This window comes from Arachis stenosperma, chromosome 1 (assembly GCF_014773155.1).
Source record: "Arachis stenosperma cultivar V10309 chromosome 1, arast.V10309.gnm1.PFL2, whole genome shotgun sequence".
Classification (NCBI taxonomy): domain Eukaryota; kingdom Viridiplantae; phylum Streptophyta; class Magnoliopsida; order Fabales; family Fabaceae; genus Arachis; species Arachis stenosperma.
Window position 1 is genome coordinate 117513357 of NC_080377.1, and position 71264 is coordinate 117584620.

Sequence of the window (71264 nt, forward strand, 5' to 3'; positions counted from 1 at the left end):
GGGGGGGCATGTTTTGACCTTCATGGTAAAGGGCATCACAGACTACCAGGAGAAGAAGAAGAAGGCAATTAATGGCTGCCTCTTCGCCCTGATGATAATCTACTTTCATCTTTCAAAAAACAAAGGCAAGAACAGGGCTGAAAGACCACCAAAGCCCTGGATTGCCAACTGGACTAAGGAGCAGTTGGTGAAAAGAATGACTGCAGAAAGAGAGGAAATTTTGGTGAGTAATCATAATAAGTTGGTGTATTTTATTTACCTGAATGCTGCTAACTAAAATATCTCATGTTTCAGGGGATTGTGAAGATGGCAGAGACAAGAGAAAAAATGAAAAAAAAAAGAAAAAAAACAAGAAAAAAAACAAGAAATCAAAAAAACAAAAAAAAGGAAGGCGAGTCCAACATCGTCTTCGGAGACAGAAACTACTGACAGTGACACTTCTACCTCTGAGTCTGAGGCTCAAGAAGACTCAGAGGATTCGGGAAGAAAACACCCCGGCAAAAAGGGGAAAAAGTAAGTACCACACTTGGGTGTAATTTCTTTTTTGACTTGGGTGTATTTTGTTTGATCACGTTGGGTGTATGTAGTTTATTAAGCAGGGTGTGTTTCGTTTGCTGCGTTGGGTGTATATTATATATTCAATTGGGTGTATCTCGTGAATTCATTTGGGTGTATTATTAGTATGTTTGAATGATGATTGTTGCCTTCCAGAAGGACTCCAGAAAAAGAGCAGAGGCAAGAGGAGTCAGATTCTGATTCAGAATCTGAATCTGAACCAAGTGATGAGTAATGTCCTGAAATTACTCCTTTCTTTTGGCTTCATATAAAGATTTCGTGTATTAACTGAAGTGTCTATTATTAACTTATAGGAGTGAAGAATCATCACCTGCGGAGAAGGAGAAAAAAAGAAAAAAACAAAAAACAACTCCAAAAAAGTAAGCAATTCTTTGGATAAAATTCTGTGATAAAATTAATTTTTATTTCTGATTGGTACTGTTTTTTTCCACCCAGAACACAACAAAAAAAAAAAAAAGTTTGTTGTGGAGGATTCACCTCCTGAAGAAGATCAATACTTTGACGGGTACAGTACCTCGTATGCATACTATGGTCTATCATCGTAATTATTTTCTTAACATTTATTTATGAATGTATGAGAGATATGAAATATCAAGTGACGAACTCGATGAATGGCTAAGGGAAAACGTGATAAATCTGCTGCGAAGGGTATGTCTTGCTAGGGTGTATTTGAGATTTTGGTGTCTTTTGTTTGCTAATAATTGTATCTTGTTTCGCAGGGAGAACCAACCTGACTTGCGATCGACAGAAGGTCGCTATGTGTCCTCTGAAACGTAAGAAGCTTTATTATTTAATAAAATCTTGTTATCATGATTTGGATGTATTTTGTGAAACAATTTGGGGTATTTGTGGATCAAGTGGGTGTATGTTGTTTACTAAGTTGGGTCTATATTGTCCATTCGGTTAGTGTATCTTGAGCATAAATTTGGGTGTATTTTAAACCTGTATCTTATTTTGTCTGAGCTTTATTATTTAATAAAATCTTGTTATCATGATTTGGATGTATTTTGTGAAACAATTTGGGTGTATTTTGTGGATCAAGTTGGGTGTATGTTGTTTACTAAGTTGGGTCTATATTGTCCATTCGGTTAGTTGTATCTTGAGCATAAATTTGGGTGTATTTTAAACCTGTATCTTATTTTGTCTGAATAACATGAAATCTGTTTAGACTACCGGCTGTGAACTTGGGAAGTGATGATCCTTCCTCTCAAGGACGCACAGAACAGAGTAGTGTAAACCAGCCGTCACAGAGCATGTAATTTCTCTTTCAAATAACCGTTACTTTTGTTCTTCTAATACCTTCTACTTCTAATTCTGTATATATTTTTTTTTAGAAAAAAAGCCCTTTATTATTTTATTCAAGAAAAAAAAGGCAGCAAAAAAAAGCAAAAACTGCAAGTATGTAAGTTCTCAAAAAACAAAGCCTGGCTTCTTTTTGAATTGTTCGGGTGTATTTTTTGACCTACTTTGGGTGTATTTTAGGTTGAGTCCGACTGATTCGAATATGATGGTTGTGAGGGAACAAACACCGTCCGAAGCGCTTGCAATGTGAGTTTTCCCAAGAATATTTCAACCTTATAACCTTATTATTTTCAAATACGTTGTTAACCTTTCATTTTTCTTCTTGTTTAGAGTCCCGATCCAGGTTTTTGTGCTGGCATCCTAAACAACCACTGACACAGATTTCGAACCAACCCCTATGCTACGGATTGAAGGGACTAGAGAAACGTAAGAAATAGTATTGGGTGTATATTTGTTTAGGGTTTGGGTGTATATTTGCTAGCAATTTGGATGTATATTGTTCCTGATCAATTTTTTTTACGCCATGATTAATTTTGTGTAACTGTGCAGCACTCCTGAATCCCCCAAACAACTTCAAAAAACCACACCCACGCTTCCCCCAGCTCCAACTAAGATGTAAGTTCATCAGAATAAAATCAATCTTTTCTTATCATCCATATATTATTATTCTTACTCTTATTCTTATACATCATGACGCAGTCATCCAGCCGCAGAAGACGCTGCTGCGCTGTTGATGATGGCACGGACAGCAACCTATGTTCCTAAAACAGATTCAGGGATGCCATCATTCAGCCTTGGATTGACTGATTCAAGCCAGGAGGAGGCGTCAACGCAGGAGACAAAAAGGGAAAAATCTCCAGAAACTGCAAGTATGCTAGAACAATTAGACAATTTGGTCCAAAAATTAGCAAGCAATGCGGCGAAGGAAAAAAATGAAAGTCCACAAATTCAGAGGGAGACTGGGGGAGAAAGTTCTGCAAAGTTTGAAACTCCAAGGGGAATAAATCAAATTCCAGATGATATGAAACAAAAGTGCTACATCTGGGGGACGAGACTGAAGGAAGACGCAGATGGCAATACTAACGAGTATGAGGAGATTTGCACTCTGATTGGCCAAGGAGAATACATTTTGATCAGAATGCACCTTGCATCCCTCCAGGCAAAAAGTGATATAGAATCTCAGGTAATATTAGACTAACATTAATGTTTTTACACCAAAGTAAACTGCAATGTTTATTAATGTAAAATTGATTTTGGCATATATTTCTAGATTGTATCTGCCATCTGCCTCATCCTAAACCAGAAAAATGAAAAGAGGTTTCAGGAACAAATATACTGTCTCCCCCCCCCCCCCGATATTGTGGTAAGTGTTACTTCTACGAACTTTGGGTGTATTTTCTGCATTGATTTGGGTGTATTTTTAGTTCGATTGGGTGTTTGTGTATTTTCAGTATTCATTTCTTGTTTCGCAATTCTTGCAGAGCATGGCACTTTCGGATCACCCAAAGGGGGAATTCATATCCCCGAAAACGAAAAAGGAATTCAGGGTGGAAGCCTACCCGAGTTTCATTCACTTCATAGATAGAAAAAAATTAAGTTCGCATCCATATGTAAGTTTTCGTTTGCTAAATTTGTTAGTACGCTTATTTACTTATATGCCAAATAAAATAACACACTGTTGAAATGTGGCAATCCTTAATATTTTTACACCTGTTTGCCACTCGGGGCATTGGTGGTTATGGCTGATAAATACAACAAAGCGGAAATGTCATATACTTGACCCGCTACACAAAAAAGCTCCAAGCGAAGAGAGAAAGAAGCTTAATAAATTCACTGTAAGTTGCCTCTGTCTTCTTTACTTTAATAGATAGGTCTATTTCGTTAGTTGTGTTGGGTGTATATTGTCCATTCAGTTGGGTGTATCTTGTGCATTCATTCGGGTGTATTATTGATTTGTTTTGGTATTTAAGGGATATGTATTTTCAAGATTGATAACATATGCTGGTGGGGAACCTCTGGAGAAAGGGGAGAACGAGAAGAAAATTAAAGCATCATATGTTAAAATATTAGGCCAAAAATCAAGGTATAAATTTGTGACTCTGAACATTAAACGTTCCTAAATGAGATTTGTAATTTATTTTCTTCGTTTTCAGCTATGACTGCGTTATCTACGTTATGAAATGGATGGAGTTAATTGAGCCGAAAAACATCAAAAAGGGGAAGTATGAATGGGATAATTGGCCACAAGTAACTGTCTTTAGAACTATATAACTCTGTATTACTTTACTGAATTAATATTGCTGTTTAAACAGAATATACTTTTTAATTGTAGGAGGAGGTGGACCACTATAGAGTGGAGTATGCTTTCCGGATACTATTCAGTGAGATGAATAAACAGAGAGATCGGGCAATTAGAGAGAGTAGTGATATAAGGCTGTCGAAGCCATCCTCTGTATTATTGAGTCCGTTTTGTCAGATAAATTCTGCTGATATAGAAACTGCGTAATCCAACTGCTGGGTAGTTTGTAAATTCAACAAATGATGTAAATATTTGCCGTTTATCAACAACTTCTATTCCATGTATATTTTTTTCCATAGTTAAACTATCTGTGCTAGTAAACTGTCTGTGCTGTATTCAAAAGCTGTATTACAGGTGGTAAAATATGAAGGAAAAATCAAGGCATATAAACGCAATTATAAACTGTTACACCCAACGCAAGTCTAATAATACACCCAAGATTGCATAAAATATACACCCAACTGTCTGCGCTGTATTCAAAATGTATGAATTACATACTAAAATATGAAGAAAAACATCAATGAAATATACCCCATAACCTGCGAATTTTTTACAGCTTTTGTTTCTATATGTATCTATATATGTGTCTATATGTAAATTGTGAATTACAAAACACCCAAAAAAAACAGTGCTTTTACACCCATATTCTATAAACTATACACCCAAACGAGTTATCCCCTGCTACTGGTACCCTGAGCTGATAATTCATACGTTGCCCTTGATATTAGTTGGAATTTGAATGCGCCGTGATGCAGCATCAAACCCGTTTATCTGAATATAACACTCACACATTAGCTAAACTATTAACAGAAAAAAAACTCAATCGCCACAAATTTAAAGAACATTCCTTGAACCTAGCTTAAAACTTTCGTCTTCTTCTTCTTTGTGGCATTTGCAATCTGTTTCTCCAGTTTGAACCTAGCCTGTTTTTGGACGTCCTCTTGTTCGAATCCTTGGCGGGCTTTGAAGCTCGTTAACGGATTCCAAGTTGGCGTCTTCGTGGGATAAAGAATATCTCCCCTTCCTTTTGGCTTTTAATGCTTCCATCTCGGCCATGACGTTATCGTACGCACGGTGTAGAATTGCAGTTAGCTCCTCCGATTCGGAGGCAAATTCGCAAATATTTTGCGAACGAAAAACCAATTGGTCGAACCTCTTGCTTCTTGGCTCCATTAGTGGCTCGTCGTGGCTGCTCTTGATGTGTGTGTGTCGCCTCTTTACCTTCTTGCTCCATCGTTCCAGTATATATCTAGGAGACACTTGGCTTACTTGTTCGAAGCTTAACACGCTTAGTGCGTGACAGCACAGTATCCCTCTCGACTCGAATTATAAGCATTGGCATTTTACCTCGGCTGTAACTGAGTCGTAGGTAACTACGAACTTGTTGAATATTGAGCTGGAAACTTGTTCTCCGACTTTGTATATTGAATAGCCTAGAGCGGAATTCTTTAATCTGGTGATGCAATTCGCCTTTCCCCTGAATTGCGCTTGGACTTCCCTAAACTTTGCATGAGTGTATGCATCTTGAAACTGAGCTTCAATGGAGGATTTGGTTGCACACGGTATGACCGTATGAAAATCTGCAGCATCTGATTCTCTCTCAGCTTGCTCCCTGCTTCCGAGGCAATTATCGTATTGCTTGACGAACTGAATAAGCGAGCTGTTTCGAGTGATGTACTTGTTAAAAAATGAATGCATGCTCTCGCTCCTTTGTGTGCTTCTCATCCCTACCCAGAAGTGGTGATCCAGATAGATAGGAACCCATATGTGACGGTCTTCGTACAGATCTGCATAATACACCCAAATACAGACTGTAAAATACACCCGAGAGAACATACAATTTACACCTCTGATGCAGATTTAAAAACACATTACCTGAAAGCCACTTGTTGTCCGCAAGACCAAAATTCAGCAGAAAATCGTTCAATTCCTATCGAATGAGTCTTGCTATGAGAGTTCCAAACACATGGCTCATTTCTTGTTCGATATCGGCATGTCCCTTGTACCCGTTTAATTTGCTTGGAATCTTCTTCATGATGTGCCAAATACACCAGCGGTGAACTGTTGTTGGCATACAGGCCTCTAAAGCCCTTTTTATTGATGCGCACTGATCGGTGAAAAACCCTTTCGGAGCGTTTCCTCCCATGCAACGAAGCCAGCATTGAAATAACCATTTGAATGATTCAATTTCTCGTTCTCATCAAAGAGCATCGAGAAGTGTTGACTGACCGTGGTGATTCACCCCGACAAAAGAACCATAGACCAAATTATACCTGAAACAAATTACCATGGTCCAGAATGCAAAATCATTAGGTACACCCCAACAAATGCTTCGAATACACCCAATGAGACAGCCAATATACACCTCTGCTGCGGATTCGTAAAAATAAATTAATTTAGCATCATAAACAGGGACAGTTTGTTACCTGTTTGTATTGTAGGTGGTGTCGAATGAAATGACGTCTCCGAAATACTCAAAGGCGGCTCTGCTTCTTGCATCGGCCCAAAAAGCCAGCTTAATCGATTGATCCTCCTCGAGTTCGAGCTCAAAAAAGAAATTCGGATTCTTCTCTTTCATTCTTAAGAAATATTTCCCGAATTTCTTTGCATCTTCTTGTTCGGAAACATTTCGCACTTCCCTGGTAATGTAATTCCTCACGTCCTTTTCGATAAAATTTAACTCGCGGTGACCCCCGGCAGCGGCAACAAATGATTGGTAGGTTTTGCTTGGTCTGATACCGGCCTCCTCGTTATTCTCTATCGTACGACGAATGGACATGGTTAGTTCCCTGTGCTGTTTGAGCATCTCTGCTTTGCTTGGACAGCAGGGGTGTGAATGATCCAGCACAACCTTTGAAATGATCCAAGCACCGACATCCTTCAATGTGTGTATATAAATTCTTGCAGGACAGTTTAAACCGGCTGTCGGATTGGTCTTCTCGGTCGGAGATATTTTAGATCTCCATTTTCCCTCTTTGTACATGTAGTCAGTTGATTCTTATCTCGTTTCCCTCCTATTTGTGCACCGAACTCTTGTAGAGAAACCTGCAGCCTTGGCGTAGTTCCTATAAAATTTTCCAGCATCTTCAAGGGTGGTAAAGGTCATTCCGACCTTCGGACAAGCTCGTCATCAACAACCGAGAGAGGCTGCAAATACACCGTGTCAGAACTGTGAATACACCCATAGATATCCATTCAAATACACCAATCATGTCTAGTATGATACACCGAACCGCAACAACTCAACTACAAAATGACCTTTAAAGCCATAAACTGTAATACTCAGGCTGCAGAATACACCATGTCAAAAAGTGTAGATACACCCACACTTCTAGCTAAAATACACCCAAAGAAGAATTGATCTACACCCGAGCGTCTGCTATAAATTCCAGGTAATTAATCACAACTAATACATTGAATGGACAGATTCAGTTAACGTGTTACTTTCACAGTCAAGTTCAGCAATTTTCAACTACACAATGCTATACAAATTACTGAAAGAAAAATCATACTAATCTTATGTAAATCAAACCTCAGGAAATTCGTTAAATTCAAATTCATAATCCACTTCGCCTGGATTCAGCTGACAATCAAGGTTGAATGATCCATTATCTTCAAACGAGTTCAAACTTTGATTTCAGAAAACAACAAATCAAAATAGAAAACGAAGGTCGAGTTGCAGAGAGGAAAAAAGGTACGTAAACGAAGACATACCAGTGAGAAAAGGACAGGAAAAAGAACGATGGAGAAGAAGGAGGGAAGACGCGCGAGAAGAAACAACCAAATCTCAAATATCGAAAACGAAGAAGGAAACAAATATTTAATTTGGTAGTTAGATATACGCGGGATGTTATATAGCGCGTGTAATCAACGTACGTGGAGCAGCGCGTATTTGTTTAATGAACTTGTAAAGCATACAAGCCCTAATGGCTTGTATGCAGAGCTTTTCCGTATTTTTAATTATTAACATATTATCATTATCATTTAAATACACTTCTAAAAATATAAATTTAGTAAAATTAAAAATTTTAATTCGTCAGTGTGATTATTCGACTACACTATGAAGTGAATAAGAAGTTAAAAAAATTTTAATTTTTTAAATTTAAATTAATTTTAATTATAAATGTGTATCTAAAAAATTACCACTTTAAAATTTTAAAATAAGGCTTAATCTCTACATTCAAACTGTGCCCTGCTTCTGGTGAGGTGAGTGAAGTTGATGCCAACTCAACTTTATTAAAATGAAAAAATCTATCACGTTTGAATACGATATATTATTATTATATTAATTATTAATTATTTTATATGCATCTATCAGCGTTCGAAATGCACGATTACTGAACACGTACCCAACAGTATTTGCAATATATACGTACGTCTTATCGAGAAATCAAAAAAAGAGTAAGGGAAAAAAAAAAAAAAGAAAAAACAAGAAGAAAATTGAAGAGATTGCAGTTACAGAAAACAATGTGGAATAGGTAGGGGTTACCGAGAAACCGTAAATCGAGAACTAATGAGTGTGAACTAAGAAATATATATACACAAACATAGCATCCCTATATGGTGGTGGTGACGGTGGTTGTGCCAGTGGTGAAGCTTCGAAAGAGGTAGGAATTAGCCATGAGTAGCGAGAAGAGTAGGTACTACGAGGTTTGCAAGGGCTTCAATGGCCTCGACAAGGTTCTTCTTCGCGATCCCCGTGGAAGCTCCGCCGAGGTCCGATTCCATGCTTCAATCATGCATCGTGCATCATGTTTCATGCACCTTAATCCCTGCATTTTTCTATATTCGGTTTTCATCGCAAACTGCTTGATCTGCATACTTTCTCGGTTTCGTTCTTTGATTCTCGCATTTCGCCTTTGCTATCACTATGATTATTATCGGTTTCTAGAGTACTGATCTCGTCACCTTAATATTTATTTTTTAATTCGTGTTGCAGCTGAAGTTAACTCTGCTCCTTTAGAAGGATTGTTCTAGAACAATTTGATTTAACTTTTGGTGTAGTTTCTTTGCATAGAGCTGCGTGGCTTTGGTGTTTGATTTTGTTTTATTTTATTTTTTATTTTGCTGTTTTCCGCTGTGGATTAAGTAGTCTCGTGTGTATGTTCTGGTATTATTTTGTTCTGATTATGTTTAAATTTCTTTGTTATTGGACTTCAGGTGTACTTATACGGTGGCCATGTGACTTCTTGGAAGAATGACCATGGTGAAGAATTGCTTTTCCTTAGTAGCAAGGTATACTGCAAAACAAGTTTGTAATTTCTGTCTCTGTAATGGTTTGTTTAGCTGATTTCTTTGTGAATTTATGTCAAGATGACGGCGGAATATATATATATATATATATATATATAATATATATATATATATATATATGTATGTATGTATGTATGTATGTATCTCAATTAGGTTGTAAACATCAGCTTGTGATGAGTGTTCTCCTGCATTAAGTTATTCAATTTACTTTAAAAGAATATAGGATGATTAGGATCTATCTAAAAGTATGTTTCAGTCTTGATTTACTCTTGTAATTGTTACTAGGTTAATATGATACGATTGAATGCTCTGACTTTCTACTACTAATATGGTGCTCCCGATTTGATTAATCTTGGTTAAGATATAAAGTTATGATAAGTCACTATATTTTTTTATAAGCTGTTTAGTGCGAAAGAATAGTGAAAATTATGTGACTATGATTTGTCCATGTAAATATATTTTTGAAAATTTTCAACTCCAACAATCAATTTTATAAGCTCTGATACATCTTCTTTTATTGATATTGCAGGCTACTTTTAAGCCTCCCAAGGCAATTCGTGGAGGGATTCCAATATGCTTTCCTCAAGTATGTACTTCTCATGATATTGTTTTTTTTTTCATTTTCCCGAGATTCTTTTGTTGTGATAAGTCTGCTTTCTTTTAATTTAGAGTAAGTAGAAATTGGAGAACAAAGGAGAAAAGAGATGAGATTAGAAGTTGTTAAATAGTTGGTTCTTAAGCTCCTAACTCAAATTGTGAGAAACTCCCCTTAAATACATTGTTAAGATCTATATGAAGTATGATATTTCATAGGCTAGGGGGAGATTGTGTGCTGAAGGAATAGCAAAGCTGTAGACTGAAGTTTTAGCGGTGATCAACAAGTTGCTTATGGAATTAATTTATATTTTATAATGTCTGCCACGAAAAATAGGTCAAGATAATGTGTGAAATTAAACATAGAGAATTACTCTGGAATCATAATATTTTTCTTAGAAAGAAAAAAGTTCTCCTTTTCCTCTCTGGTGTTCGTACATTACTTAGGCTAGTCAAAAGTTGCAGACCCAAATAACCAGGCATCAACAAGAATAATTAACATTCCAGATGAGTCAAGCAGGTTAAAAGAAGGTGACAGTTGCATAAATAATACATGCCCAGCAGCAGCAAAGCAGTAAAATACTCAATTGAACTCGAAATATATTATTTGCACTTGGCTAATAATCCGCAAAAAGTATGCTAGTCACATTATAAGCTTGAGGCTTCTTGATTTCGTTGCTGCCTCCATCACACTAAACCTGCAACCATGTTAGATCCTACTCCTATGTAACACTTGTTCATGTAACTGAAATTTGTAGGTTGTAAATGACCCTTTAGATATTGTATTATTAAAAATTTACAATCATATCCCATGTAACATGTACAAGGATGTTTGCTCTTTGTTTGCAGTTTAGCTGCCATGGTAACCTAGATCGGCATGGATTTGCTAGAAATCGCTTATGGGCCATTGATGACCACCCTCCTCCCTTTCCAACAAATACTTCCAATAAAGCCTTTGTTGATTTGATTCTTAAGCCCTCAGAAGAGGAAATGAAGATTTGGCCTCACAGGTGTATATATAGGGACAAACGTGTCTTTTATTTATGATCTTTTTTTGGAATTCCTGTTTTTAGTCCATATTTTCATGTTTCATTTTATTGTTTGAGTTGTTTTTGTTATAATTCTCATATTTTACGCTTTTCTTTCTGCATGTAGTTTTGAATTCCGTCTTAGGGTAGCTCTAGGACCTGGAGGGTATCTGATGTTGACATCTCGGATTAGGAACACAAACACTGATGGGAAGCCATTTTCATTCACATTTGCTTATCATACATATTTCTTTGTTTCAGATATATGGTAAGAGCTTAGACCATGTTTTGGCTCACTACAATGAGTTTTATATTAATGTGCTCGTCTTTATTTTAAATTGGCCCCTGTTCTCAAATTTTACATTGTTACTTATTGGATTTGGTTGAGAAACAGTTCAAGATCCCCATAGTAAACAAACCAATGGAACTATATTATCTTATCATGTGGGCATAAGCTTGTTTTCTCAACTCAAAATATGAAATTCATTTCCTTTTTTCCCCCACAAATTCATTTCTTTGTTAAGTTTGGCATTTTGTTCTATATCTCTTAGAGAATAAGGAAGTTGTTGCCTTATTCAGTCTTTTTTATTTTGGGTGAATTATATTTGGTCTTTCCTACAACTTAATGGCTGTTCACTGAGTTTTATTTATTCTCATTGTTCAGAAATTTACTTGTAGCCTGTGATTTTGGATTACATTTAAGTATTTAACCGACCAGTTTGCTTGTATTCAGCGAAGTCCGGGTAGAGGGATTAGAGACACTAGATTATCTCGACAACTTGCAGAAAAAGAAACGCTTTACTGAACAGGGGGATGCTTTAACATTTGAATCAGAAGTGAGACTGCTTTATGACATTCATTTAGCCAGTTCGGGTGTACTGTTGTTTCCCATGCATTCATGAGTTCCAAACTGATACATCTCTTTTCTTTATATGATAGGTTGACAAGATGTATCTCAGCACTCCTACAAAGATTGCTATTATTGATCACGAGAAGAAGAGAACATATGTGTTACGTAAAGATGGGCTTCCTGATGCTGGTGATTATAATCTTCTCATGCATTTTAAGTTTGTGCTATTTTTCATCTTCCCAAAGTCTAAGAATATGCATGATCTGAGAATGTTTGCAAGGCAAAGGATGAGAAGAAGAGAGTGGAAGACAGAGCCAGGGTCATCAATTGTTTAGGGATGGGGTTTACGGTTCACAATGAGGCATGAAAGACCTTTTTGTGTGTTGAGGAGTAGAAGAAGAGGCTGGAAGGGGGAGCCAGGCTCCGGGTTGTCCCAAATTGTCTCCTCTGTTCCTTCTTGTTATTATCTTTTCTACACCTTTTTCATGGGCTAGGCATTTGCATAGCCCACTATATATATTTGCTTTTATATATTCTGGAATCAGTTTCACTACTGACTGTTACCTTAATCCCTTTTATCATTGATTATTGATTATTGCAGTGGTGTGGAATCCTTGGGATAAAAAAGCAAAGGCTATGGCTGATTTTGGTGATAATGAGTATAAGCATATGGTTTGTGTAGAGGCTGCTGCTATTGAAAAACCTATCACTTTGAAACCTGGCGAAGAATGGAAAGGAAGACTAGAGCTTTCAATTGTTTCTTCTAGTTATTGTAGCGGGCAGCTTGATCCCCGAAGAGTTCTTCAATGCAGCTGAAAGATCATTGTGTCTATGTCCTCTACTGGTAATAAGTAATAACTGCAGATTCAATTATTTCTTTCAGCTCTGCATTTTGATCATTGGTTTATTCTTCAGGTAACTCGTGGCCAAGATGAATGATGAAAGGGAAGTGTTTCTATAGTAGCAAATTCCCCACTTTCATTTTCTATTTATACCTTCAAGTTGGACCGGCTGAAATCATGTTCCGACGTGGTTTTTGTTAAATGATATTTTGATACAATGGATGACCAGTTTGATATTGATCAATATCAAATTAACGCATGGTAGGCCACCGTTATGGGAAAAGGAAATTACAGTGCACGATTCTGTAGATGTTCAGGTTGGATAGAATGGCCCGGATCAGAGGGTTTATCTTTGGGTCCACAGCTGTTGGGGTTCTGAAAAGTTACTTCTACATGAGGATTAAACAATATATGCTTTATAGGGGGGTCTTATTTCGGATCTTTTTACTTGTATGCCATAAGTTGCTGGGATAATCTACATGTTGAAATCATAAACCAAGATTACCATGAAACATACTGTTATCGCAGTGATTCAATATACAAAATTAATTTTTTAATTAAAATTTAGTTTTCTATTTTACTCTATTGTTCACATTGATTAAATTTGTCATTGTTTTCCTATACTTTTTTCGGTATTATTGTTATTAGTTCCTCATTCGCACGGCTTTCTCTCTCGTGGCTTTCTCTCTCATTAGAGAATGTTATACATATGCTTTGGTTCGACTAAAGAAATGGTTTATATATTTAAGATAATTTTGTATTTACAAAATACTGTCTCAATTCATCTTTGGGATGAGATATGGTTCTATTCGGTCAAGCAGCCTCACTTCTGTGATTCTGTTCCTTTTTTTTTTTCATCGACAGGCAGGATTGGTTGAATTTAATTCTAAGGTTCCTTATTCTAGTTGTAAAGCGGAACGAAGAAGGTCAAGGTCAAAAGCTGGGAACAAGCTATGCATATGGTGAAGAGGAACACTCTCAAAGCCATATAACTAATACTCATTACTCTCTCTGCCACTTGCGTTTTTGTCAACTTTCTCATATACGCACGCAAAAGCCTATGCCTGTTGCATTGCATGTTTGAAATCGATGACTTTCTTTCTTTTATTTCTCATATAACCAAATTGGATACTATATATAATATATAATTTTTTAAAGAAGCTTGATTGAATCAGATAGATCGATTGAGGAGCTGGTCTCGCGCATATAATTATGACTGCATTTAATAATAATATTATATTATATTCAACTTAATTATAATCGGTGAATCAAACTACTATAATTTTGAATATAATTTTTTTAAAAAATTTTGAGTCAGCTGTCTTATCTGATCCAGAGGTGTTACAAACTAACCAAAAATTAGTTATCGTGTTCAATGGTAAGCCCAGTAGATACTCTGTTGTGGAGAAAAAATAACTACTTCAAAAGCTATAACATGGATTTTTTCTAAATTTGAACTGAACAGTACAATAGATGATATATCATTCGTTGTAAAGGATATTAGGGCTGCGAGTTTTCTTTAGTCAGTGTTACAGACACGTTAGAGAAATATTAGAGATTTATTAAAAGAAAAAGTATAGTATGGGAGATGTTTATTTTATAATTCAATAGTCCATTGTCTCTCTAGCAGAATCCTTATTAAAATTTATTATTTAATAAATTAAAAAATTAGACTAAAAGAATTAAATTAATAATTAAATAATAATAAAAAATAAATTTTAATAATTTTTTAATATTTTTTATTAAAAAAATCTCTTACTTTTATATAAATATATTGGTGTACACAAAAATTAACCACTAGTAACGATCAAAGCGAGTAATAAAAAATTAAAATAATCTCTAAATAAGTATAGAGAGATTATGTTATTTGAATTATAGTTTGTTGGTAAAATAAAATGAGTTATTGATTTATATTAAAACTGTGTACATATAAAAATATAAAAATACATAATGACTGATATTAACGTGTGGTTTCTGCCATGTATCCACTCATTTCTAGAAAATCTATTTTCTATGACCACAAATTAAGAAGAAAAAAAGAAGTGTTGTCCAAAGAGAGGCTTGGGATAGGAGTATATCTGCCTTGCATAGGGGTAGTTAGAACTTAGGAGTTAGGAGAGATGAGTGGAGTCACAGTGACAGGTGAGATGGTGGTAACATGCATTTGAGTTGGCTAATACTTCCAAGCATGAGATTCCTTAACCATATGATCCGTAAAAACTTATCTGTTAACACATTTCAAAATTTCGTTGTCTCTTCTTTTTATGTGTTGACTGTTTCACTTTAAATAGTTTAATTGTTATAATAAAATCTCAAAACCTTTTTTTTAGAAAAAGTAATTATTTTGCCATCACGTATGTATAGTTTATCTGATTGTCTGCGCTCATGCTGTCAATTAGTTAACCCATAATATTAAAAGGGATTATGGATGCGCATGATTTTTTATACTTTATATGTAAATTATACATGTAACAAAAAGGTTGATAGTTAATATAATAATAAGAAGAAGAATTGAAAACAACGACGTTAGTGTACACGAATTGCCATTCAAAATTTCAAATTCTTGACAACTAAGCTGTTAGTAACTATATTTTACCAAAAATACTATATGTATCACTAAATTAATTATTATATTTATATATTATACATATTGATGTTATTATTTTTCAATTAAATGTAATAGAATAATAACAATTTTTTTATAAAATATTAAATATATATTTTTATATGCAATGATTGATTTTGATATGTACATAGTTCATAATTTAGATAACATTTTTTCTTGGTCAGCTCATGAAACTAAAGTTCCTTTCGTTATCTGAACATGCTTGTGCATGTTCGTGCATACCTACCATCTCTTATATATTCTCATTTTCTATCAATACTATTTATTATTCATAATTCATAAATATTTTATATATGCATATAGTATAGTAAACTCTCTGGCATCAAACTATTATTCACAAAGTTGTTTAGATGCTTCACGCAACTTATTATAGACCACATAGACATTATTTATATTGGCTTATTGGCGTTAATGTCGCTTCAATCATCCTTTATTTTCCTCATATAGATATAGCCAATAGCCATATATACTTGTATCCCGGGCCAGACTGTCACACAGTAACACACATTTGTTCTTATTCTCATCATTCATCAATCATTCTCCAATTAATCATATTATCTTATCTATCTCCCTCTCAATTTTGTCACTAATATATCATGTTAACTATAGGGAGCATACCCACATACATATGTCTTAATTAATCATTAGACAAAGCTTGAATAATTCCACACGTAATGTGTTTGAATTCCACATCTTATACAATAATAATGATAAACAAATAACTAAATGGTATAAATTTAACTTATTATTAATATATAAGAATAAATACAGATAATACGGTCATAAAGAAAAAAAAATGTAAAAATTCAGTTACAGTTTGATTTTTTTTTATCAAAAATATGAAAGCTCAAAATTAAAATTTTTTAGGTGAATATAAAAAGACTATGTCATTTGAATTATAATGTGTTAATAACTCAGGTATAGTTAATTTCATATAAAACTGATAATTGAAAATTATTAAATAATAATTTAGTTAAATCTATCAAATTATTTAACGATTCTGTTATCGATTTCACATTAAATTAACTGACTTAAATTCTCGAAATATAAGATATAGCAATATCTGTCTTGTGTAACTGTCAAATGTGTTTAGCAACTATATATAAGTGCATATAACAAGGGTGGAAACAACATAGATACACACATCAGAACACATAAGAAGCAAAACAAAAACATAAGAGAGTGATGGGAGGTTGTAATAGAATAATTGTATTGTTGTCATTGCTTCTTGTGGCAGCAGTTTCCAGAAGCTCAGCTCAACCACTGAGGCGTAACTTCTACAGCCAAACATGCCCCAATGTTGAGCAGTTGGTCCGCTCCGCCGTCGCGAATAAGTTCCAGCAAACCTTTGTTACTGCTCCGGCCACCCTTAGACTCTTCTTCCATGATTGCCTTGTCAGGGTATGCAAAATATATATACAAATAAAGTGTACTACTTACGGTCATGAAACCACTAGTCTAAAATTAAACAACACGAATGGTTGTATCTTTAATACTTATATATATACACTATATTTGTTTATGGACATACATACAGGGTTGTGATGCATCGATTTTGATACAATCTCCAAATAACAAAGCAGAGAAAGACCATCCAGATGATATATCACTAGCTGGTGATGGATTTGACACAGTGGTTAAAGCCAAGGCTGCAGTTGATAGCAACCCTCAGTGCCGTAACAAAGTGTCTTGTGCTGATATTCTTGCTCTTGCTACTAGGGATGTTGTCAACTTGGCAGGGGGTCCATTTTACAATGTGGAATTGGGAAGGCGTGATGGAAGAATCTCTACCATAGCCAGTGTTCAACGCCATCTTCCTCATCCTGAAAACAATTTGGATCAGCTCACTTCCTTCTTTACCTCTAATGGCCTCTCTCAGACTGATTTGGTTGCATTGTCAGGTACGTCATTTTTTCTTACACTTTTCGTTTCCACATAAATCAGCCACGAAATCAGTTATGTTTTATGTATAAATATATGTATTGTTATTATGTGATAACAGAGTAATCTTTATAAAATGCTAAATATGTATATACAGTGTTTATGAAAATATATTTATTAAAATATTATTACTGTTATTAATAGTTGAGAATTAAGTTAGTGATGACTAGTAGATAATAGATAGATATTTATGAGATTAGTTAAAAATATCTTTATAAATAGCATAGCTCTTGTGTCATGTAACAATAATTTTAATACAACAATTTTATATAATATTATCTTTTTATTTATTCTGATCTTATCCCAGAAATTTAACAATATTAATTATCTTTGACATCATTATATTATATGTATGATTAAAATGTGATTTTTTTGAGAATATTAGGAGCACATACAATTGGATTCTCTCACTGTGGGAAGTTCTCAAATAGGATATACAATTTCAGCCCAAGAAACAGAATTGACCCATCATTGAATCTACAATATGCATTCCAGCTTAGACAAATGTGTCCACTGAAAGTTGATCCAAGAATTGCCATAAACATGGACCCAGTCACACCCCAAAAGTTTGACAACCAATACTTCAAGAACTTGCAGCAAGGAAAGGGTCTCTTCACCTCTGATCAGGTGCTCTTCACAGATCCAAGGACTAAGTCAACGGTCAACTTGTTTGCATCAAATGAAGCAGTATTTAACAATGCCTTTATTAATGCCATCACTAAGTTGGGTAGGGTTGGTGTCTTAACTGGTAATCAAGGTGAAATTAGGATTGATTGCACCAGGCCCAACTAAACAAATCAAATCTAGTAGTACTTTCTTTTTTGATGTTGTATGTAACTATTTATTTGTTGATTCCTTTTTCCATTAATAAATGCTGTCATGGCATCATCATCATTCCTTAATTGCAACATACTGATGAGTCTGTTATGTAAACGAAGCTATTCTATATTTATAACTTTTTATTTAAATAAAATCATTGGCATCTAATCTAATTGTTATTACTAAAAATATGATAAATTTAACTCAATTTATAGAGATCACATAAAAAGAGTAGGAATCTTCAAAAAAAAAAAAAACACTTCACTCTCGAAACTCAAATTCGTGGACCCAATTGGGATTTTGTTAACCCAAGATTTACAGCATATTGTTGGGCCTTTCAATTTTATTGATACATCAAAAAATAATTGGGTCTTTTAATGGCAGGGGCTGCTCATCTATTAGCAAAATGCAAAGTTTGCAACACAAATTCCAACTTGAGTTGATAGAGTTAATAGGCTCACTTCTTCGCTTAATTAAATGTTAAAAGTTCGAATTCATTTTTATATATGAAACAATTCATTTTGAAGGTTTTAGAAGGTTTTGAGAAGGGGAGGTTGAATCTATGACATTCGTTCATTTTGATCTATTAAACCTTAAAACATAGTTATGTATCCTGGTTTAGTTGCCTTGTGCAATGCAACTTATATTCAGTCTCTATTACAATATTGATAGAATTTTCACTATATTTTAAGTATTACATACATAAATTCTCTAAGACTCAACATAATTCTATCTGAGACACATCAAACTTCACAATAAACTTGATTTGATTATATACCTACCTAAACTAAACACACTAAATACTTACCCAACTTAACAAGAAATACCTTACAGGTACTTGATACAACACAAAAATAGAACAAAAAAAAAAATCTGAAATCACTCTTAACTTTTTTTTCAAATGTATCACTCGACTTTTTTTTTTTATCAATGTCTCACTTTCTTGCCTTTTACCTTAGACAGAAAACAAAGAAAGATATACATTGAAATAGAAAATACAAATAGTAAAACATGAAGAAAATTGTGATTCACAGTCCTGACTCTATGTACTGAACCCAACAACTGAACTCAATATGTTGTTCTTCATCTTGGTAGAGTGCTCCCTTTAGTGTAGGTGCAATGTTTTCAAGATTTCAAACTCTAATAGTGAGATTACACACTTTGCTCTCTTTCGAATTCTCTCTTCTTTGTTCAACAATGAGAATTATTTTTTCTTTTGTATTTTGTTCTGATCTACAGATAGGATTCCTTCAAAATCAATTTCTTGATCCTTAGGCTAACTGGGATTCTCCCTTATCTTTCTTTAATCAACCTCAAAAATTAAGAATTTTGAATTAGGACTTAGCACTATCGCAAATACCGTAGTAGCACCAACAACTTTTTCAATGAGCTTAGCAAAATTCAAATCATTATATTTGTACTTTTGCTCTAAATAACATTTTCAACTATTGATATACAATAAAGGTATTCAACCACCACTTTTTTATTTTTTTTTTAAATAGTGTTACAAATAGTAAGAGAATATGTGAACTTGTATGCAAATAAAAACAAATTACCTATAACCTTTGAACTTACTTAACATGCTTTTGATTAAGCTGATTTGACATTGACTTTCTTGGAATATTTTCCCTTTTCCTTCTTCTTTAATATTTAGGTTCGAAGATGAAGCTCTTTCTCTCTACTGTTTACTCGAAGTAAACTTGTGAAGCATAACTTAAGTTAGCTTCTCTTTTGCTTGATTGGTATTGAGCTTGGTTTAGATTTCAATTAACATTCAGCTGCCTTGAGATTACTTTGCTTTATTGGGTTGGGCTGCAACAAAAACAACTTTAAACTTGCATATTTGAACCAATTAGTGTTTTTGTTCATGGTCATCTTTACAAGAGCATTAGGTTAAAACAATAATAATTAGTAACTAGCGATCTATATTCAGAGAGAAGGGGGTAGGTGTTTTATAAAGTATAAACTATCCATTTTATTGGAATAAAGTAGAAACTAATTAATTATCTGCTAGGAATATCTGAATGAATGAACCACACAAATTTGTTGTGGTCCATGTAGAGTTAAACATGATACAAACAAATGATGATGAGTTATATATATATATATATGAAACTGGTATTGAATCTTTAATTTAAGCCTTGAGAAAGCCAATGTGGTCCCTTATTCCTTCCTTGTGTTTGTGTAAATGTCACAGTGGTACTGCTCAGAGGAGTGGTGGGGTCATTGCATTCTCCTACTATTCTACTTTTCCCATTTGGTGATGAGTCTTGTGAGCATGCTAAATGAGCCACATGATCATGTTTCTTAACATGGCTACTACTACTACTACTACCTCCTATACTTAGTGTCAAATCCACTTCCATTTCTTCATTATCACAACCACCATGGTTGCTAGGACCTGCCTCACCTCCCATAAATACTTCTTCCTCACAAGCAGGCCTTTCAAGATCAAAACCTCTACTTGAGCCTGCAGCTTCCTCTCTCATCAAATTTTGATGAACATGGAAATCTAGTCCATATGAGGCTTGTGCCACTAGATGTTGTTGTTGTTCAATGAAATGAGGATGCCTTTCATCTATGCCATTTAATAATGGAGTTAGAAGTTTCTGTTGTCTTATTTCCTTTCTGAGCTCATCCATCAGCATCTTTTGCACACTGTACAGCCTGTGCAGTTCTCTTACCTGCAAAATCCAGATTCTCTTGCTGATCAATGATCATCATGTCCTTTCTAAGACAACAAATGGAAGTGTAATATGAGTACTGAATATGATACAATACAGATGTAACAATATTTGAAGTAGATATGCATAAGGTACACATACATAAGTGCACATAGATTAAGAAGTTTCATAAAAAAGGTTGATCATGACAATTTTCTCATATGGCTATAGATATATAAGACTTTTGACCCTATGGATTTCATGTGATGTAATATTTGTTAAGATGAGTAGTTCAATAATCATATCACATGTATTTTTGAGTATATATATATAGATAGATAGATAGATACATACCTGCTGTTTGAAGATGGCCTCATGCATCTGCATTGTCCTTTTGATGTATTCAATGTTGTTTCTTTCAAGCATCCTATCCATTATTGGATCTTGCACTTTGGAACTGATTCTAGTCTTGATGAGAAGGTTATAATTGGTCAGCACTTTGTTCTGATAATGCTCCCAGACATCCACTCCACCCACTCTCAACTTGTTGCTGTCTAATGATGTTGCTAGAAGATTTACTGAATATTCAACTTTGGTTCCCATGCCTGAAAAGAAACATGAAGTAAGTTCATTTTAAACTTTGTTCAATGCTGCTTTTGCCATACTTCAACATAACAATTGGAAAACTGTAAACTCATGTTTTATATAGGAATTGTTGAGAGCTAAATTACCCCAATCAAATTGCAGTATGATCAGCCATAGTATACTTCATATATGCTGACATTATCATGAAACATAGATTCTGCGACTTCCCTTTTTGGTGCAGAGATGCATACCATATAAAGGGAGCAGATTCTATCTTTTTTTTCATGAGATAACTTGTCAAAACAGGGCCTTCCACTTTACTAACCAAAAGTAGGAGTATATATATATATATATATATATAGAGAGAGAGAGAGAGAGAGAGAGAGAGAGAAAGGGGGACCAAAAGAATTTGCATTGAAAATGTTCAAAGTGTGTAATCATACATTGCCGGGACACTAAAGCAGCATGAATATGAACACATTAGATGTAGGCAACAGTGAGAACAATTAAAGTGGGGGTCTGTGATTGTGTGATGGAAGCACCATTACATCTTTAGAGGCTCTCTTTGGTAAATGTCTCAAAACAAATTATAAAAACACTGATAAAAGAGACGAAAAAAATCTGTCTTAAGAAGAGACATTCTGTTTGTTTATATATGTCTTTAAATAAATTTGTATATTCTACTGTTTTCTACATGCCTATCTATGCCTCAGAAAAGTGATCACTTCACCATGGTTTTCTTTTACAAAAGCTACTATGCTCTTTTGAGCTACTCTAAAGACAACTGAACTTTACATCTGGTAATGCTAAAATAGGGACTTAAGAATTCAACAAGATTTGAGGATCACAACATCTATCACACACACAAAGACACTGGGGAGTTTACATGTCAAGAATACATGTGCAAGCAAGTCAACTTTTATTTTCCTTTTATGTTACTCTTGAAACTTTTGATGTGTCACTGTGGATGGATGTTTGACAATTGATAATTATCATTTCCTTATCAAATAAAACTACCATATATGAAAAACATAAGGAGCATTAAATCAAACTGCAGAATCTTCTTTCAAGCCATATATATATGTTATGGACTACTATGAAGAAAAGTAAAAGATCAGAAACTGTTCTCATTAGGATATATGTCATATCATAATATGCCTTAACTAAAAAACAATGAAAATAAAGCCATATATATTTGTATTATGGACTATGTATACCTGTAATAAGAAGTAGCAAAATTGCAGCTTTCTCTGATGAAGAAGGTCATTGAACATCTTCCTCCTTCATGCCATCATTTTAAGCCATGAATCAGCCTTAAGAGTAGTTGAAGCAGTATATTCTGTCATAATTACTATCCTTGAATCTTGTTTGAGACAAAGGAGAGATCAAAAGGTATTATAGCTCATAGACAACAAGCTAAGAAATCTCTCTTTCTATCTATCTGTCTGTCTATCTATCTTTCTATCTATCTATCTATATCTCTCTATAAGCACATGTAATAACCAATCAAGAATAAACATTCATTCAACCCTTCACTATGAAACAAAACAAGCTCAGATTTAAAAATGTAACAATAATTCAGGTTATGACAGGCTGTGATGAGAAGAGGAAGCTAAGCAAGATTCAAAAAAAAAAAAAAAAACTAAAATGGAGTAGTAGAGCAATGTGTCTGTATAAGTTTGAGTAAGAGTGTGATATTGAGAGAGAGAGAGAGAAAAAGAGAGAGAGAGGTGTGTGTGATGATATAATAGAATATGTATGAATGATAATAATATAATAATATTAGTGTAGTTGTAACATTTACTTTAGTTGATTGAATATTGTGGTTCATCAATCAGTGTAATGTGGGAAATGAATTGAATTGAAAGGATAGAAAGGAAAGGGGACCACAGAAAGAAAGGGTTGTATAATAAAAACAAGTGACAGTCCTAAGCATGAGCCAATGTATGGTAGGGCATGGCAGTGCAGTGCAATGAACAAGATATTCCAGACAAACCCCTTAGCTTCTTATAATCATCATCATCATTCATCATATAATGCATCATCTATCACCAATCAAAATTAGTGCTTGCTTCTTCACTACACATTTGTTTTTACAACTTGATTACATTTATATTATTCTTTCCGTACATGCACAACAACAATAAAATATCAACTTATCTGTATGTTGGTGTTGGAGAAGATTTCATCAGAATGCCAATTTTAGGTGTATGTTGTTATTATTTGGATTCCATGTGAATTTCCCTTGCCAGCCATGGAACTTTGCTAGGATTTCAAGCTGTGATAGTGACTCATTCCAACCTTATAGATTGTGTGTATACACATGCACTCACAATTATGCTGCATAATAATATATTATTCATATAATACAGTAACAAAATATCTGCAAAATCATAATTAAAATATAAATAAGTATTATATTAAAACATGTCAATCTATTTAACGATTTTTAACTATCATTTTCATAAATAATATTATGAGGGTAAAATCCAAAACTAAAATATCTTGGGGGGTGGTGTGGTGGACATGAAAAGTTGTCAAAATCAAAATTAAAGATAGAAATTAATATATCCTCCAACTTCGGTTGTAAAGGGAGTTTAATTTGTTCTCTCATCTGTCACGGTTTATTCTCTCTCACTATTTATAACCACAAATAATTCAAGTTGTAAGATCCTACATACATGTGCGTGCGAAACACCAAAGTTTAATGCTCAACATTATTCCTACACATAACTCATCTTATTCAATATGTTCTCATTGAACTACCTACCTAATGGCCTACACATAAATCACCATTTTACACCGCACAAATGTATATATTAACCCCAGCTTGTGCTGCCATTTTTCTTTATATAATATATATGAATGAATCAATGACATGGCTTCATACATATGCTTCAACTTCAACTTGCAGTAGTTTCTTCAAAATTTGGGTCACTCAAGGCACGCGTTGTACCCTTTCAAAGGCACAAGCCGTAACAAAGTAGACCCACCCTTCCGCACTCAATCCTACTATGCCTTTTCAATTTACTTTCATCCTAAAAAAATAAATAGATAAATAAAAATTCGCATGCAGTTGTCTCTATTTAAAGTTGAGATTTAAAAATTATTAGAGGTAGAAACTTACTTTATGTGAAATTGATACCTAAAAATCGTTAGATAATTTGATTGATTTGACTAAATTTTTATTTAACGACTCTTAGATATCAAGTTCACGTGAAGTCTAACTTCACCTGAATTTTCACCATTATTAGATGATTTGATCATTAGTTGTTTCCATGTGAGTATTTAATATCAAAATTAAATTCATATTTTTTAGCGTTAATTAAATAAATTTAAAATTTAAAAAATATTAAAAATAAATTATTTTTATAACCAAATTTTTTTAATTAACTTTTATTATATTAATAAACTATTAAACTAATTTAGCTAAATTTAATTATTAAAATAATTTGATCATATTACATCACCATAAAATTTACTTAAAATTTGATCTTTTTAATAATAAAATAAATGTACAAAATATTGATTCTTCATCTTGTTTCTATTTTCACTCTCTACACTTGAATAGTAGACAGTAGTCTTGTTAAATAGTGAAATATAGTACATATATATATAGTAGTACCGACACTCCCTTTACTTATCAAATAACCATCAATGAAACCTAAAACATATTCTTTTCCCATAATAAATCCAAGGAGCTAGTGGTTGATACTTTATATTATATATATGTAATGTGTATACATTGACACATTAATTAACCTATTCTCATCTTTCCCCCTAATAATTAAAAATAGTGCCACACATTCAGATTTTTTATGAACTAAGTATAATTAAGTTAAAAAATAAAATTTAAAATAATATTAATTATAATTAATTTTTGTTATATTAGATTAATTTAATTAAATTTAATTAATAAAAATATTTAAATGTATAGTATTATTTAATAATTAATTTCTATATTTTTGTCTTGTTGTTTGATTTTCTTGGCTTCTATCTGTATTAGTTAATATTTTTTAAACTACTTCAGGTCATGTCATGTTTCCGTAAATAACTTAAATCTCAATTAATGGACTTTGTCTGTCTTATACTCTTATTAATTATTTGGAACCTCCGTCTTCTAAAGTCTAATCTAATGGGTGAAAATGTTTTTCAAAAAACAAAAAAAATAGAAAAAAATAAATAAATTCTAACTTTTTAATTTAAAGAGACGAATACATATAAATTTTTAATTAATTAAAAATATAAAAAAAATTTAATTTTTTAAAATATAAAATATTTAAATTTTTTCATTCAAAATATATAAAAAAAAATTATTTTAAAAAAAAACTTAAATATTTTATATTTTTAATTAATTAATAATTTATTTATTTTTGAGATAAAAAATGAGAATCTATTTATCGGTTACTCTGAAAATATAACTTAATTAAAAGATGCACAGTATCGATCTGATAACAGTCCCATGATAATAAATAAATGTACAATTGGATCTTATCAGCAACACAGGCACTTGTTTTTTATTTTTCATCTTCACGATCAAGATGGGTCCAACCGTATATTAAAATAAAAGAAAATTACTTGAAATGTGATTGGTGCCTTGGAATGTGTTGCTTTAGTTTCAATGTTTGATGAACAAATGGTTGGCACATTTAAGTGGTGTCATGATCCATGGATTCATAAGAAAGTCACATCCTCACTCAATCACATGTATGTTTGCAAAAGGCTTGTTGATAAGATTATTTGGAATGACAAGAATAATGGTTGTGCCTCTTATGGGGTCCAATAATTCTTGTAGTGACACTTGTCACTCACCTAACCATACAATATCTTCTTAGTACTTCTACTACTAGTAGTAGTACCAATATTCCATCTTGTGTACAATAATATATGAGATTGATTAATGTGAATCTGTGATGGGTGTATTTATGTTTTAACAAGATATATCAAGTTAGAATGTGAAGTGAAAAAAAAAAGGGTAAAGGGTAAAATATGATTTTGGTTATTAAGATATAGATTGAATTTTTTTAATATTTTTTTACATATAAAATTATTCTTAAAATTTAATTTGGTTTTAAAATCGTTTTTACCTTAAAGACCAAAATTATATAGAGGTGGTGTGGCGAGAGCGAAAGTAGAAGCAGAGGTGAATCGTAGATAGCTTTTTCTTCTTTTTATTCTTCTTTCTTTTTCTTCTCTTCCTCCTTTACAGGAGTAGAAACACTATTTTTTTATTTTTTTAAAATTTTATAATTTTTTGTTATGAGTAATTTGATCCAAAATTTTAATATTTAAATAAAAATAATAATTTTAAAACTTGATTTTAAATTTTAGGGACGATTTTGTATGTAAAAAAATTATTTGAAACAAAAAAATTTTTGACCTATACTTTAGAGATCAAAATCATACTTAACCCAAAACAAAATAAAAGTTTTGGTTATTTTTATATGATATCTCATTAAAATTAAGGTGAAATATATGGTAAAGATGTTGTTTTAAAGATGTGCTTATGTGGCAAAATCTAAACCACACATTCTAAAACCACACTTTTAACTTAAAACCGTAACTCTTCACAAAGAAAAGCGTCACATAATGGAAAAAAGTAAATTAGAAGATTTAAGAGAAGAAATAATTAAATTATCAAAACTAATAGATCAAAAATTAATGATTTTAACCAATGTTAATTGTAATGACACTGAATTCTTAAAATCAATACAAAATGATTTTTCTCAAAATCTTTATTTTACTATAAGTTTTATTGAAGGATTTCAAAAACCTGAAAAAACTTATTTTTCACATGGAATTTCTAAAAAATACTACCATGGAAATGATTCCCCACATCTTCATCATACTTTTAACCCACAATTAAATTCTATAGTAGATATGCTTGAAGAAATATTAGTATCTATAAAATTTCAAAGAATAAGGAAAAAGAGAATCCCAAAGAAGAAAAATTTCAAAATATAATCAACATAACAGACTTAAAAGAATCCCAAAGAAGAAAAATTTCAAAATATAATCAACATAACAGACTTAAAAGTAAAACCACCATTGAAAATATGAATATTGAAGAAAAATTAGAAGAAGTTACAATGCTTTTTAAACAATTAAAAATGGCTCAAGAAAATAATATTATGGAACATGGTTTTCAAATAGAAGAAGAATTAGTAATGCTGAAAATATAGAAAGAAGAAGAACATTCTAGATTATTTCAAGTGACGAAAAACCAGCAATTCCAATACAAGTAAAAAATGAAGCTGGAACATCTAAGGATAATTAATCTCAATTTAAATGGGAAACAGGTTTTGATAATTATGCTTTTAAAAAAGGATTTATAAATAAAGATTCAAAATATACAAAAATACCATCAAAATACGTTCCTAAAATCCAGAAAATGGAAGGAGAAAGAATGCTCGATTTAGATTGCAAAAAGAACGAAAAAAAATTTTTCGAAAACTGATTGAATTCCTTCTTATTAGAAGCCTTTACTAATCCAAAACTTAGTGAATTGTCTGGAAGAGACATTTGGAATTACATAGGATTTCATACTAAAGGAACTATAAGAGATATATGACATCAATAGAAAACCAAATATAGAAATTAGAAACAAAAACAACAGCTTATGATAAGATATTATATATAATGATGATTCTATATAAAGAATTTTTTGGAAAAAATATTATAGATCATAGACAAGAAGTCTATAATAAAGAATATCAAGAAGCAAAAAACCATTTAGCTAATATTCAGATATATGATTATGTAATGTGGAGTCTTATATGTGAATATAGAATACATTATTACAAATTAAAAGAAGAAGATAAAAATCATTATCTCAGTATGTATATAAAACAAAACTTCCATATCCTGCTAATTAATTTATAATGGGAAGATTTATAAGAGAAATAAATAGAGGAACAATTGAAAATAATTTTGGTGGAGCAACCTCTGCAATAAGAGAGGAAATAAAAGAACGTTGTATGCAAGAAGCAACTCAAAAAGATTTGCAAATATAATTAGAATTTGTTGTCAGGATAATGAAGAGATACCTCAAAATATGGTCTTAATAAAAATTTCAAAGAAAAAGAAAATATCAATTTAGAAGAAGAAAATACTATCCAAATTGGAGAAAAAAGAGATATTTAGGAAAGAAAATAACAATAAAAATAAAGACAAAGAAAAACTATTGCCCGAATAAAAAAGAAAATTGTAAATGTTGGTATTGCCAAGAAGAAGGACACTACGCAAATGAATGCCCAAAAAAGAAGGATAAAAAGGATCTTACTAAACAAATAGAAATTGCTAAGTCTTGTTTCATGGAACCATTAGAAGAATCTGATGATAACTTAGACTATATTTTTGAATATGTCTCAGAAACAGACTCAGAGACTGAGTAATAATGCTACATTATTACTATAAAAATAACAGAAAAATTTTATAAATGCTTTCATAGATTCTGGAGCAACACAATGCTTGCTAGTTCAAATATAAAACTTGATTGGAAAAATAAAGAAACCATTAAGAGTTAGAATAGCTGACAAATCAATACATAAAATTGACCAAAAAGCAGAGATGGTTGAAATTTTTATTCAATTATAGGTTCATTATTCCATCTATATATATGTTAGATTCTGGAATGGATTTATCATAGGAAATAACTTTTAAAGCTATATCATCCATTCATTCAAGAATTAACATATATAGTTTTAAAAGCTCCACACGATTCTTCAATAAATCAAAAATTAAACGTATAAAAAATACCAACTACTACTATAGATAAGATCTTAAATTTAAAATATTTTCTATATTAGAAACATGTTATTTAAATCTATTCTTTCAGATAAATATTCCAAAAAATAATCTTGAAATAAAGATAGAAGAACTTTGGATGAAATTTGTGCTGAAAATCCTTTAGATATTAAAATAAAATAACGTTAGTAAGCATTAGATTAAAAGATCCCACAAAGAGATAAATGTTCCAAATAAAATTCTTTATTCCGCAAGAGATAGAGAAGAGTTCTCACTAGAATGTAAAGATCTTTTGGAAAAAAGAATTATAAGATTAAGTAAAGTCTTCATGCTTGCCCAACAAAAGAATCAACAAGTGTGTTGCTCTATGAATGGAATGTATTACCATTCGGATTAAAACAAGCCCCAGGTATTTATCAAAGATTTATGGAAGAAAATCTAAAGGAGTTAAATGAATTTATTTTAGTGTACATTGATGATATACTAATTTTTACAAAACAGGATAAAGAAGATCATCTTCAAAAATTATTAATAGTTTTAGAAAGATGTAAAGAAAAAGGATTAGTTCTTAGCAAAAAGAAAGCAAGAATAGCAAAACAAGAAATAGAGTTTCTTGGATTAATTCTATCCACTCAAGGAAAGCTAAAACTTCAACCAAATGTTCTAAAAAAAGTAAATTTATTTCCTAATAAAATAGAAGATAGAAAATAATTACAAAAATTTTTATGGTGTATAAATTATATTTCTGATCAAGGATTTTTAAAGAATATAACAGAATACACTAAAATCTTATTTCCAAAAATAAGTACTAAAAAAGAATGGAAATGGGATGAAAAAGATAGTATACAAATTCAAAGAATTAAAGAATTATGTGAAAAACTTCCAGAACTTTATATTCAAGAAGAAAATGACTACTTAATAGTAGAAACAGATGCCTCAGATATAACCTGGTCAGGATGTCTAAAGGCTAAGAAAGCTATAAAAAGCTTGGAACAAGAAAAAGAATCACTAGATTCTAAATATCCCCCAAAGGAATTACTTTGCAGGTATATTTCAGGAACTTTTACTCTAACAGAACAGAGATATACCACTCATGAAAAGAAAACTCTGGCAGCAATTAAATCTCTTAAGAAATAGAAAGTTGATTTACTACCCAAAGAATTTACATTAAGGACAGATTCAAGTTACCTAACAGGTTTTATACGATATAATTTAAAAGTTGATTATAATCATGGACGATTGGTAAGATGGCAATTATTTTTGTTACAATATCCAATAAAAATTGAATATATTAAGGGTGACAAAAATGTTATTGCAGATACATTAACAAGAGAATGGAGTTCGTCTACAACGCATTAGATCAAGAAATTCAAAAATACGAACAAGAACTCGAAAAATGCAAGCATTGCCAGCAAATAAGGATACAGATCCAATCCCTCAAGAAGGCCATCGAAGCAATGAAATCAACACAACAACCAAAACCATCAGAGTTCAGCCAGCTAAGCGTGGTGGACAAATCAGGTGAAGAAAAAATTCCAGAAAATAAACAATTGCTGAAATTATCAAAAAATCCACCCAAGATAAAAAATATTATGTAATTTATAATGGCCCCATGAAGGAGTATATGATGCCTGGGAAAAAGCAGACACCATTTACACATCAATCAAGGATAATTCATAAAGGAGGGTTTTTAACACTGGAAGAAGCAAAAGAATCCTTCAGGGAATATGAAGCTTTCATCCAGAGCAAACCCTAAAAAGAGCAGATAAAACTCTAATTCAACCCAGAGAATAGGGATATAAGAAACATTCCTACAAGGACTGAAATCAAGGAAAAGAAAAGGGTCTGTAGATCAAATCTCAGAGAACCCTTAACATAGTCCTAAATTGGACTGAAGAAAAAAGGGCAATCTTGAGATATTATCCTATTGCCAAAGAACAGTAACAAAGCTGGTTATATTTCCAGATGCTTCCCCATTGACACCTATCAGTTTTTCCAGTATGGATTAATTGATACAATTTTAATTTTAATGATTTAAAAATTATTAGTGAGTTTCTGCAGGATTCGTTGATGCAGTAAAGAGATTTAAAAATATGATTGACAACGTAAATCCAAGGGATATCCCTAAATTTTTTCGAATAGTCAACCTATTTTTAATGAAGAAGAAGAATGCTTGGTTCCAGCACATCAAGTAATCTTCATGTCCGTCTTCCCAGGAAATTTTCAACCAATTGATCAAGTTCAAGATTTAACAATCTACAGTCATGAAGGAAGACTAGCCAGCACACTAGCAAGGGTCTTCGAAAGAACTCAAAAGATAACAAGGGAATCTCACACAAGATCATTATAAAAGCAGAAATACTTTGCTTGTGTCCAATAAAAGAAATGAAATTGAAGAAAGAGAGATGGACTCTTAGTGGAATTTGAATCAGCATTCTACAACTTATCTGGACTCTTAGAAAAGCTCTCCGAAGGGATAAAGAGGAATCTCTGCTATTTGATAAAAGACAGAGAAGACCACAAGTGCCAGCTATGTGTCTCAGAGTTATCTGAAGAAAGCAATAATGAAACGGAATCAACCCACATGATAAAGGAAGAAGACAACGCATCTGAAGGTCACATAATGAAAGAGGAGGACAGCACATCTGAAGCATCTCTCAACATTATTGCATAGTGACGTAAGCGCTTAGGTCATAGAGCACCAACAATGTAGCTGGTGCAAGATAATAAACAATGATATAAGCAATGACGTCATAAGAAGGGTAAGGATGGGAATTGTCCATCAGACCCAACCATTATAAATAGGTTGCTTAGGCAATTGTAAAAGGCATCAGACAATAGAAAGCAGGAGGCTAAGAGTACTCATATGCTAAGAGAGCAAGGAGGAAGCTGCCAAGGCGATTCTATAGTCTGAAGAAGAATTCCCTTAGGAAAAACCAATTCTAAACTCCCCTCTGGAGTTAGTATCTACAATCTCCCCTCTAGAGATAAAAACATCTTATGTAAAATATTCTAAATAAAGGAAGTTTTTCTCCAGAAAGGTACGCCTTTATCCTAATCTCTTAGTTATGAATTATTTAGAAAGTTTAGAATTAACGGAAGAATCTGACTATTATAGATTATCTGCATTATTAGATAATGAAAAACAGGCTGTTCTAAAAACAGAATTAAATCTCAAATCAAATGAAAATTTTAATAAACAAAATCTTTTAAAGAAGTTTTAATAGAAAAAATATAATATACTATGGAAAAATTCAACTTGAAGCCCTATAAAGATAAATCTGCCAATGGAGAACTTGAAATAGCTTTGATAAATGATGAAGAATTGAGTAAACAGATTGAAAAAATTAAGGATCAACAAAAAAGATCTAAAATTGGATGGATCCATATTAGTACTATACAAGTCTTAATCAAATCTACATATATGAAAGGAATTAATCACCAATAAGCTTAGCAATCTGTGACAAAAGAATTACTGATGACCCAATAGATCAAATAATTGGAATTGTTCATGGAACTTGGCAAACGTAAATGTTAAATTCAATGCCCATCTTGGATATGCTATACCTTGTCAACTGAAAATCTTGGAAGATCTATAAGTTGGCTTATAAATTTCACAAAGAATCTAATGGAACAAGATGATGAACCATTTTCAATTACATATGCAATAAATTATGCTTTAACAAATAGCCATCATAGTATAATATTTAAAAACAGAAAAAGAATTATGTGATGAATTATTTCAGAAAATTGTAAAGACAGAAATACCAAAATATAAAGCTATTGAAAACCAGTTCTTTTACTAAAAGAACCATCAGGAAAATTAGTTTCATCGAATTTTCAAATAAGAGAATCCAAAATTATAGCCCTTTAAGTTTATCTAAGTTAAGACTAAAGAAGAAAATTCTGAAATAAAAGAATTAACAAAAAAGGTCGAAAAATTAAATGAAACCCTAAACACTAAGTTATGACAATAAATAAAGAAAAAATATATGTAACCTATCAAGACAAGAAATAAGAGCTCTTGAAAGAGAAAATCGGTTGAATTATTTACAGTTTTCTGAAATAAATCAAAGAGCATTTAAAGCTCTAGAATAATCTATGACAAATTGAAAGGAGAAGTTGAGAGTTAGAAAAAATAATAGAATCTCTAGAAAATAGTGATGAATCGATGATAGAATTTGCAGAAATTATAAGATAAATAATGAAGTTTACAAAGATTGAAAGACCAGAAAACAAAATAAAAAGAAAAAGGGCGAAAAAATTAAAAAGTAAATAAAGGAGTATAAAAGGGAATTAAATAATCTTCAGTTCGAAATTAATGACCTTATAATAAAAAGGATAGAAATAAGAACAATATAAACAAGTTTGAGCTAAACTTAAAAAATTTATAAATGCCTGAAAAACCATATTATGACTTAAAAGAATTAAAGCGTTGAAAGAAAAAATAGAAAATGAAGTTGAAAAAAGATATTTAGAAACAACAGAAAGTGTAGAAATAAAAGAAGTTTTTGAGGATTTGAAAAAATATTAAAGAAAAGGACAAACAATAAAAGATTTTATATACAATAATCCATATAAAAAAGAATATTATAAACTAAAACAAGATTGAAAAACTATAAAAATGAAATCAGAATTAGTAATAGTAGAAATAGTCAATACTTTTGATTATGAAACTGCAAATTATAAAGTACCACCAACCAAATCTATACAAATTATAAAAGCAAAATACGAAGAGTTAATAGAAATTTTGAAAAAAAAATTACATTTTAAAAATTTACGAAGAGTTAATAGAAATTACATTTTAAAAATTGGTATCAGAGCCAAGTTAACGATTAAGGGTAACACTTTCTCTTTAAGTAACACTTTTAGTGATACGCTTTTAAAATCAATAAATAACCATAAAAGACAAAAATCTTTACAAATGCATCTGTACACTAGATGACTCCATTAATTAAATGCCAATTATTCAATAAATAAATAAAAGGTGTGTTGAGGATCTAGTGGTCACTTTGTGACTTGACCTGTTTTTGGGATCAGTTGTTGTTTAATCAGTTAAGATTCTTTTGCCAAAGGGGTTGATTAAAGGAGCAATTGAAATTAGATTGTGGCTTTTTGGCTTAAGCATGCTTAGGTTAAAGCTAAACCTACTTTCCTTTTCGATGATTGCTTAAGGACAATGCAGCACACTGCTTCGGATAAAGGAATCTAAGACATCATGCCTACCTTTATCTTAATTAAAGTGATGAGACCAATATAATAAATTAATAATGTATTGTTAAAAATATATGAGAGATAGATAAATCTTGTTGTACGTTTGTATCAATGTGACATAATATAAGTACTTGCTGGCTGCTGCTATTAATTAAGTAGCAATTACATGTAAATAAAAAATCAATTATTAATCGGGGATCGATTGGGAATTAAGTATTTAGTATTTTATACATTTTGTTATTAAATTATTATAAATAAAATTAATTATTTATTTATATGTATAAATGTATACAAATTTATAATAATTAATCTATTATATATATTATTAATTTTATAATTAAAACGAACTATATATTATTTTTTCGTTGCAATTGAAAAATAATTTTTTTTCTAAAATTAAAGAGTTTCCTCTTTCTCTCTTTCTTTTTTTTTTTTATCTTTTTCATTCCTTCATTCAATCACCCACTTTATCTTTCTTATATATCATTATCAATAGTTAATTATAAATTTGATAATCTATATATCTCTCTCATTCCTTCATTCAATCACCCACTTTATCTTTCTTATATATCATTATCAATAGCTAATTATAAATTTGATAATCAAAATATGTAACATAAAACTTTTTAATTACAATTAAAATTAAAATATTAAACTTGAAATATAGTTATATTATTGTTAATCGAAAAATATTCTCGATTAGGACAAGCAAATTCAAAGTATCGAAGAAATAATAAGAAGGGAAGCAAATGTCGAAAAAGGTGCACGTGCAAGCATTAGTTGGGAGTTGCTCGTCATGGACTCGATTTTGGATTCCTTCTTAAATTGAACGGGCCTAATCAAACAGGTATTCAAATGAAAAATCGAATAGTTGCTCGAATAAGGGAATAAGGGATCGAACGGTTACATAGGTAGAGAAGTTAAAGGCTTTCACCACGTGAAGAATTGATGAGTAACGTTTCATTAGCAAAAGAGCGGAAACGGTTATTTGGGAGTGCACATACAAGACGGCACCCTGTAATTAATAATTGTTTACAAAAGTAAACTATAAATACTATAAAGTGTTAGGTAATAAGGATTAGAACTTTACTTCAGAAATTACTCACGCATTCTCACATCCCAGAGACTTTTTGAGTTTGCCTCGAGTCAATTATCTGTAGGGTTCCTTCCACATGTCTTTACTTTCCATTTATATTTTCTATAAACTTTACCTTTCAAGCAAATTTATGTTTTAAGCAACAATTTAACTTTCAAATACAATTTATATTTCAGCACTTTTAAGTTTCATGTTAAAGCCTTTTGACCAAGTCGAAGACATTTTACTACTTTCTTTAAATTTTAACGCAATCTTTTCAATTTAAGTCAATTTTCTTTTCGAATTTGTTGTTTTTAACTTATTTTATTCTTTTACGAATTTTAATTTACTTTTTATTTCAATATTCGTCTAATCAAAGACGTTTTGATACACTAATAGAAAATTGGTACCTGCAAAAGAGAAGTTGGTTTCGTCCCATACCATTATAATCGAACCACCATCAATTTGCTGAAAATCGACAAAACAATTATATTATATTACTAATTTTACAACCAAAGTGTGTCACATGACACTCTCTCATTAAAATTGGAATGAAATATTTTTTTTTCAAAATTAATAAACTCTCTTTCTCCGTCATCTTATCTATCTCGCTCCCTTTCTCTATTTCTCTCCATCATTTTCACTTTTCACTCTATATATAACTTATAATTTAAATTTTATATTACCAATTTGACAAACCAAAATGTATCATACATAATTCTTTTATTACAATTAAAATAAAATATTTCTCTCCAGAATTAAAAAATTTTGTCTCTCATTATTCTTCTTTATCTTTCTCTCTCTTTTCTCTCTCATTCTCTATCTCTCTCTATCTTTCTATTTTATAAAAAATAAAATTCATAAAATAATATAATTCAAATAAATTCATAAAATTATAAAAAATACATTAAATTTATAATTAAATATAATTAAAAAAAATTTCATAATATTATTCAAATAAAAAATATATTATTATATGTATATTTTTTAATTTTTTATTTAATTTTAAATTTTACTATTCATCTTTTTAATTTTTGCTTTTACATCTCTTTCTTCAAATATTTATATAATTTGAAGAGAACACTAATATTACATAATAATTAGAAGCAACATTCAATTATTTTAAAAGAATTAATTTTAAGTTAATAATATTAATATAAATTTTTTAATAATAATATCTAACTATATTTTATATATACAGAGAGAAAGAAAAATATTTTAAATAAAAATATAAAAATTAATTATTTTATATCTGTAACAAATTTAATATTTAATTAAATATAAAAGTATACACATTTAATTATTTAAAATTTTAGATAATAAATATTAAAATTAATATTAGTAAAAAAAATTAAACTCTTTCACATTAAAAATAATAACTAAAAACTTTATTATTTAATTTTTTTAATTTACAGAGATCCTGATGATCTTTTTAGCCGACAAACACTTTTGTCCCTTAACTTTTTATAAAAATAATTTAATTTTATAAATTTTTTCTGTCATAATCTATGATGTTAATGACAAAATCAACATCATTTTAAAAAATTTATATTTTTGTAATATTATTATGTAAAAATACTAGTTTAATAATTAATTTTTAATATAAAAATATTTTTTATTAAGTATTAACATATGGAGAGGAAAATTAAAAATAAAACAAGATCGGTTGTAAAAGTTTGAAGAGGGAAACCAAAGATTGCACATCCAAATCAGCTCCCACATTAGACGCATCAGATTCGTAGCATCGAGCTTATAAATTATTATGACATCCCCACCGACCGATAAGGTTAAAAAACACTATCATATCCAAATTTAAAACTCAAATGGAATCTCTTTGTATTTTGGGCCCAAGGCTTATCTTCTCTAGATCCAATAATACACTCTTTATTAGTACTATATTAAAAAAAATAGTAATATCATCCACGTGTTTTTTCAAAGAAAAAAAAAATCTATAAGGGATTTAAGGTAAAAAGTATTTTATTTAATTGCAACTCTTTTTGAAATTTTTATTTATACCTTTTTAATAATTTGTCAACAAAACTCTTTTTTTAGTTGTGCTCTCTTTTCGATAATATTGTGTAAGCTCCCTGAATTATTCTAGTTATTGTTGTGTGTGATGAAATTTTTTAGGTATAACTTGTCCAATAATTAAAGCTGAATTTTATTTTTTTACAAAAGAAATATATTTTTGATAGATGAGATATATTTCAAAAATAAAAAACACATAACGTAGCTATTTGTAAAAGATTTTTTTAAAATAAAAAACTCAACACAATAAGATGGAATTGCTAAAAAATATAAAATTATTAAGTAATAAAACAAAAAATTAAACTGTGATTATCTTCGATATTGTTATGGACAATTTGTCACTAATATTATTACATTAGGTAGTATTTGTTTTGAGGTACTGAAACATAGATTGTGAAATTGAGATTTAATATTATGTTTGTTGGTTTAGAGACTGGTACTACACTTTCTGTCTCTGTCCCAAAATTTCAGTATTTTAGTACCTCAAAAAAGTAGGGACACAAGAGACTAAAATTTTTAGAGATAGAGACTGGAATTTTAATAACATTTTATACCTAAAATACCCTCATTTTAATCAATTAATTTCAATTTTACCCTTTGTGCAAATTAAATTAGAGTTTCATTCTTGTTTCAATTTTTGTCTTCCACTTTATACTAAGGACTTGTTTGGGTGAGTTTTAAGAAAAGATCTTTTTTCGAGTTATTTTTTTTTAAAAGATCTTATAGAGAAGTAAAAGTAATTTTATGTTTGGATATCTCATGTAAAAAAGTCTTTTTATCTATCAATTATATTTGGGTATAACAATATAAAAGTATTTTTTGTTTATTTATTATATGAAAAATATCTTTTTTTAAGAAAAAAAAGATCCTTTAAAAAAAGATGTAAATTATAGTTTCTCAAAAAATATCTTTTTTATTTTACTAGTGCTTTTACTTTTATTATTAGAAATTTGCCAAACACGTTAAAAAATAAAAAAAAGATATTTTTTTAACAAAATAATGGCGCCCAAACATGCACTAAATATAATATTAAAATTTATTTCAATCTTTACTCTTAGTTTTTGTCTCTCAATCTCATTTTTTCCGTCTCTTTCTTTCCACCAAACGCTAACTTAATGATTGTGAATAATCCCTTTACTGTATAAGTTTTTAAAAAAATTTAATAATAATAATAAACACAGCCAAGTGAGAGATGTGAGTCATTCCTATTAGTTGGGATGGGATCCTTTAACAACATGATTAATGGACAATATAAACTAGCACTGCATCATATGTTTCCATTATTTTGTTTTATTTTGTGTTATGAAATGAAGATAATGAAATCAATAAGGTTAGTGGATGCCGCTGCTATTGGCATTAATGAGAAATGCGAGGCATAAGAAAAGGTTGTTTCTTGTCTCGTTTAGCATTTTCAAATAATGCTCTTATTAATTTGTACCTCAATGATCCACAAAAGTTGGTGATAATTTAGCATCACATGGATGAATCTGGATTCCGATTTAGAAAAGGGGGAACAACAGACAAAAATCTCAAGTACTGATTGTATTGTTCTTCGCTATGGGGGCAAACAAACAAATTAATTCATTTTATCATAACAATATTCCGTCCATATCTTTAATTATGTACTAAAAATAGACAAAAAAAATTATATACTAAAAACATTTTATATATTCATTCTTACTCATCAATTGCAATGAATTTAGGAAGAGGAGGAATGTTTAGGTTAGCCTCCTATTTCATCTGTTAAGAATATATTAAAACAGAATAAAGATAATCTTTAAATACATTATTAGTCCTTTAGCTTTCTACTATGATATTACATTAAGTTAAGTGACTAATTCACATAATTTCAACACAATCTTCTATCTTTGGATTTTATAAATTCATTATATTTTTATTTCCTCGTAATAATCTATTTTTATATAATTTTATAGAATTCTTTTGAATTTAAACTTTTAATATTCTCTATGATCTTACACTTTATTTTTATGTAGATTATAATACTATTACTTTCAATATTAATGTTATTTTTTTTAATAGGTATACATTTAATTAAAATATAATTTTTTTTCTTCTCCTTTCATACTCATCACTCATTCTTATATTTACTATATAAATCAATATTCACTTAACACATTTTCTTTATCTCCTCTCACATAATCTCATACCTCTTTCTCTTTCTCCTTCTTCCTTTCCATTCTTACTAATTTTTTGGGCAATTTGGTTGATGACCATAAATTTTATTTTTATATTTTTAATTAGCTAAACATATGTATTAGATGATTGTGTGATTGTATTCATCAATTTTTCTATTTTTTTGTGTAATTGTATTTATAAGTTATACAATATCTTTATCATCTATATATCATTTATTTTTTTTCAAAAATTTATATTTTTTAAATATCATTTAGTTGTAATAATATTTTTAAAAATACATATTATCATTATTCAAGAAAAATAAAATTAGAAAATTGAATGTCATGTTTAATTATCTAGATATTAATAATATTCATACTTGTATTTTATTTAATAGTTTTATCATTGTACCATAGTATTTAAATATAACCTCTAAAAAAGATTAAAAAATAAAAAAGTAATTATTTAAAAAATAAAAATAAAAAATAATTATATGAAATTAGGTGAATAAATTTTAATTTAATATTTTTATTCTTATAGTCTAATTTATATATAATTTTATTTTTATAATTATTAAATTTTGAATTAATTTTTATTTAAAATTGTCATTTATCATCAACCGTTATAAAATTTAAATTAATTTTGATATACTACTAAACAAAATTTTAAATTTTTTAATAAATTAAATTTAATTCATATTATTATTCAATTAATTATAAAATAACAGTTAAGCACAACAATTATTATCTATACTAAAATGGTATTTTTTATATATCTTTTTTTTAATAATAATGTTATCAATCATATATAAATTACCAAATTAAACAAATGTATTGTACAATATTTTATATATATTAATTTCTAAGTTTAATATTAATTTATATATAGTCTTTTTTGGTGACAATTTATATATAATCTAATATATATCTAAATAATATTATAATATTTATATTATATAATATAATTAATTTAACTCTATGCGTATTGCCTAGGTCTTAATCTAGTTAACATAATTTGTGTGTGCGAGAGAGAGGTGAAATATTTTGAAACTGAAGATTGCTTGAATAAATAACAAACTATAGACATAGACATCGGTACTGTAATCCAGATAATATAACATAAAATTCTTCATTAGAACTGAAAAAGAAAAAAATAATGACAACTAGAGAGATTAAAAAAATTGTTATATGTATGCTAAAAGTTAATTATTATATGTTTTATATATATATATATATATATATATATATATATATAATATATATATATATATATATATATTAATTCATATATTTTTTTAGTTAAATAATTAGTTACCATAATAGTTAAACCTGACATAACAGAATAATTAAATTTATTTATAGTAGTATAATAAAAAAAATATAAGATATTAAATACATATTTTTAATATACACATAGCACAATTGTAAGTATAATACCCACAACTAATTGGCGCTAGGATCACTCACTCATATAAATGACACTATCATATTTTTCATCTCTCAAACTCACTAACACTCATAAAACAAAGGAGAGAATTTTCACAAACATACCCATTTCATTATGGAACACACAATACACAAGGCATATGTGCCTTTATATAGGCAATGCTTCCTACTAAAATAATAATTTATGAATCACAAATCAATTTTGTAATGACTACCATTTTATGACTTGGCTTCATGAAAATTCTAATCTATGCAAGTTGATAGATTGCACAAGAAGTTTGTAGAATCTTGGTGATGAACCATGAACTTGTAACCAGTGGCGGAGCCACGTTTGTGGGAAGGGGGCAATGGCCCCTCCCAAACCTCCAAATTTTCAGTTTACTTTTCTTTTAATTTCTAATTTTTCTCTCATCTTAACTTATATTTTTCATGTTCGCTCCTCCCAAAAAAATTTCTAACTCCGCCCCTGCTTGTAACCACTTTGAATTCAAATTGAATTTTGTCTTTGACTTTTCTAAACTTTTGTTACTTGCATACCTCTTGATTTAATTTTCTAACATTTTAAAAAAAGAAAGAAACATACAAAAAATTTACTCTTTTAGGATTATTGTTATTGATTGGTGCCTTCCTTTTACTTTGCAAAGACAGACCGAAATGACAATATAGAAGATCTTAACAAACAATATTAAAGAAAAGGAGTTTAGATGACAAGGAAGGGGAAAGTATAGAAAAGAAATAATAAATGAATAAAAGAAGAAAAGGAGTGGGGAATGAAAAGAGTTTGCTTTATGGTACTAGAAGATAGGATAGGAATGCTTTGATGTTGTTGGTCAAAAAGAGAAATGAGGCTAGAAATGTTGTTACCTGACTTAGATAGTGAAATGTGAGGAGTAAATAAAACAGAAAATGAATCAAGTGTGAAGGTCCATTATGGTTTGTGGCAAATCAGAATGGTGCCTCAACTAGTCAACTTGTGCCTTCAACCTAAGTGCTGTACGGTCCTGCCCTCCATTACCTCAACTACACACTTCTTCTTCTTGGTCTCCCACTTCAACCTTCCTTTTCCTATCTTCAATATAATATTTTTCTTATATATATAATAAAAGTTTACTACGTTTTCATAATAACAAAAATGCTATTCGTATATAAAAATAAGTTATTAATGTATTTATGTATAAATATATGTGTGGTTTAATTTATTTTCAATATGTGTTTTATAATGATAACTAATTTTAGTGACTGATTTTGGTATAATTATAGCATAGTTGTAAAAAAGTATTAGATACTTTTATTAGGTAACTACTATATTTTTCAAAGTAAAGTCCCCTCTCCCCTTTTTTTTTCCCATTAAAAAAAATAGTGTTTTGTAAAGCAAGGGTATAAGGAAACATGGGCCTCGTTAAAGAAGTCCAACCAAAAATATGAACAATAACCATTACTATTACAAAGTGTTGTCTCAGTTCCAATACAATAATACTCTTTTTTAAATACCAAAAAACAAACAATAATACTCTTTTAATATTGAGCCTACTATGCAAAATGCAATCTTAGAATTCATTCCTGTTACATTTTATCATTCTTATTTATAATTGCCATACATTTTGATTCTTTATGAAAATATAATAATTAATATGTTAACATGTATTATAATGTCTAATTATTTAGCGATAACTATTCACATAAGCACATGTAAAAAACAATCATAAAGAAGAGTCACCAACAAGTTAAAAAGGCTGTGGATTGAGCATTGCAATCTCACATGTTTTCTTCATTACTTTCATGTTCTAAACGAAAATTTCTTAGGTACATCATATATAACCAATAATGATGCAGATTAAAGAGTACAAACCAAAAATATGAAGAAGCACAAGATTGCTTTTCTGTTTCATGTATAAAAATTACATCAAGTTATGGTCACTATATAAGTATATATACCACCCCACAAATAAAACCTCCATTTCATAATTCACAAAAATCTGAAAATCTGAAACCCTAGCTAATAGTCATCATCATCGTCTTCATTTCTGGTTCCAAAAAATCTCCTGAAAACTGCAGCAGCGGCACCAATCAACATAAACAAAAGTATTGTATCAAATCCACCTCCGATGCCTACGGCAACCGATGGACCTGGCGCAAAGAAAGAAAACGGAGACCATCCCCATCCACCATAGAACGGAATCCCGTAACCGTAACCGTAACCGCCCACTAGGGGAGGCGCCACCGGAGGATTCACATAGATATTCGTCCTGTCAATTCATATAATAATAATAATATTAAGAATTTGAAGCTTGATCTTAAGAACAGAATAGGAGAAGGATTGAATGAAGTTAACCTAGAATTTCTGTTGTTGATTCTTGGTGCGGAACGAGGAGCAGCAGACTTGAAGGCCTGACCACCGATTCTGCCACCAGTCTTGGCGGCTGAAGCATCGTTGACATTAACGGCGCCGAATGTTAAGATCCCGGCAGAGAGGGCAACCATTGCTAACTTTGCTAACTTATTATTCTCATTATTATTCTTCCTGCTTTTTCAATAACACAGTCAAATCCACATCAATAACTGAATTAAATGAAACAATAAATAAATAAATAAATACCTTGGAGTTGGAGGAGGGATTTGAAGAGATTTGGGAGTAAGAGTCCTGAAGGTAGAATTAGTATTAGTAGCTGGCTTGGTGAAGTTGAGAGGTAATGGAGTCAGGAAGCTTTGCTGCAATATGCTGCACATTTCTGCACACTCTTTCTTTCTTGTGTTTCCCTTTTTCTTTCTTTCTTTCAAGTTTCTACCATCTTCGCCCTGTTTAGTTTGTGGATATCAACTTACTTCCTCATCTACTTTCTGGTTCTCGTTTCTCCACGCGGCACACTTCCCCGCTCCTGACATGGCATCATTGAAGCCCAATTCTGGCCCATTCTTAAATGGGCCTGCACATTGGGTACATCATTTTATAGCAAAACGAAGCCTTGATACGCGTCCAAAAAAAAAAGGAAATTCATATATAATATAGCTGTGACTTCAAAATATTAAACTATACATATATTTGTACACAAATATATATAGACTGATTTTGATGATTAATTTTAATATAAAAATAATATTTTTAAATTTTTATTAAGAACTAATTCACTGTCAATTTAAAATTTATTTAAAAATTTATTGTTAATATATAAGACGAAAGTACGAATCCTCCAATATTTAGTTTAAGTAGATCATTCGGGAAATAGATCCTCTTTATTTTTTTTATCACTTGAGAGAATAAAGTGTAATCTCCCACCTTTAATTATATAAGTGGGACTAGAAATAAATGAGAGAGAATGCAATGAAGGGTGAGATTTTCTACGCCATTGGAGAGGATCCACTCCCAATCATTCGACATCTCGACAGATCTAAGTTGATTTATATTGAATTTATTTATTTGAATAAATATAGGTTTTATATCAAAGTCAAACAAAGTTTGTTTATATATATATAAAATGATAAAAATTTAGATACAGTTGACTTTACGTGAAATTAATAGTTAATAATTGTTAGATGAAAATTAATCAAATTATTTAACGGGTCTCATTTATTAACTTTACGTGAAGTGGATTGAGTTTCCACAGTATAAAATAGATTAGGCACATATCTCACTGAATTTAGTAAACTCTCCTAGATTTTCGTTTATTTCTAAAATCATAAGACGAGCTTCTCTAAATTTTAAGTAATAATATATTAATATTTTTTATTTTTGTTTCTGTTTTCATAAGCATCGATTATATTGTATGTAAAATAATATAAATAAATACATGTTTACTAATTTTGCAAATGATTAAGAAGAACATTACAGTAATTTGTTAAAAGAATCTAAATTAATTAGTTCTATGCGGCAAAACCATAGAAAATAAATATATATATCTTGAATTCAATTTGAAGTTTGAACATAAAGAAGAAGGAACAAGTAGAAATTAATTAACAAATAAATGAAGAAGCAGTTTGAGACTATGAGAGAGAAAGCAGGCATTGAAGAACATTGACCTGCATCTCCAAACAGCTTATATAACTCTCTAATTCTGTAACCATTTCTTCATCAACAATCTCTTCTCCTCCTGGTATCAGCTTTCTCAGGCTACTCAACTCACTCTTCATCTTCTCATCTTCATCTGATGATGTCTTTAAACTAGGGTTTGAAGAAGCCTTTTCAGTAGTGATGGTAGGTGCTTCGTCTTCATCTCTTTGAAGAAGCTTGAGTTTCAGACCATGGCTCCATGCAAAACCTTCAGCTGAGAAGGCCATAGCCATGTCCACTTCATACTTAACATTCTTGAAATCAGAGGAAGTGGTGGTGGTGTTCTGGTTCTTGATCTTGGTCAACGCTGGAATAAGATAGTTGACATAGTTTCTGGTGAATGCAGATTGTGCTACTTTCTTTGCTTCCACAGAATAAACACGTCTGCGTTTATTACCTCCTGCATTTCCCTCCATTACCGTTAATTAATTAATTAATTTTAATCCTGTTCTATTATCTGTTATAATAATGCTGCACTCATGAGATTGAGTGTAGCGAAAATTAAAGAAAGGATTAAAGAAGAGGAAGAAGAAACAGCGTAAAGGATTCTTGTTGGTTGCAGTGGAACGACATCGACATGTGTTATATATATATATATATATATATATATATATATTATATTATATATATCTATATATGTATATAAAATAGTAATATTAAAATAATGCTAAAAGAACAAAGCGAAGCAATGTGCAAATAAATAAAGAAGATAAAACGAAAAGGGCAAAGCAAAGTAATAATAATATAGAAGGATGTTACAGAACTAAAAGTAATAAATTTGTTGATTTTTTTAATATTATAATAATAATAGAAACTAGAACATTCAGTGATTATATATATATGAATATTTTTTATATAAAAATAATAATTCAAAATTATTAAATAATAATTTAATTAAATATATTAAATTATTTAAAATTTTTATTATATCTTTAAGTAAAGACAATTTCATACGGAGGAGAAGAATCGATGAAAGAAGCCATACTTTTGAATATAAGAAATGTTAAAAAATTATTAGAATTTATTATTTATTATTTTTTATTTTAAAAATATAAAATAAAATATGTTGTTAAATTATTAAATTAAAAAAATTAAAAATAATAACCAAAACTAAAATAATAAATCATGAAGCCCCTCTAACATTTCTTGTCAAACATACAGCAAGTGATTGCTGCATGAGGTTATTCAATTCAAGTTATAATTAATTAAGGCAAGAAGCTAATATATGAATATATTCCGTCTAAAGATAATAGGTAGAGATGTGAGAAATGAAGAAATATCTTTTTCTATTGGATGTAGCGTATAATATCCGTTAATGATGAGTGAGTGAGTGAGCAGTGAGAAAGGCAAAAGAAAAAAAGCACATGGAGTCACATGGTAGCTTTGCTTTTTCACAACTGCCCACAAAACAGAACGGACTCTCAGCATGTGCACTACACTACAAACACAACATTCATTCACTATACATAAAATAAATGCTCCTCACATGACTCACTCTTCCTTCTTTCCCCTCATTTCAAATCAACCAGCTCATCCCTCTCTTTAAAGTTCTTTTACTTTCCATTATTCTCTTTATCTTATCCGTTTCTTTGCCTCATATCATTACTCTTTCTTCCCTTTACCCGTTTACAAAAATATTTATGTTACTAGTGTTTTCAATATCTTATAATCCTAATTCCTAAAGCCACAATGGACAATCCTCACCAAATCATCAACCAACAATATATACATTTATTATATGTTACAAAATGTATATGGGACCAGCTACTAATTTGTCAGAAAAATTGAAGATAAATATACATTTGGGTGAGACACAAAATCCAACATATCATTTGTCTGCATTCTTGTGAGATGATGATTACAAACTAAAGCAATGATGAAAAATCTTGGAGCGGTGTAAACAAAGTCAAAATCTTGTCTTCATTAAGAAAAGCGAAAACAAAACGTTTCATCATCATAATCAGGTAACTAACTTGATAGTAAGAAGAAGAATAAGAATATATATATATAATACTTAAGCTAATCAAGAAGCTAAGAAAAAGTGTGAGCTGTGGGATTAGATTATTAGAATTTAGAAGTCTTCCGATTCTTTAATTTTAGAGGACCAATCCCGTACCACTTAATGCCAACCACGTTTTCAACATTTATAAGATAGAGTACTTACTTATTATAAATCTCACAATTAAAGCATATTTTTATTTCTTGAGATATTTATTATTAAAAAAAATTCTATGTGTTTCAAAAATATTAATATTTTAATAATTAAAAAAAAGTAAATTCTATTATACCCCCTCTAAAATAAAACATAAATTGTTCCTTGTGATATATATATATATATATATATATATATTAAAAGTGATTCACTAGATGAGTTCTATAAAGTGAAAGAGATCTTTACGAATACAATTGATACACCTGAAGGTAGAGAAAAGTTTGGCTCTCCTATGGTCCATAATAATAGAAGACATAAAGACATTTAGAAAGATTATTTAGATCTTCAAGTCATAAACACAGTTAAAGACATTGTTATTAATGATGTCAAATACAAGTTTCAAGAAATGGTAAATTCGGATCCTCATGATGAGGTTAAAGACATTGTTGTCGATGAAGTGGAGATAAGTTGAATTCAATTGCAGACAATAGGATTTGCAAGATGAGATGACAATTATGCACAATAATTTAATCACTTTCAGGAGACAAAAGCGGATGGAGGAAGCGTAGTGGGTGTAAGCTGAGGTTGGGAAAGAGTTGCGTCAATGTAGCAGAAATTCTCCGATAGCACAAAATGTTGTCACGCGTGTAACGAGGTGAATACATACTTGCATTTTGTTGATGGTGGGTTTATGAGTTTATCGCAAAGAAATTTTTCTAGTGGTGACAGCCACCACCACGACCACCACCATAAACTGGTGATACTAAACTAAATTTAAATAATCACAAGAGAGAGAAAGAAAAATAAAGAATATATACCTAATTGTTATGATTAATATTTAATTTAATTGTAATTATAAACACTGTATATATCATAAGAAGTAATTTATCCTTTATTTTAGAGAAGATACTGTAGTATTCACTTTTAAAAAATATTAAATAACTATCAAAATTTATTATTTTTTATTATTAGTTAATTATTAATATTTAAAAATATGAAACAAAATATGTTAAATTACTATACTGAAAAAATTGATGGTCTTAATATTTTTCTATTCGTTGTACATATGATAAGCTTCTTTTATATATTATTATTGAACACAGTTCACATAGCTTGTGACTCTCATGGTTTGTAGTAATAATATTCAGATTTGTATACTATAATGAAAAATCTATTTGATCACATAGAATAGACATACATTATGATTGTACATTTACTTTTTGTTTGTTCTCGCAGTAGTGTGTAATAATTCATTAATTTGCACAGGATAGGGTCTCTTATTATACAGAAATAGCCATGCATGTCAATATTGAAGGGCAAGCGTGCAATTATCATTGTCAGGTGTCGTCGATATTAATTGAATCTTGGACTTGGAGTATATTATGTATGGATCGGAATGAATAGTGTTAAAGAATACCAACAATGACTATTATTTTGAGAAAAATAGTTACAGGATACGATTGGATTTTGAGGGGCACCACATAGGGATTTTGGTTATTATGCAGTTGGATTTTGTAGTTTAGCTTAATTTGTTGGTGGTGTGACGTGTAACAGTGCCAATATTCGTATATTACCCCAAAAATATCATCATTTCAATTTTCAATATTTTGTGTATTTATTTTTAAAAAATAAAAAAATGCTTAAAGAAAAACGATAGGCGTTCATTGTTCCACACTTCCACGGCCTTCATTATTTCTGCATCACAATTCAGATAGCTGTCCGTACGGATTCCAACTCTTTTCATTTTTGATATTTGATTTTTGGTGGATGACATTTGAGAACGACAATCCCCAGGTTATGCTTTGTCACACTAGCTGATGCTCATGTGATGATGAGAGGCCACAAAACTAGGTTTATTAATATGTTTTGCTATGCTTACTTTTGATTTGGTATGTAATCAATGATTTCACATGAACCTAATTATTTATATTCATGTGATTATAATTAGGAACTACTTAGATAAAGACGTTTAAAACGTCTTTTTTTAAAGATATTTTTTAATAATTAAAATTTAATACATATAATCAATTAAATCGTATTATTTTTATCAAAATTAGACTAGACAAATTGATTTGACCGAAAAAATAGTGAATCAAATTTTGAATTGATCTAAATTAATATTATATTTTATAGAAAATGACTACAATATCCTATTATAAAAAATGACTAAAATACTTGTATTATATATATTAATTTTAAGAATCCTAAATTTTAGTCTTTTATTTTTCTATCGTAGTAGGATTATGATTTAGAATTTTCAAAATTAATATATAATAAGAGTATTTTAATCATTCTCTATAATAAAGGTATTGTAGTCATTTTTTATAAAAATAATAATATTAATTTAGACCAATTCAAAATTTGATTCACCATTTTTTTTGTTAAATCAATTTGTCTAGTCTAATTTTGACAAAAATAACATAATTTAATCGATTATATATATTAAATTTTAATTACCGAAAAACATCTTTAAAAAAAGATATTTTAAACATCTTTATATGAATAGCTCCCTTATAATTATATATACATGTTGTGTATTTTGGGTGAGAAATATTGAATAATCATTAAAATTTATTATTTTTATCATTAATTAATTATTAATATTTAAAATTATAAAATAATATATGTTATTTAATTATTAAACAAAAAAATTAGATTGAATTAATAGTTAACTAATAACAAAAAAAATAATAAATTCTGCTAGATTTTAACATTTCTTTTTTTGTGTTGCATCACGAAAACATGCTTGATTGCTTGCTTGTCAAAAGTCAAAACTATAGTCAAAATTGTTCATAAATCATAAATGATATCACATGTTGAGTTTGATTTTTGCTCATAGGTAAAGTTCAACCAAAACGTTGAATCTTATTTTTCTCTAATAACATTGAGGAGGAATTATATTGATGTATTTTTTAAATTTAAAAGATTAAATTATAACAATTAAAAAATTAAAGATTAAATTAATATAATTTGTTAATTTCAAAAATTAAAATAGAATTTAACTCATTCAGTTCAACAAATAAGTGGGTGTTTTTTTTAATTAATTAAAAAATATTATTTATATAAAAAATATTCTTAATATACCTATATAAAAATATAGTTGTTTTTATAATTAATTGTTAAATATTTATTAGTTGTTAAGAAAATATTGACACGAACTTAGCCATTATTTTTTATTTTAATAACATATTATGATTAATATTTTTGCATAAATATTTACTGTAACTATAATTAATTTATTTATAACTCTATTTTTTTACTTGAAATGAAATGTATAATAGAAAAGGTACAATATCATATGTCAATTATTTTTTTAATGAAGTTAGAATAATATTATGTTGTCGATAAATTTTCATTAATTTTTTAATATAAAATTTATTATAAATTTGACATATTACTATTACAGTTATATATATTATTTTTTTAGGTTTTTTTATGATTTAATAATATTATAAATTTTAAACTGTTTTATTTATATTTTATTTTAAATTGGTTATTATATAACGACGCTAATAATGTTATATTAAACTCAAAAAATTATATTATTTTCAGAGGCGGAACCAGGTATAAGGAAAGGGGGCAACGGTCCCCCTAATTTTAATTTTTTACATGTAAATTATATTTAAATTTCAGTTTAGCTCCCCCTTAAAATTTTATTTTAGTCTTATTTTATTGTGTAAATATTTTTTGCCCCCCTCTAATATTTTATCTAATTCCGCCCCTGATTATTTTTAATTTAACATGCCAAAATTAAAATATAAACTCATATATTGCACGAATTTAACACTAATAATTAAAAAAAAAATTATTGTAAATGGTAACCTGTGAATTTGCCTGGGCTAGATATCCTAGACTAGTTGACTCGTGCTGATTATCATTGATTTACTTTTAGCTCCAATCGCGTAAAGAAATTTTCAATGTCATTAAAAAATTAAAAATTAAAAATCATTGAATAGTTGAGATTTTTATCCTAAAAATAAAATAAAAAAAACAATAAATCCTTTGTTCCTTCTCAAATCCTCAAATGTATAAGACCAACCCAGTACGTTCTGACAAGTGACAACCCAGTTGTTTATGTGTTTCTGGAGCACTCCATTTTTCTCCCTTTTATTATATTCTAATAATTTGTATGGACAACACCAACAACATGGTTGAATTTGTCTGTCCAACGGTTACCATGATGATACGAAAAAGTTTAGAAGGCCAGTAACTTTATTTAATTTTTACCAGCATGTAATCAGCATTCAGCAGAGAAATGCGAGTTATTGGATGAAATTTTATACCAATTTCACACCATTAAATCATTATTAATGGTTATTTAATGACTACCAATCACAAAAATTACTGACTCCTACCATTACTCTTGATGATACCAATTTAAATGTTCTAGTTCTTCTAAGATAGCAATTTCTGCGTCCCTGAATGATATAAATTGAGAAGTATCTCTACCAAAGAATTCATGTGTAACCGAATCACAACGTAGTCATCGTTATGAACAACAGAGGCACCACTGTTGCATTGGATAGCGCCGTTCCCTTCAAGAACCAGCGATGGAGCACCTGTATCAATCCCTTCTGCGCCGGGTCTGTTCTTCGGTATTTGAACCCGACCCTCCGCTAATCCATCCTCCCAACCAGCAGACAGGTTTTTTTTTTTTTTTTGAGACCAACCCACCGCAGCCTGCTTATTCTCTCTAAGAATTGGGTGTTTTTGAAATAGGCCCAATAAAGATCTCTTGTTTTTATTGTTCCGCACTTCTATGATGAGCCTTGTATCATAAAAAATCTTATATTTAATTCTCCTTTATTCAAAGGGAGATTTTATGGTGCTAACAAAAAAATAACAAAAAAAATCAACATAACAGGTTGTATTTTTATGTATCCATTGTTGAGGATTGGAGGTTAATTTTTTTTTAAAATGAAAAAAATATTAAATTAAAGTAATTATTTATTAAATCATTGTAATAAATTCATTATATTAATCTAATTTTTAATACATTTTAAATTTATTTAAATAATAGTTTATTATAATAATAAAAATTTTGAGAAATTTTTTTAAATAAATAAATTAAATATTTTATTTATCAAAATATATTATTGTAAGAATATTTATTAATTTATGTAATATTACTTATTCTATTTATAATAAAAATAAGATATATATACATATATTTTCGTTTAAACTATAAACAAGATAAATAAAATAATATAAAGAAAATATTAAAAAAAGTCTATTAATGTCTGAAATAATAATAATAAGTATAAAATTAATTAAAATAATAAATATTTGATATTTTTTATTAAAGAATTATTAAAACATAAAATTTAGATGAGTTATATAAATCAATTTTATTTTTTAAAATGATTTAAAATAAACTATAAACACTATCTTTTTAGTTATCCAATAGTCTATCATAAAAACTAAATAGATATATATAAGTATTTCATTCACACTTTAAATAAAATTGACTAAAAAATTTTTAATACATATTTAGTTTACATCTTAAGTACCACAAAAAAATATGAATATACGAGAAATTAATACTTTGTTCTAAGCTATTGATTTTGCATAAACAGAGGTTTATAGAAAATTAATTTTGTTCATGATGGTGCCACGGATGTAGCCATCCCAAGCGTGTATTTGAATTAACGTTTGTAAACAGAGGTTTATAGAAAATTAATTTTATAAAATTGATTTTAATTAGAAATGAGTTGGTAATTTGATATTAAAGTGGTTTATGTTTAGTAATTTTAATTTAAAATAAGTTATAATAAATTAAATATTATTTAAATTACATTATTTAAAATCACTTTTAGATGAAAATTTATAAAAAATAACATAAATTTAAATAATTATTTTATGTTATTCTATAATTTTATTTTAAATATTTAAAAAAATTTTAATATTTTTTAGGACTTTTAGTATTTTTTAATACTTTAATAGAATTAACAGAATCTTAATACAAAACAAAAAATATTTCATACAAAAAACTAACAATAACAATAAAATAAATACTAATAATAATAATAATAATAATAACAACAATATTTAATAATATTTTTTTGTACTCTCCGTACTTTTTTAGTACTCTTTAATTTAATTTTTTTATTTTAAAATAATTATGCTTCCAATTTTGTTACTAATACATAATACATGAGGACAATATACTATGATGATTTTTTCAAAAAGCACGGTAGAATTTCATTCCTAGCACCATAGTGGTTTTTTTTGTTAAACTTATACTATTTGTATTCGTATTTCCTATTCAGACATTTGCGTGTTTCAATTTTTTTTCTTTTTAAAAGGAAAAAGTATGTTTAGGGATGGGATGAATTCCTAAAATTCACGTCATGAATTGTGTTTTCACAAAATCAGCACCAACTAAATATCTTTCACCACATAGAATTTCACTTTCTGAAGTAAAGGGATCATACAATTTCATTTCCTAAAAGTAATAAAGTTTCACTTCTTATGTTACTGATTTTCTAAAATACTAATTCTTTGTGGATTATGATCTCAGAAATCAGCTCATTATTTTTTAGGGTTTTTTTCTAAAACTCTTCTCAAGAGCATTTTATACTTAATTATACTATATTTATTTATTATTTTCCATTACAACAAAAAAACTGTAATATAATATTTTTTAGTATTCTCAATATTTTTTAATAATATTTATTAATTTTTAATATTCTTAATATTCTTTTTAATAACAATAATAGTATTCTTTTTTATAATATTTTTTTAGTATTTTCAATATTTTTAGTACTCTTTATTTTTTTATTTTAAAATAAATATGCTTCCAATTTTGTTACTAATACATACGAACAATATATGATGATGATTTTTTTGAAAAGTAGCATAGAGTTTCACTTCCTAGGATGTTACTATTTTTTCGGAGTACTAATTATTTACGTTATAATGGAAGAAGTACTTGAAGCTGGTGCACTTGCTAGAGAATGTGCTTACAAAATTCTAGACACTTATCTTAACCCCTGAAATCTAAGTAACAATAATTGTTATTTTTCTTTTTAAATTTTTAATAGCAAAAATGCTAGAAGCTAATTAATAATATACTTTAGGAATGTATGGAATTAAAGTGTAAATTTGAAAAACCATGCAAAATAATGAGCTCAGAATCAAGTAAGGCACTGAACAACCATTAAAACAATGACGGCCCCTTTCGCCTGCTCATGATCCACCTCCTCCACCTGCTAATGATCCACCGGATGATGTTGATGGTCCTGCTAATGATCCTGCTGATGATCCACCGGATGGTGCTGATGGTGCTGATAGTCCACCTGACTTTGTTGATGGTCCTGCTGATGATCCTGCTGATGATCTACCGGATGACAGCTCTTTTGAGAATTCGGCTGATGGTGTTGACGCCGAGTTCGGATGGAAGCAGTTCTGATAGTGATATACGTAGCACCATTGCATCAATACTAGAAGAAATCACCGCTCCACCGTGGCATCATAGCCCCTCTTGTGGTGGACATTACTGCCGCTGCTACTATTACTAATAATAATAATAATAAAAAAAAGTTGAAATAATAAGTTGAAAATATTGATATAAAATTTATATCAGTTACCAGAATGTCGATCTAGCATAGTGTCATAACATGGTGGAGTACATCAGGAATACATAAAGAGTACATTTTTTCACATGAAAATTTTTTTCATTGACTTTAAATACTTTAAAAATTTGATTAATATATGAGTTTGTTTATGTTTTTGAGTTTATTGTGTAAATTTCATTAACGAATCACATAAATTATAGGTATGTTATGTGTTTACGTATGTACTGCACTATCAAGGATAAACAAAGATTTTGAACTTTTGTTACAAATGGCTGACTATGAATTCTTATAGGACTACATACTTGTATTTATTGAATTCAATTCCAGGATAAGCACTCATTATTTTGCAGGTTGCTCCACTTGTTCCAATTCAACCTACAAAGTCAAAGAAGTTACCCCAAAGAGAAGATCTCCTCAACGCTCAACCCAATGCAGGGAGCAAGTTTTAGGATAGCAGCAAGATTGGCAGGGGTCATGAGTTTTGTCCCTACGCCAAGCTTTATACCTCCAAGAAAGAAGTGATGAGAAGCTTTCTATTTTGTAGTATTTAATTATGTTAAATTTGGGTTCATCTTAATGATTGTATTTTTGGATTAGTTTATGTACAAGTCAGAAATAGTAAAATTGATATAGAATGTTTAAGTCTGGATTTGAATAAGTCGTTTTATTTTGAATGATTTTAATATTTTGTATAATGATAATACTGGATAGACATCAATGCTGATGACTATTATAACTGTTTGTGCTTGTATCGCCTTATTATCAATTTGAAAATGAAACTTGTCTATTAGTTACTATAATCATTTATCTTAAATTAAGTGTTATTTTTAATTGCAACTTGATATGTGTACGTTGAAAAATGTGATAATATTTAACATTACCATGTTAGCCAAATTGAAATTGAAACTTGCATATTAGTTATTATAATAATTTATGTTCAATTAGGTGCTATTTTTTTACTGTAATTTCATACCACTACATTGCAAAAATTGATAATATTCAACATTACTATATTAGCCAACTTGAAAATAAAACTGGCAAAAAGTGATATTTAACATATCTATTGCATTCAAGTCAATTTCAACTGTATAATCAGGAATAATTTTACATGATTTATTTTTCTTCAACTAAACCGTAATCAATACACAAAACCACAATCGAAAACACAAACAAACTTAAAACACAGTTTCATATTTTTAAAATCCAACATCAGCTTCCAAATCCCTAATTGTCCGGCTTAAATTCATTTTTCAATGGCCAACATCTCTTGCAGAATCAACTCTCCCAACAATGGCTTCATCCTCATCATCTGCCCATACGAAAGTCCGCACCATCTCTTTTTTGCAATCTGCAATGATATTAGGAAAAAAATTAACATAAAAAATAATTAATAAGAAAGTTCTAATAAACTCCCATGATTCAACAACTCACATTGTAGTTTGGGCAACCAAAAAAGGTCGCTTAGGATTTACATCTATACTAGACCAACGAAAAACAGAGCGCATCCGCATCCACATCAAGGAAGCTTTCCTGCTCTGATGCGATTGGTGGTCCCCGCCCACGTTCCATGTGAACGTGACCTACTTGAGCTTCCTGAACCTTGATTACTGCTCTCAATCATTCATCCCAATCATTCCTATGAAGACGATGATGAATTATCAGTTTAGGAGTTTTGGGTCATTGTCTAGGAATTTATTTCAATCGTAGGGGCTAGATTGAGATATAAAATTCTATCTCCAAGTCATATAACTTAGCAATCCTACTCAACATTTAACAGGCCATGTGTAGTTCACTGTGTCATGACACTGTGCTAGATCAGCATTACAAATTTGGAGGTTTTAATTGGGACTAACTAAATTGTAGGGATCATTTTGAGCCTCAAACCAAATTTCAAGGGCCAAATTAAAATTTAACTCAGGCTAGAAATCTAGAACAATTACCATGTAAATAAAATGTTTGAATTGTATAAGCCGTCCAATAAATATAGCTAAAATAACTTGTGAGATAGAAACACCTAAAATATCCGGTCCGAAAACTAATTTCGAGTTAGCCACATCTTCATTTCACGAAACGGGCGAGAAAGGATTCATGTACCGACCTCTCCATGACTCTTCTCAAAGAGCGGTAGCATGGTTTGCTACCCTCGTCCTTTTCAGAAGTAGTTATTCACTAATCAGATTTTATATTTTGATTTAGTCTGAATTCAGATTATTTCTTTTGATAGGTAAGAAATAAGAAATTAAAGCCAGACTAAACAAATGAATTTTGCATGATGGTGGATAGATGGATAGGAGCTAAGAATAACAGTTCTTCTCCAATCTGAAGAAAAAGAATCCCAATATTGACACATTTATGATTTCTCTTATAATAGCCACCTAAATAGGACATACAGTTGAAGCGAACAACAGATAATTGACCAAAAGCACCCTAAACCATATGAAATCAAGGACTGAATCTAAAACTACTTTGCCCTTGTCATCGAATAAAAAAAGAAGACAAATAAAAACACCCACCCAATCTCAGATTAAAAAGGTAAACAACAGTAACCATTTAAAAAAAAAAAAGTTACGTCTTCTTCTCTTCTCTTTGTTGTAGGTATGCCATTGAATTGAACTCTATCTACAATTTTGGAGTGTTGTTCAGACAGTATAGTGCTGTTGGATTGTATCAATGTCCAAACCTTTTAGCTTCACCACTGACTCAACATGTCCCTTTAGTGTGTGAAGCTCACGAAGCCTGTAAAACATAGGTGAAATTATAAAGAAAATTTTCATGTAATTGTATGCAAACAAAAACCAAAATGAAACAAGCATTAAAAGTGCCTCATGAGTATGCATGCAAAAGTATTCAGTAAAGGGTGAGGTTGCTAACCTTGCAACTTCGGCTCTTCTCTTGGCTTGCTCGGCAATCTCGGAGAGTTCCCTATAACTATTCTTCTCATTGAAGATGCCGGAAGTATCCGGTGGTTGAAGACCATGCAGAGTCCTCTGAGCAAGAGCCCACTGAGCTTCCCTCTCTTCCTTACCATAGTCTTTCTTGGTGGTGAAGGCAGTCTGCCATGCACATTTTTTAGACAAGAGTTCAAAATCTACTCTTGGAAATTCTCATTTCAACATTGCACAAAGAGGAATAACTGAATGAGCAAAGAAAATACCTTATTTTCTAGCAGATTTACCCAAGCCTTGCCGCTCAAGATGTAGCGGATGGCGAACTTCATGAAGTCCAGAGGAATATAGAAGACAACACTGTAGAGCCAGATGACTCCAGCCCAACCCCAACCAATTCCTTTCACCTTTGCGAATCCCCAATCCGCATATACTGCTATGATTGTAGCAATCTGCAAAGACAATATGCAACAAGCTAGAAATGTTATTCCCTAGAAAGAAACGAGTTACATTCTATTTGGATCAGCATCACACTTACCAGCTGAGCAATAATAAAAGCAGAGACCAATAACAATCCGGGGCGTTCAACGAAAGACCAGCTGCGTGAACGAGTTACAAAGATCAAAGCCTGGCTAACAATACTGACTTGTAGATATAGGGCAGACATCATTTCATCATGACTAAGGTGTCTAACTCCAAATTTGTCCTGAAAAATATAATCATGGGGGCTATAAGTTTGGTTCAAAATAGAACTCTAACAAGATAAATGCTGGAATATATGGCAGTTATATATTTCTTACAGGGAAGAAGCTAGTTTCTTTCATTGCCCAGAAGAATATGACAGTCATCAATGCCAAGTAACTTCCAAGAACAGTCCCAGTGGCGAATATTTCTTGCAGTTTCCAGCTGTCAGGCAAGGGAGATGGCTTCACACGATCCTTCGAAATTGTCATTATTGTTCCTAATAGTATGAAAATGAATGGGTTTAGATCTCCAGTGTCAATAAGCATAGGCATTAATAGAATTCAAGTCTATTTCGAAAGGAATATCTAGTTGAAGCTTTACCATCATTTAGAATGGCAATGATCAAAACCATGAAAGGCGAGAAGTCGAACTTCCAGATAAGTGCAATGAGCATGAAGCCAAACTGCATTCAGAAAATAAGAGAACAGAAATTGATTAATATTCATTCAATCCTTTTCATAATGAAATACATATGGTAATAACATTACTATCCACTTACCACTATACGGATGGTGATAGATACTGCATAGATCTGAAATGCAAAGAAAATAAAACAAATTAAATCAATTTATATAAAGCAAGAGCAAAGGAGATTATGTTAATTAAGAAATAAGAGAGCAGCCAACCGTATAGTTCTTCATTCTTTGGAAAATAGCTCTGCTGGTTAAGACTGCACTAACAATAACACTCAATCCTGGTTCAGTCAAGACAATATCAGAAGCACTTCTTGCAGCATCAGTGGCATCAGCAACAGCAATTCCAATATCAGCCTTCTTCAAAGCAGGAGCATCATTGACACCATCTCCGGTCATTCCACAAATGTGTTTCCTCTCTTGTAACTTTTTGACAATTTCATATTTGTGCTCTGTATGTATATAGATAGGAGTTGATAAGTACATATCTCAAAAAGAAGGAAATGGAAAATTTTAACGAAATGGTAAAGTGTGAACCTGGAAATACTCCAGCAAATCCATCAGCCTTCTCAATCAGCTCTTCCACTGGAAGTGCAGCAATACTTGCATCCTTGTCTTGACCAAGTAAGGAAGCAGACGGATACATATTTGTTCCCATCCCAAGCCTCCGGCCGGTCTCCTTAGCAATGGCAAGTTGATCACCAGTAATCATCTTGACATTTACGCCGAGGTTAAGAGCTTGTCGGATAGTCTCAGCACTATCATGTCTTGGGGGATCAAATAGTGGCAACAAACCAACAAACTGCCATGGACCACCGGCACTTTCCTTTGTTCTCTCTGGAACTTCCTGCAGAAGTTGCACCAAGGGGATTAGCAAAAGAGAATGCAAAACCTCAGAACCTAGTTAAAATTAAACATGAAGATCATATATGGCCTAACCTGTCTAGCAACAGCGAGCGAACGAAGCCCTCTGTCTGCAAACTTGTCAATAATAGCATGGCACCTTTTCTTAGCATCTTCCCTAAGGTTACACAAGGCAATGATCTGTATACCAAGAAAATTAGATCAGCATCAATGGAGCTACTGCCTACTGGTAATAATTGACAAATCTCCCTAAGTGTGAACAATGAGATTACCTGCTCAGGAGCACCTTTGCTTGCCCTGTGCCAATTTCCATCAGAATCGATGTAAGTCAAAGCTGTTCTCTTGTCAACTGGATTGAATGGCAAGAAATGCACCTCTCTTATCCCAGCCCTTGCCTGCAGAAGGAATAGATTTGTTAAAATATTATATAAGCATTGACATCAACATTTTCTTTCTAACAAGGAACTCAATGGTATTGATACCAGTCACAACTCACAAACCTCTTTTGGGTCGGCAAGCATTCCAACAATGGCAGCATCTATTGCATCCTGGTTTTCAGTCCTGGAAGCCCTTGCAGCAAGAAGGATAACATGTTCCTTGTCCACACCCTTTGCAAAAACCTCAATCAAGTTCCTGTCAACGCTCAGCTTGTTCAGGGTGAGTGTCCCAGTCTTGTCACTGCAGAGGACATCCATGCCGGCCATTTCTTCAATGGCAGTCATACGCTTGGTGATAGCACCCTGCTGAGAGAGCCTGTGAGAGCCAATGGCCATTGTGACAGACAACACAGTTGGCATAGCAATGGGGATTCCACCAATCAAGAGGACCAACAGGTTGTCAATTCCATCTCTATATTTGCGATGCTGAATAGGGTACATGACTATGATCTCAGCCAACATACCAACAGCAATGGAACATATGCAGAAGTTTCCAATTGCTGTGAGAACCTTCTGAAAGTGTCCAACTTGGTTGGTGCTATCCACAAGGTGTGCTGCCTTGCCAAAGAATGTGTGGACACCAGTTGCAATGACGACGGCTTCAATTTCACCTTGTTTACAAGTTGAGCCAGAGAAAACCTCATCCCCTGGATTCTTGGTGACTGGAAGGGACTCTCCGGTAAGAGCGGATTGATCGATCTTTAAAGGATCACCCTCAAGAAGACGAGCATCAGCAGGAACGATATCACCTAGTTTGATGCTAATGATGTCTCCAGGGACCAGAATTGCTGCTTCTTCCTCAGACCATTTTCCACCTCTAAGGACCTGCAACCACATTGCATTTAGAGTTCATAATCATTTATATTTATTTTTCAACAATTGAGATGTAAAAGCTCTCCTTTTCATGAGTATGGTTAGTTTAAATAGACACATTAACTAAACGTATCTGTCGGAGTACAAATTCAATAAGCATGAAAGTATTTGAATTGATTACCTTAGTCTTGGGAGCAAGTCCAGCCATAAGAGCAGCAGCAGCATTTCCAGCATTGTTTTCTTCAATGAAACTGATGGTGGAGTTAATAAACAACAAGCAAATGATACCAACGAAATCTTGCCAATCCGGAGGCTTGCTATCACCATTTGCAAGTGCAATAGCCATGATAGCTGCAGCTTCCATGACCCATGACAGGGGATTCCACATGAACCCAAGAAACTTGAGGAGTTTGCTTTCCTACATACAACATTGAAATTTGCTTCCATCAGCAAATGCACTTAGCAACTGTGTGTTAGAAAAGCATTACTTTAGGCAAATGTATCATAAGGAAGGAACCTTCTTCTCTTCTAGCTTGTTTGGGCCAAATATTTGAAGCCGATTGGCTCCTTCGTCCGATGACAAACCTTCTCTCGAACATTTCAGTTGCTGGAACACTTCCTCAATAGGAATACGCTCCTGTAATGATTATAAGCGAACAAGTGATGTTATAAAATTGGATTGGATTCCTTAAACAGATACCCTGCATATGCATGTCCCCCTCCTCAACAAATAATGCTACATTCTTAGTCACTTCAAGATTCATGATTATACATCCATAATTGCATACTCTAGTTTTTAATATACATGCATAACATGATAGCTTTAAGCTTTCTATTTACTTATATCAACCCTTACTTATTGGTACATAGGCATGTGTCAGTATGTCACGTTTTAATGATAATGAATAAGATGTGAATAGATGAGAAAATGTATTTGGCTGTGAAGACGGTGTTATGAACGAAGAATTGAAAGCGTTGACTATAGAGCACCCTAAACTATTACTGTGTTAGTGTCAGACGAGACAGAGCAACGGTCCCTGGCCTCCACGTGAAAAAGTGCCTCCAAAGCTTGCACCACTAAGGACCTGTTTGGTTTACATTTTACTTCACCACACCTTGAATCAATTACCCTATTCCCTAGATCTCACGAATAATTAACACAGTCCATAATTAACCCACTAGTACGAATTTAATATATTGAGAATTAAGAGAATTGTATAATATAGGAGTTTTAAAGGGCAAAGTGGAGAAATAAAAAATAACGGGAAAATCAGTGAATAAAATAAATAAATAAATAAATATAGAAAAAGCTGTGGTCCCTGACTGGGACTGAGGGGCGTTAAATAAAGAGTTAATAATAAAGATGGTGGGAGGGGCGGCCAGACAAGAGGAAAAGGTGAAAGTACCACGGAAAAGTACTTTTAAAATTCCTGAAAACCAAACAAGGCGCAGACACAGAAAGAGACAGACGAAAAATAATCTTCACAGCTTGGACGAATGAGAAAATTTGATTCGTATTCAAAACCGTATACTTTCTGTCCCCTCATCGATCCAAACAAAAGGAAAGAGCACAACTACTCCATCTATCTCTACGGTTATGGACTCTTGCTTTTGGAATCAACGCTCGCTTAGCTTTCACACCGTATGTATGTATGTATTTGCCTACGACCTACGTACGTCAGCTCTACAACTCTTATACGGATGCAGATCGGAGCGAGGAAAATAATAATCGTTAAGAAATCTCAAGTTCTCGGAGACTTGCGTTGAAACTTGAAATTTTCAAAAGCACATAGCAGTAACAGAATTTGCAGAGAAAAAGAAAATGCAGAAAATAAAATGAGAGAGTATGTGAAGGAAAGAATATATGAATATACCAAATCAACAGTCTCGTTCTTGATCTCCTCTAGGGTGATTGCCGCCATTGAAGGAAGGAATTGGAAGAAGCAAAATTAAAGGAGGATTGTGAGCTAACCCAGAATGCAAAGGACTCTATATATATACGCTGGTGAGTGGTGAGTGGCGAATGCAAATTGCGAATGCGAAGCCCCAACGGGTGTGTGTTTCTCTCTCCTCTATACCGGTGACTTGTCGGTTGCGGTTTCCTGGTTGACGCTGATGGGGTCCCACACCTTTTGACTCTCTTTTAGTTCATTACCTCACATGAGTTGTGAGTTGTGACTTCAGGTCACTAGGGTTTTCCTTAGTTATAACTTGTACTACTTGTATTCGTATTTCTTATTTAGACTTTTTTTTGTATTTCAGTTTTTCTCTTTTCAAAAAGGAAAAATCTTTTTAGAACAAAATTAAATGTTTATATAGTTTATTTTTACTGCTTTCTCCCCCAAATGATTGTAATTTTATGTTCTACATTTATGTCCTGGGATTTGTTACTATATATTAATATATAATCAATTTACCATATTATCATTATTATCTTATCATAATGGAATGTTGAAAAGTTTTAAAATTCTTGTGAATCTCACGAAATAAATGAAAATATCTATGAGATTTTAAAACTATATTTCTACAATTAACACAATCACTCTTTAGTCTACTATTTTTAAAGATAAGATTTTATTAGATTTTGTTTATTAAATTTTAAGATACCAATATTATACTTGAAGAAAAAAACTAATGCAATATTATATGGATTGAATATATGTCATATATTTCTAACATTTTAACTAGATTTGATCTCTTTTCTTTTTATACATTATTTATGTTTTGATTCATTTTAAAATTTTAGATGTGAACATATTATGCATATCGGTGGACAAAATAAGCGGGACAAACAAATCTGAAAACACGCTAACAGGTAGAGAACCTCGAAGCCTCCCTCATTCTTTTTCATTTTTGTTCATAAAAATTATATGATTATTATGAGGGAAAAAAAAAAGGAAAAAGACTTTAAGTACGTGAGCCCCACAATAATATGATTAAAAAAGAACATTAAAAGCAATATCAATAGGAATAGGAATAGGATTTAGGAACTTTGGGCTGAGAATTCAGGTTCCAATAAAAATCGACAAATTTTCATATAAGAAATGTTTATATTTTAAAATGTTTTCGAAATTATAGATATAGTTAGCAATAAAGCCCCAGAAATTCTGATGAAAATTGCCTGCGGGTGTTCTCGGTTTTGCCGGTTGCTCAATTTTGCATTTCTTCCACACCGTTGATCTTTCCAACGTCTGCGATTGACTAATACTAGGGATCACATGTGGTCAAGCTCACGGTTAGCCTCCCCTTCGGCGGCTTCATTCCCCACTCCCTTTGGTGCCAAACCCGGTCAAAGCAAACCCTAATACTTACAAATCACGTACTAATACTTACCCTTTTTGACTTTGACACAAATCTTTAACTAACCCTTTCTCTAATTCCTTTAATTTGGGAGTTTGCTTCTTTTACTATTAATTATTATTATAATAATTAATAAATATTAAATAAAATAAATTTTAATTATTTTTTTTATTAAACATTTTCGAATATATATACACCAAAAATCGAGTTAATATTTCGATTGGACCTTAAAGTTATATTTGTTTATTAATTTGATATCTACAGTTTTAATTTATTCAATTTAGTCTTTTAATTTGAGATTCATAACTCATTTCACGGTTAATCTTTGACTTTATTTTTTATCACAGAATGGTTAATAATATTCAAAAATAGACTAACGACTATCACGTTGGACTTTTTAATTACTAATTAATGTGACAATTGACCTCAATTTTTTACTTAAAAAGTCTTTAAAACTTTTATGTAAAATTTGGATTAGGATTTTAAAAGCTTCAAAAAGAAAATATAGAAGTGAAAAAATTTCAATTATCAAATCAAATGATCATTAGAAAGTCTAACTCTAACTCGTAAATGCTAGTCCATTTCAATACATTGTTCATGATTTTATGACAAAAATAAGGTCAGATATCAACGTTAATTATAAATACTAAGTTGAAAAACTAAATGGAATGAATCCACATTTTATTTGTAACTAAATTAGAGTATAAATATAATTTCAGAGATTAATATGAATATTAACTTACTAAAATTTAATCTATGTATAAAATGAGTATGTATTTAGTATTTGTATAAAAAAATATTATATTACTATAAATAACTTTAATTATTTATTTATGATAAATTTAATTATTTTATTATAATAATTTTAATTATTTTAATGATTTATATTTAGTTAAAAATATATAAATAATATATATAAATATACATAAATATATTTAGTTAAATATAATAAAGTGAAAATTTATTATTATTATTTCAAACTTGAGATTTTTTATTTTTTCACGTTTGAATAGCCAATAGAAAAAAAAAATAGGAAGAAGATTAAAAGAACCACCTTCCTAAAAATAAAGGCACAAGATAAACGAGTAATAAAACTTGCATTGCATGCGTTCAAATGCCAAACTGTAAATTGAAGGGATAGATTCTTTCGATTTCTGTTAGGCAGATTGATTTTTTATTTCTTTAAGGAATATCATTATTGAATGAATTTAAGACGGATTCTTTTCCTTTTAAACTTGCTTCTGGGTTTTTCTTTTCACAACTAACAAATGTTTGATGTCACATGCATACGTATGCTAATTTATTTGCAATTTCTAGGAAGTAAAACTTTGCCACGTCAAGAGTTTTATTAATGCAGTTAATTAAATTGTCACAGGCTTCCCCTAAATTCTTCTTTTCTTTTTTTGTGCCATCTTATATGACGAAAGTCAATGTAATTATGCTCACATAGGTCCAACGTCCGTACTTATTTAATAAAAATAATAATAAAAGGGATTTCCATAGGGATTAGGACATATACTCTTATTATCTAAATAATTTTAGTCTAAATTACCAAAAATACACTTAAATTATTTTAATAACAAAAAAAATATTTTTAAATTTTATTATTGATAAAAATATTTTAAATAATTTAAAAATGTATTAAAATATTTAATTATGCTCAATATTTTATAATTTATTAACAAAAAACATAACGTAATTTACTTGTTAATATTAGATTTTTGAGTAATACTACATGTACGTTAAAATTAGCCATCAAAATTAATTATTAGTATAAAATATATATTAAAATATAAATACACATTAAAAATAAATTAAATCACATATATTTATATAGAAATATATTAATAATTGATTTTAGTGTACAAATAATATTTTTGTAAATTTTTATTTATCACATCAAAAATTTTATTTATTATATCATTTTTTTCCAATAACGTAAAACGTTTCCGGTTGTATATTTTATCACGTTTTTATATAATTTAATAATATTTTATCAATAACAAAATCTAAAAATATTTTTATTAATAATAAAATAATTCGAATGCATTTTTTTATGAGTTACCCAAATTTTACTAATTGAACGATTAATTCCAGCTTAATTGCGGTAAAATGTAAAAGGATTTCAACGTGGAAAAGATAAAAATTAAAGGACCAAGGCTGATGAATATTTTAAGGGCATTGAGGGAAAGAAAATATTCAATAAATATTGCATTAATATATGATATAGCTAGATATTTATTTAAACCAATAAAATTTCTCTAAAATAAACGATATTTAAAACGAGAGATACTATATATTATAAACAATTGTAGACAACAACTGGAGCATCACATGGCTGCAGCTCATCATCAAGTATTATGACAAATTACAAGAAAATCACCATTTCAATTAGTGATTATTATTATTATTAGGATGTACTCATCGATGTCATTATAGAATCGTTTCATATAATTTCAAAATAATAACTTAATTCATTAATTTTACTTGCAATATAGGTTGAATTGGATAATGTAAAAACAAAAATTCGATCCAATTTCAAGAAGTTTGGATTAGATTGGATTTGTGGTTTTGTAAATTAAAAAAATTAAATATATATAATAAGTTTTAACATCAAACTTTAAATAATTAACAATGACATAATAAGTTTTAATAATATCTTAAAAAACTAACAATAACAAAACAATAGAAATAAAATAATAGATTAGTTAAAATAAATAAATGGATAAAGTATACTTTTTGTCCCTAAAGTTTGACAGAAGTTTAAAAAATACCTCTAAGTTTTATTTTGTTTCAATTTTGTCCCAAAAGTTTTCGATTTCTATCAAATATACCCTCGACGGCTAAATTTTTTAAAAAATTAAGACCAATCTAACAATAATGCATAAAAATTATGTTTGATTTGCTCGTGTTGAGAATTGTTCTTATGAAATTGTTGTTGAATTGGTCTTAAATTTTTTGAAAAATTAGTCGTCAAGGATATATTTGATGCAAATCGAAAACTTTTGGGACAAAATTGAAACAAAATAAAACTTGAAGGTATTTTTGAAAATTTTGTCAAACTTCAGAGACAAAAAATATACTATATCCTAAATAAATAAATAACATTTGAACATAAAATATTTATTAAATAATAATAATACATGAATAATATAAAAATATATAACAAATTAAACATGTTATAAGTATAATTGTAAATATAATAATAAAATAATAATATTATAGCACATTGTGTGATTTGGATTGCATTGGATCGGATATATTTAAAATTCGATCCAATCCAACAGTTTGTAAAAAATTGAATCCAATCAAATTCGAATTAGTGCGATTTTAATAAGTTTTTGGTTTAGATTAAAATTGAATAACGATTTAATTTAAACCGGTTTAAATTTGAACACCTCTAATTTAAACCCTGCAAGATGTATTACTTTACTAAAAATATCTGTATGCAATATTTAATTTTTGAGATTTGCTACACATATAAGTCTTTTTGGCATACAAGTCTATACAAGTCTGTCCAAACCCAACAAAAATAACTTTCAATTTAGAGCGTGTAAACACGTGCTTTCTCAACTTTGAATAGCACGAAATGAGAAATGGTTCTTCTTCAATGTTTGTATTCCACGTTCTTCCCCCTGCTCCTTTTCCTTCTTCTTCTCCTCCTTCTTCTTTGCATTTCTCCTCATTTTTCTTCGCATTCTTTCTTCTTCTTCGTGTTTTCATCCTCATTGTGATTCTTTTTATTGTTGTTATTGTTGCTGCATTTTTTTCTCCTCCTTTTTCTATTGATTTTGCAACACTATGTATTTTTTTCTTCTTTGTTTGATTTTTTCTCCCAAGAAGAATTATAAGAAAACGAAAAAAGAAGATGAAGAAGAAGAAGCAGTAGAAGATGAGAAGGAGGAAGAGGAATATTTTTGAGTTATGCAGAACTCATCAGAATAAAAATACACCCAAATTTGCTACAAATACAAAAAAATATTTTCTCTAATGCTGCATTTTTTATTTTTTTTTTATTTCTTTCTTTCTTTTAGTTAAATTAATGTAAATACATTCTCTTCCAATTAATTTTGCACCATTAAGTGTTTCTTTTTCTTCTTTGTTTGATTTTTTTGTTTTTATTCTTATTAAGTGAGTAAAACAAGAAGAAACTTGAGAAGGTAAAATAAAGAAGAAGAAGATAGTGATGATGATAAAAAAGCAGCAGAATATGAGGAGGAGAAAGAAGAAGAATTTTGAATTATGCAGAACTTATCAGAATAAAAATACATCCAAAATTCTTAAAAAACACCCAAATATCTTTATGATACACTCAAATTTGCTGCAAATACAGAAAAATATTTCCTCTAATGCTACATTTTTTCTTCTTCTTTTTTCCTTATTATTTTTAGTTAAATGAATGTAAGTTCATCCTCTTCCAAGTAATTTTGCAGTATTATATGTTTCTTCTTCTTCTTTGTTTCATTTTTTTGTTTTTATTCTTGTTAAAAGAGTAAAACAAGAATAATCTTGAGAAAGTAAAACAAAAAGGAAAAGATAAATAAGAAAAAAAAACAGCAGAATATGAGAAAAAGGAAGAGGAAGAGTTTTGAATTATACATAACTTATCAAAATAAAATGCACTCAAATATCTTCGTATTACACCCAACTATCTTTGTATTATACCTAAATACATAAAATGTTTCCTCTAATGCTATATTTTTTCTTTTGAATTGAACCATATCTCAACTATTTGATTAGATTTAAAACAATAATCAATTTCGTTTTAGTTCAATTGACAATCTGAATTTGAATTATTTATTATCTTTAACAATGAGATAACTGATAATGGAGGAGAAAGAGAAAAAGAAATGAAGAGAAAAAATTCTAATAAAAAAAGAGAAAGAAGAGAAGGAAGAAAAAGAGGTAGAATTGATAATGACAATAATAAAAAATTTGCAATAACGATACGTACAAAATATGTGAATATAAATAATTTGTAAAGACTTGTATAAAAAAAATACTTGTATATAAAAAATAATTCTTAATTTACATTACAACAAAAAATTAGGTAATAATCTATTTGGTGTCCCATAGGAGTTTGAGTTATCCAATATAAGTTTGACGGCTGTGGTGAGAAATGTAGGTCAATCAATTTGAATTTGTAGAAGAATTAAGAAACAGACTAACATGTTAGCATGTGGAAAGATATGAGACGCTGATGTACGTTCACACAGCTAGCTATCCTTTCATTAATTGTTTGGGTAAATTAGTGAATATAATCCCACTTCATATATAATAATTATTTGTACTTTCCACGTACAGTCCATATTATTGGATGGATTATAAATTATATATAAATATTGACGAGGGAAGTGCATATTTGCTGGAGTTGTAAATTATTTAAAACTATAACTTAATGATAATAAAAAAAGAAGAAATTCTTGTTAAGGGAGAGAAGGTGATACATTTGTTATAATATGGTAGTTTTCTCAACATCATATTTTTAATCAATATTTTTAATTATTATTAATTAATTATTGATAAAAAGTATATATTATCTCTATAGTATTACTGAAAAATAATCAATTTTTTATTTAAGTCATTCGCTTATAGTAAGACAAATATCTGATCATGACGTGTTTTTGATATTCAAATCAGAAATCGAATTAACGTAATTTTGATGAATTTAGATCATCTTTTATTTAAATTAATGCCAAAATAGATGAAAAATACATGTAAGAATGTAAGATAATTCCAAGGGGCCGAGTTTAGTGGGATATTGTTTTAACAAAATTAGAAAAGCAATCAGAGGTGCCAATAAGCGAATTACTTAGAATGAGTACGGATCGGTTTGATTTGCATTCATACTAAAATTATAATTGAATCGATTAAAATATAATTAATTTGGTTTGGTTTGAATTTATATTTTTTTGTACATGTATTCGAACCAAATCAAATCAATTAAAAGTGGATTTGTTCGGTTCGGATAATTGGATACGCGATAACTTTAAAATTCATAAAAAAAAAACCAAATTTTTATTTTAAAAGTTCAATAAGTACGATAAACATATAACATCAATAGAAATAATCCAAACATGTGAAATACCAAATACATTAAAAACTAAACTCATTAAAATTCAAACATATTAATAGTGAATAATCTTTGTCTAATCGAAAAGTCATGTATATTTTTTATTTTTTATTTAATTAATATATGATCGGGTTTACAGGTTGGTTCGAGTTCCACACCTCTAGAACCGATATTCGAACCAATCACTAACAAATGCTATCGGTTTGGTTCGGATTTAACCCGATTACCCGTTGGTTCAAAAACCAATTTAATTGATTCGGTTCGAGTTCGGACGGATACTACCCGTGTTCATCCCTACGAATTACGTTAAGTCGTTAACAATAGTTTACTAACCATTTAAAATAAGGACTATATTTAATTAATTTAAAATTTAAATTATTAAATAAAAATTAATTTTTTGTATTTAAAATAAGAATTATATTTAATTAATTTAAAAGTTAAATTTTAAAATTAAAATTAATTCTTTTTTTAATTATTGTTTATGTTGTTCAAACAACGTTATTTTTCTATATTTTTTTTTAATTTTTAGTTATAATCAACTCACTCATCTGCTTAAGTAAATGTTAAAAGATTCAAATTTTATTTTGCGTATGTATATACAGTAATTCATTAATCAACAATAAACCTTTAAATAGAATTCAGTCCGCAACGAATTAATTAATTATTAACTTGGCCAGTTAAAAAATACCATTAAAAAAAGGGTTTTGCGCCTCCCTTAACCCCATAATGTTTTGGCCTCAAAACTCAAAGGAAGGCATTGAAGAATTAGTGAATTACCCATTGGGGAGCTGAGAGGGCACAAATAAAAGTCACATCACACAACACGGTGGGCACTTTTGTAATACATTATCAGATGTTACTTTGGACATCAATTCACCCTTAATTACGATACTTGGAACTTACACAATTTAATGGATAACACTCAATCATGAACATAGT

At 30.1% G+C, this 71264-nt stretch overlaps 6 protein-coding genes across 10 annotated transcripts; 2 read left to right on the forward strand and 4 right to left on the reverse strand.

Moving 5' to 3' along the window:
* The first annotated feature begins 8589 nt into the window (after positions 1-8589).
* Positions 8590-13270, forward strand: LOC130942122 (putative glucose-6-phosphate 1-epimerase). 5 transcript variants are annotated; one of them, XM_057870851.1, is made up of 9 exons: positions 8590-8893; positions 9338-9412; positions 9960-10016; positions 10874-11034; positions 11180-11320; positions 11786-11888; positions 11992-12091; positions 12504-12746; positions 12818-13270. In XM_057870851.1, the coding sequence occupies exons 1-8, from the start codon at positions 8798-8800 to the stop codon at positions 12716-12718; spliced, it is 948 nt and encodes a 315-aa protein (XP_057726834.1). In that variant the 5' UTR covers positions 8590-8797; the 3' UTR covers positions 12719-12746; positions 12818-13270. The 5 variants fall into 5 exon arrangements, 3 of the variants coding, with proteins under 3 accessions (XP_057726834.1, XP_057726975.1, XP_057726982.1); XR_009070841.1 differs by lacking the exon at positions 12818-13270 and having other exon boundaries at positions 11992-12361; positions 12504-12715; XR_009070836.1 differs by lacking the exon at positions 12818-13270 and having other exon boundaries at positions 11992-12329; positions 12504-12629.
* Positions 13271-16501: 3231 nt separating this feature from the next.
* Positions 16502-18263, forward strand: LOC130971969 (peroxidase 16-like). Its single transcript, XM_057897143.1, has 3 exons — positions 16502-16771; positions 16908-17271; positions 17697-18263. The coding sequence occupies exons 1-3, from the start codon at positions 16556-16558 to the stop codon at positions 18101-18103; spliced, it is 987 nt and encodes a 328-aa protein (XP_057753126.1). The 5' UTR covers positions 16502-16555; the 3' UTR covers positions 18104-18263.
* A 1839-nt stretch (positions 18264-20102) lies between these two features.
* LOC130962706 (uncharacterized) lies at positions 20103-23128 on the reverse strand. The gene is made up of 3 exons (XM_057888884.1): positions 22596-23128; positions 21148-21398; positions 20103-20814 (listed from the first exon to the last, which is right to left on the reverse strand). Exons 2-3 carry the CDS (start codon positions 21394-21396, stop codon positions 20260-20262), a joined length of 804 nt encoding a protein of 267 aa, XP_057744867.1. The 5' UTR covers positions 21397-21398; positions 22596-23128; the 3' UTR covers positions 20103-20259.
* Positions 23129-42877: 19749 nt separating this feature from the next.
* Positions 42878-43850, reverse strand: LOC130961697 (uncharacterized). Its single transcript, XM_057887682.1, has 3 exons — positions 43619-43850; positions 43355-43543; positions 42878-43268 (listed from the first exon to the last, which is right to left on the reverse strand). The coding sequence occupies exons 1-3, from the start codon at positions 43747-43749 to the stop codon at positions 43019-43021; spliced, it is 570 nt and encodes a 189-aa protein (XP_057743665.1). The 5' UTR covers positions 43750-43850; the 3' UTR covers positions 42878-43018.
* Positions 43851-44924: 1074 nt separating this feature from the next.
* Positions 44925-45593, reverse strand: LOC130949223 (transcription factor bHLH146-like). Its single transcript, XM_057878205.1, has one exon. The coding sequence runs from the start codon at positions 45481-45483 to the stop codon at positions 45001-45003; it is 483 nt and encodes a 160-aa protein (XP_057734188.1). The 5' UTR covers positions 45484-45593; the 3' UTR covers positions 44925-45000.
* Positions 45594-57116: 11523 nt separating this feature from the next.
* Positions 57117-62935, reverse strand: LOC130967685 (plasma membrane ATPase 4). The gene is made up of 15 exons (XM_057892660.1): positions 62827-62935; positions 61470-61589; positions 61134-61370; positions 60203-60964; positions 59975-60097; positions 59778-59882; positions 59376-59685; positions 59052-59290; positions 58925-58957; positions 58747-58828; positions 58482-58642; positions 58220-58387; positions 57951-58133; positions 57668-57849; positions 57117-57532 (listed from the first exon to the last, which is right to left on the reverse strand). The coding sequence occupies exons 1-15, from the start codon at positions 62872-62874 to the stop codon at positions 57436-57438; spliced, it is 2850 nt and encodes a 949-aa protein (XP_057748643.1). The 5' UTR covers positions 62875-62935; the 3' UTR covers positions 57117-57435.
* Between the last annotated feature and the right edge of the window lie 8329 nt (positions 62936-71264).

What these genes read in the sequence shown, in the direction of transcription:
- LOC130962706 (XM_057888884.1), bottom strand. Translation starts at nt 21,396, where the DNA reads ATGGGAACCAAAGTTGAATATTCAGTAAATCTTCTAGCAACATCATTA. An exon ending in AGGCCATCTTCAAACAGCAG is followed by an intron (nt 20,815 to 21,147) that starts GTATGTATCTAT and finishes TGGATTTTGCAG; the next exon opens with GTAAGAGAACTGCACAGGCT.
- LOC130961697 (XM_057887682.1), bottom strand. Translation starts at nt 43,749, where the DNA reads ATGTGCAGCATATTGCAGCAAAGCTTCCTGACTCCATTACCTCTCAAC. An exon ending in ATCCCTCCTCCAACTCCAAG is followed by an intron (nt 43,544 to 43,618) that starts GTATTTATTTAT and finishes TTGAAAAAGCAG; the next exon opens with GAAGAATAATAATGAGAATA. An exon ending in ATCAACAACAGAAATTCTAG is followed by an intron (nt 43,269 to 43,354) that starts GTTAACTTCATT and finishes ATGAATTGACAG; the next exon opens with GACGAATATCTATGTGAATC.
- LOC130971969 (XM_057897143.1), top strand. Translation starts at nt 16,556, where the DNA reads ATGGGAGGTTGTAATAGAATAATTGTATTGTTGTCATTGCTTCTTGTG. An exon ending in TCCATGATTGCCTTGTCAGG is followed by an intron (nt 16,772 to 16,907) that starts GTATGCAAAATA and finishes ACATACATACAG; the next exon opens with GGTTGTGATGCATCGATTTT. An exon ending in TGATTTGGTTGCATTGTCAG is followed by an intron (nt 17,272 to 17,696) that starts GTACGTCATTTT and finishes TGAGAATATTAG; the next exon opens with GAGCACATACAATTGGATTC.
- LOC130949223 (XM_057878205.1), bottom strand. Translation starts at nt 45,483, where the DNA reads ATGGAGGGAAATGCAGGAGGTAATAAACGCAGACGTGTTTATTCTGTG.
- LOC130942122 (XM_057870851.1), top strand. Translation starts at nt 8,798, where the DNA reads ATGAGTAGCGAGAAGAGTAGGTACTACGAGGTTTGCAAGGGCTTCAAT. An exon ending in TTCTTTGTTTCAGATATATG is followed by an intron (nt 11,321 to 11,785) that starts GTAAGAGCTTAG and finishes GCTTGTATTCAG; the next exon opens with CGAAGTCCGGGTAGAGGGAT. An exon ending in AGATGGGCTTCCTGATGCTG is followed by an intron (nt 12,092 to 12,503) that starts GTGATTATAATC and finishes TGATTATTGCAG; the next exon opens with TGGTGTGGAATCCTTGGGAT.
- LOC130967685 (XM_057892660.1), bottom strand. Translation starts at nt 62,874, where the DNA reads ATGGCGGCAATCACCCTAGAGGAGATCAAGAACGAGACTGTTGATTTG. An exon ending in CTATCACCATCCGTATAGTG is followed by an intron (nt 58,829 to 58,924) that starts GTAAGTGGATAG and finishes TTCTGAATGCAG; the next exon opens with TTTGGCTTCATGCTCATTGC. An exon ending in CTTTTATTATTGCTCAGCTG is followed by an intron (nt 58,134 to 58,219) that starts GTAAGTGTGATG and finishes TTGTCTTTGCAG; the next exon opens with ATTGCTACAATCATAGCAGT.